A 71,524-nucleotide genomic window follows, 5' to 3' on the forward strand; every position below is an offset into this window, starting at 1 on the left:
CCAAATATTTCCCACCTTTTACCCTAGCCTTACATTACAAGCTTTGAAGACCTTCTGACCTTTGTGCATAGAGTTGTGTGAATGTGAAATTAGTTGTTTTCCAATGCAAAGAATGATTTGATATATTTCGAGTCGACTGCTAGGTTGAGTGCTTGTTTTCTTAAAACACACGAGTGCGTGAGCTTGGGAGGGCATTGTTCACATTTAAAGGAGTTGGATGGAGAGCGACCGAGTATATCTTTTACTCGCCACATAAATGAGAGTTGAGTGTGTGAACACTAGTCTTGAATTCTATATGCTCTTGTGGTTTGCTCTATTTGACCATTGTCAGACAGGATGAGTAGTTAGATGGATTTGATTGGTTGACTTTGATGCATAACTGTCGAGTTTACCTTTAATCGTATTTATTGATTTGAGTTACTTTTGGGGTGAAGTATTGATTTATTTATTCATTGCTTTGCTTAGGGACAAGCAAAGGTTTAGCTTGGGGGAATTTGATATACGTGTTTTATACAATGGTTTTCCCCGGTTTGATTGCATGATTTTACATGGTTTTGAGCTCTACGGAGCTATTTCTTGCTAACAATCTCTTCTTTAGTGTATTCGATTGTTTTAGTAAGCTTTTCAGGAATATGAAGCGTTTCTAGGCAATTGGACGTGTTTTTAGTAGATTCGGAAGAGTTGATAGCCAAGAACTGCAATTTATGTGGAATGCCCGACCGGGCATGGCTTGCCCGGGCAGACCGGGCAATGAGGAGTTCACAGGAAGAAGCCCAATTCTGAACGGTGCAACGCGCGCCCGATCGGGCAGGCTTCGCCCGGTCAGACCGGGCGATGAAGAAATCAAGTTATGAGATGCAATTTTGGAAACGTGTTACGCGCGCCCGACCGGGCGAGGTTCGCCCGGTCAGACCGGGCAAAGAAGGAAAACTGTCGTATTTTACGCAGCCTTCCTCCGCCCGATCGGGCGAGGTCCGCCCGGTCAGACCGGGCAAAGCTCAAGAACGCGTATTTTCTTATTTTTCCGAAATATTATCTTTTGGGGGTATAAATACCCTTTTGTAATTAACTTTTAGACAGTTAGTTTTTCATTAGTTTTCTCCTTAAGCCCTAGAAAACTCTCAAGAACCCTAGTTTTATTTTCTTAAGCAATTTCAATCTTTAATCCTAGTTTTATTAATTGTTCCTCAAGAATTCAAGATCATCAATTGAAGTATTTGGTATTTCTTACTTTCCATCTCTTTTATTTATTTTATAGTTCTTTAATTATGTGTTCTCTATTAGATCTTGTTTTTGATTTAATTATGATTTGTGAGTAGTTTCCTTAATCCGGGATCTTGCTAAGCCCGATTATGATTGATGTATAAAGTAGATCTTTAAATTCCCCAATAATAATCCCAATTGACATGCTTAATTGATTGTGTTTATGCCAATACTAGATTAGGGATAATTAGTATTGTTATCATCCCTTTGTTCTTATTGCAACGGAAGTTGGGTATTAACGGGATTAGGTTATTTCAATTAAGGGTTTGAAGATCATCACGGAAGTAGATGATTGAATAATTAGGAATCTAGGCATGGTGTTTAATGTCCCTTATTCGCTTGATTCCACGGAAGTAGGCTTGATAGTTAATTTGGGAAGCCATTGATAACTCGGAAGAGACCTTTGGTATTATTATTAGGGATTGCTTTTCTTCTTGTCAATTGATTTATATATTGGGGGTAGATTTATTAGTTTATCAATCATAATCGTGGTGATGCTTGATCTTGGATGCTTTAGTTTATTGATTAATATTTCCTCTAGTTAATTGTGTTATTTAATAAATTAGTTGATTATTATCATCCATTATTGATTGGTCACGTGCTTAGTGATTAATTGAGTCTGATTAATTGAATGAACCATAGTCTCTTGGGATTCGATCCTTACTTGCCCTACTACACAGTTAGAAGGAATAGTTAGGTTATTTTTGTTAGGTACGCGATAAGCCTATCAGATATTGTTTAGCTACTGTGTAAGATCTTACTTTGTCCAAACATGATATGATGCCAACACAATCTATATGCGTTAGCTTTCTCTTTTTTTGATAAAATAATCTCAATGAATTCTCTGTATTTCTTGTATATGTCACGACCACAATACAAATATATATACTAGAGTGCTCAACCCTAATATCCTCTAAAAGATATACTTCCTAGAACAAGATATACTTCCTAGGATAAGTACAATAATATCTCTTTAACAATATTTACATATATGATATTATCCCAATACCCCCTCAAGTTGGAGCATACGGGTCACAAATGCCCAACTTGCTAAGTAGAAACTCGAACTTAGCTTTTCCCAAAGCCTTTGTAAAAATTTCAGCCAACTGAACCGTCGTAGGAACGTACGAAGGTAAAATCGTCCCATCTGTAATCGCATCCCGAACAAAATGACAATCTGATTCAATGTGTTTTGTTCGCTCATGGAACACCGAATTCTGTGCAATATATAACGCAGACTAACTATCACAATAAAGATGCATCCCATTCTCATGTTTAACACCTAAGTCACCAAGGAGTCGTTTCAACCACTTCAATTCACAAGTCGTTGCATTCATACAACGATATTCCGCTTCCGATGAAGAAAGGGCAACGGTCGGTTGCTTCTTGGTTTTCCATGACACTGGAGATAAGACAAGAAGCACAAACCAGCCACTCAAGGATCGTCTGGAAAGAGGACAACCTGCCCAATCTGAATCACACCACCCTTCCAACTGTAAAGCACTATCAGAACGCAATAAAATACCCTGGCCTGGGCTTTTCTTCAAGTACCTGACAACTCGCAGAGCTGCTTCCCAATGCTCAATTCTGGGATTTTGCATAAACTGTGATAAAATGTGTACAGAATATGCTAAATCCGGTCTCGTCACAGATAAGTAAATCAGACGTCCTATAAGACGTCGATATTTCTCAATGTCACGCAAATATTCCCCCTGCGCCAAGGCCAGTTTGTGATGTTGCTCCATAGGAAACTCTGCAGGTTTGGCCTCTAGCAAACCGGTCTCAGCAATAATGTCAAGTGCATATTTTCTCTGACAAATGAATATTCCCTGCGCACTCCGGGCTACCTCTAGCCCTAAAAAATATTTCAACACTCCAAGATCTTTCATCTTGAAACAATTTCCCAAGTATGATTTAAAATTATTCATAGCAGATTTATCATTCCCTGCAATAATTAAATCATCAACATATACTAACACATTGAGCTGCATGTTCCCCTTTGTCAGAGTAAAAAGAGAATAATCATAATATGACTGTTTAAAGCCATAGGATTTCAAAGCTATAGCTAGCTTTGCAAACCAGCATCTAGGAGCCTGTTTGAGACCATATAAAGATTTCTTCATCCTGCAAACTTTGTCAGAGTTGTTTTTATTAAAGCCAGGAGGTATTTTCATATATACCTCTTCCTCCAAGTCTCCATGTAGAAATGCATTATGGACGTCCATCTGATGCACTTCCCAATTTTTCACTGCAGCTACGGCAAGAAACGTTCGCACTGTCACCATCTTCGCCACCGGTGCAAAAGTCTCATTATAGTCCAGTCCTTCAATCTGATGATTGCCAAAAATTACCAGTCTAGCTTTTAATCGTTGTAGGTTACCATGCTCATCATATTTCTCCTTGTATACCCACTTGCTTCCTAGTGCCTTCTTCCCCGGTGGTAATTTTTCAAGAACCCAAGTCCCCTGTGCCTCAAGAGCAGCTATTTCCTCGGCCATAGCTTTTCTCCAACCTTCATGCTTCATAGCTTCTTTGAAACTCTTCGGCTCATTTCCTCCAGATATCGCTGCAATATAATTTCTATGTTTTGCAGAAAATCGGTGAGTATCAATACAATGTGTGATAGAATAAACAGTACCTGAGGAAGATGAAGATGTCACGGGTGAACTCTGATATGTCGGAGTAGATGGATTTGTGTTCCGTATGGTGTGAGTCACGTAGTCACGATACTTGCTATTAGCAAATTTTTGTCGCATCCCTTTACCCATGTTGTTGTCATTAGTTGTTGCTGAAGGCACCATACCCGCGTCACTCTCGGCCTCAAGCTACCGAAGCACAGCGCTATCAGTCGCCGCACCTGACCCCGCGACCATAGGAAATGGCTGTGGGCTGGCAGAGACCTCGCCAACCATTCCTGCGCCCGAGGGAGCTGGGCTGGGAGCTTCCTCGCTGCTGCCAGCGCCCTCAGGTATTACCTCGGCCTGGGCAGTAGCATCTCCCTCCTCGACCCACTCATCATCACTTAAACATTCTTCCCCAATTCGTACAGCATGTTGTGGTTCCCAAACATTTTGAGACAAAACATTATGAGGCATAAACGGGAACTCACTTTCATGAAATTGAACATCTCTTGAGACAAAAAACTCTTTTGTGTCTAAGTCATACACTTTCCACCCTTTTTTCCCAAAGGGATACCCCAAAAATACACAACGACGACTCCTACTTGCAAATTTATCACCCTTGCTCCGTTGATTATAGGCAAAGCAAAAACAACCAAAGACTCGAATATAATCATATGACGGGGTTTTATTAAATAAGACATCAATAGGTGTTTTATTATCAAGCAACCTAGAGGGAGTCTTATTAATCAAGTGACACGCCGTTTGCACACACTCACCCCAAAATCTCAAAGGCAAGTTTGCTTGAAAACGCAATGCTCGGGCCACATTTAAAATATGTTGATGTTTACGCTCAACTCTCCCATTTTGTTGAGGCGTACCCACACAAGAAGTCTCAAAAATTATCCCATTAGCAAAAAAATAGTTCCGCAAAGAATTAAACTCCGTCCCATTATCACTACGAACAATTTTAATATCATGATTAAATTGTCGTTTAACCATAGAAACAAAATTAAGAAACATGACTTCAACTTCCGTTTTATTACTTATCAAAAAAGTCCACACACCCCTAGAGAAATCATCGACCATGGTTAAAAAATAATGATCCCCACAAGACGAAGGAGTCTTGTAGGGTCCCCACAAATCCACATGAACTAATTCAAAAACACGGCTAGCCTTATTCATGCTAATAGGAAAACTACTTCTATGTTGTTTTGCCCGGGGGCATACATCACAATTTTTATTTTTAAAGATACGATTAGAATTACTCAAAACTGGAAGAAATTGCATAACTTTTGTTGAAGGATGTCCCATTCGTTGATGCCAAAGCTCAAATGATCGATTCCCATTCACTGCCAAAGCCTTCAACTCAGGAACACCACGGAAGTAATAAAGTCCATCTACTCGTTCACCCGCTCCAATCATCTTCCTCGTCGTTAGGTCCTGCATCACACAAAGTTTATTAGTAAATTGAGTACTACAATTTGATTCATCACACAATTGAGTCACCGAAATCAAATTGCAATCTAATTGAGGTACAAAAAGGACATTATTAATCGTTAATCCTCCTTGTAATTTCACCGAGCCAATTTTTAAGGCATTGGCACTCTTTCCATCCGGCAATCCCACCGGACACTTCGGTATGTTAGTCACATTATGCAAGAGAGAAAGGTCATATGTCACATGATTAGAAGCACCGGTATCAATTATCCAACCCAACTCACCATGAAGCTTGGGTTTAATACTACTTAAGTGATCCAACAACTGTTAGATTTGAGCAGAAGTGACCCCCGCAAGAGCCCCTCCATCTGCCACGGTTGAAGAAGCGGCGCTGCTGCCTTGAGTATGCTGAGAAGAGGGTTGCCCACCTGTCTTATGAGCACGGACAGGGGCTGCTGCCCCCCCTCTCCCACGGCCACTTGTTCTGCCTCCACGTGCTGCTGCAGCACCCCCACGCCCCGGTCCTCTGCCTCCACGAGGTCTATCTCCCCACCACTCCGGGAAACCATGAATTTGAAAACACCCGGACTCGTCATGCCTTTCGCGATTGCAATGAGCACAGAATTTGTCACTATTATCACCTGACCTTGGCTTCGTCTTCGAGTCATATTGAACCTTGAAGGCTACCGCATTCTCACGAGTCGAGACCATAGAAGTCTCACCCCCATGCAATCTCTCTGCTTGAGTAACCTGTTGGTAGGCTTTGTCTACACCTGGCAGGGGTTCTTGAGCCAATAATTGGCCTCGAATAGGCGCATAAGCGTCATCGAGCCCTGTCAAAAAATAATGAACATAGTCTGCTTCACGAATTTTCTCCACTTGAGCAACAATGTTGCACGTACAGCCACCACAAGAGCAATTCGGGACAGAAATATAAGCATTCATCTCGTCCCAAATTTTGGACAAACGTCCAAAGTAGGCTGCAATTGTTTCACTCGGCCCCTGCTTGCAATCACCCAACGATTTCTTCAATTGGCAAACCCGAGTTCCACTGACTACACAAAATCGATTCTTGAGATTATTCCAAAGAATTTTCGCATCATCATAATCACCAATCGTGGAACGAACAATCGGGTCTAGAGTATTGGTTAGCCATGACACGAGCATGGAGTGCACAACCACCCAATCCTCTAGCTTCTCAGCATCACTCGGCTTCGAAACTGACCCATCAATGAAGCCAAATTTCCTCTTGGCCTTTAGAGCCGTACGCACAGCCCTAGCCCACTCATCATAGTTCTCACCCCTAAGTTGAATAGGAGTAATCACACTGCCAGGAGCATCACTCGATCCAAGGTAATATGTGAGATCCACCTTGGTCGTTTTTCCACCATCACCCCTGTCATTGTGTGTCACAAAATCTCGCCGGAAAAAAAAATTAAAAAAAAAAAAAATTGCAGTGAACTCTCACCTTCCCTTCACTCGTAAATTATGAAAATAACGGGTGAAAAACAATCGGATCAAACCTACGCTCTTGATACCATGATAAAATAATCTCAATGAATTCTCTGTATTTCTTGTATATGTCACGGCCACAATACAAATATATATACTAGAGTGCTCAACCCTAATATCCTCTAAAAGATATACTTCCTAGAATAAGATATACTTCCTAGGATATTTACATATATATCTCTTTAACAATATTTACATATATGATATTATCCCAATATTTTTGGTATGCGAAATAAGATACTTCATATATTGCTTTTTTACACAAAAAACAGTTACAACCTATGTTGTTTAGAACAAACCTGATACATTCATTTCCTCAAAACAAAAAAAAAAAAACCTGATAAATTCAAATTAGTTCTAGACTCAAACTTTAGCAACTTTTAAGGCCAAGTTTAATTGCAACTCATTTCAACTCGATAAATCTTCTTGATATTCTAAGAAGGCAATCTGTAAATGTTTCAATTTAACAACTTGTATTAACGTAGTACACATTAATTCCTTCATAACTTTATTAATACAAGCTAAGCTTCATAAATTAAGAAACTTATACCCTTTGTACTTAATTTTAATTGTATACTTATGATTTAAATGTTTACGTATGTTACACATGTATATGTCAATTTTTATCTACTCAACTTATAGCGTGATTTGTTCTGATCTATATATGTGTAAGTATGTATGGTAAATATTCTAACCTAATAATGATACGTTAAAAAATTTCTTAATCTTATATACTATCGATGTAAGGGTGGTAACTTTGGTACATCATCCGTACTTAGTCCCACAATGTCACTAGTTTGCCTTCGCCCAAATTAAATGCTTCTTTTTTAACAGTCATGTGTTTTGCAAGGATGAAATAGGGCCCTTTGAAAAGGTAGCACAAGGATAGGGTTCTTGAGAAAAAGAATTTCTATCTTTAAAAAGGTTCCTCTTTTAATATGCTTCAAAGAAAAATCACACAATCAGCAACTGTGTGATTTTTAGAGGAGTTACGTGGCTTCTGTTCATGACCAGTATAAATCCCAACAAAAGAGATTTGATAGAGAGACAAGTATACAAAATTCGGAGGGCAAGAAATAAGACATGGAGAGTCTTGTAAACTAAAAAAGAAACGAAGGAAGTATTAAATAAGAATGCCTTATCATCATAAAACATCTCACAAATGTCTCTCCTGTTGTACCATACATAATAGACTTGTTTTATTCTTATCGCTCATTTAGAAAGCTCCAAACGAGAAAAATAGATTATCCTATTAAGATGAAATAGCCTTAGTTGTACCTTATTCATGTATGGGTGCATTTTAGGGATTCTGGGAACAGGGAAATTTTTTACGGCCATTCAGAAATGGAAACAGTATAAACTTGGACTTCCTCTTCAAAAGCCAAAGGTTGAAGAAATCCTTCCTTCTAAATCCTCTAATAAAAAGACATGTTCTCGGTTATCGTATATACAAGATCCTTCTTCCTCCAACTCCTGACTCACATAAAGGAAAGGGCCTAGGAGTGGGAGCAAGAATTTTGAACTTCAACTTTCATTAAACAGTAATATATCTGGTCCAACCGATTCTCACATTGTTAATAAAAACGGGGACCAATAAACTGGAAATAGAAAAATAGAAGGACAACAAAAAGAGAAAATTTGAATAGGACATTGACGTATCAATAATCTACCAAAAGACGGGAGATAAATCGCGCTTAGTCAACAGATGTAGAGAAGAAACCAGTGAGTCACGTACTAACAGCACAAAGCATCAGAGGAGCCTATTGAACCAAAGTTTAGCCTACTTTTTCCTGACCCAAATTTGAACTTTGGGATAACAGAATCATTAGGAGTAGGGGTAGCATCATCACCTGCGACTGCAAAGGATAACCTAGTCTTTCCTGACCCAAATTTGAACTTGGGAGCTGAAGCATCATCATTTGGGGTGAAGGCCTTAGTTTTAGATGAGAATGAAACAACAGGTGGTGCAATAGTTATCTTGTTTGGAGAGTTAGCAGAAACCTTCGACTGTGGAGGCGAACTCGTCAAGAAAGATGGCATTATAGATGGTGTTGGAGGCTCTGGTTCAGCAGATGTGGTAGAAGATGTATTAAAAGGAAAGGTGAAACCAGAACCAGAAGAAAATGAGGTTCCCATACTAGACTTCTCGATAGCAATGGATTTTAACATTGGCTTTCTATGCGCATTTTGTGGTTCAGGTCTAGCTGAACTGTTTGTGATGGCTGTAGCTTTATTTGAGGCATCCCTAAGCAGAGATGTCTTTGGTAAATCATTACTGATTCCCTGCAAGATCAAACGGGTGAAATTAGGATATCAGGAAGACTGAAACAAAAAAATTGACTTTCGCTTCAATACCAACAACTCTATTCGCAAAAACTTGATACAACTTCATTTGCTACAGCTCCAAAAATTAGACAAATTCATACTTCCTCTTATTAACATTGTAAAATTATAAAAAGTGGATATTAATAAAATATAATATATTTAAACGATTCAAATAAGATCCCACATGAATATACTTTATCGTATCTATAAACCACAAAAGCGAGTCAAAGCGTGTTGTGTGAATAGTGTAAAAGTCAAACGGTGTCCACTAAAAAAAATGGAGGAAGTATAAGATAATACGGATCATGCACGTAAGTCACCAACCTGTATTGCACCATCACACAGCAAATAGTCTCCCCTCCCATATGTTTCATTAACTTTCTTTTTTTTTTAGAGGGGGGGGGGAGGGATGGCACAAAACAATTCATCACTAACAACAAATTTTACTGGGTCACCAGTGCACGTAATACAAAGGGGACTTGGCAAGATGACTTAGCAGATAGAAACTAAAGCATTCAACTGACTATTTTGTGCACGAGAATAGGAAAAAAAAAAAAAAAAAACCTACACGAGTCACACAGCAGGTCCTCAGTCATATTTAGTTTATTTACAGTGTTTATAGTTTATTTACAATCTACAAAACACAACTCACATTGAGGGAGCAGAAATTATTTTTGCAGTATTGAACATGGGGACGAGAAGACAATAACAAATAAACTTCAAATATTTTTTAAGAAAAATAAGTACCTGTTCTCCGCTCCTTTGAAAATCGAAAATTTTGAGACTACTACTGGCACCAATGGTAGAACTTCTTTTGTCGAGAGATGTTGTAGACCCAAAAATATCTTTTCCAGAACCAGTGACGGAATTAGTTCTTTCCTGCGGCAGAACATTGTTCAGTCCATTTGTCTGAGCATTCTTTTTTTTGTCAACCATTACCACAAGGGTACTTGAAGAACTGATGTTTTGAGCAGGTGTAGGCAAAGCAGCAGCAGAAGAGTCCTTCCACGAGGCAGCTAACTTCAACTCCTCTGAATTTTGTTTAATAGTGACTGGTCTATCAATTTGTTCTAATATATGCCTTGCAACTCTACTACTGTGTGGATGAGCACTGTGAACCCCAGCCTCAGGGCTCTTTGCCTTGCTATTTACAGAATTGAAAATAGCGGTACTGGAACTGCCTGGCTCAAATATTTTCTTAGGTGTAAAATCCAAATTGGATTCTCTTGCCAAAGGACTTCTCTGTGCAGTTCTAAACAATGTAGATTCCCTTGAAGATGTAGCTGAAGTAAACTTATTGCGCATCCTACGAACAGGACCGCCAGATCCATATGTATCTTCTGTTTTATTGTTCATAGACTGCACCAAGAAATCAACTCAGAAATAAAAACCATATAAAATTATAAATGAAGCTAAGAAAAAATTGCAAAAACAGGTATTAAAGATCAAATAAAAAAAATACTTATGAGTCTTGGAGAGTCTAGACTAGCAGTAGCCCATGCGGCAATACAGAACACAGAGGCCGTTTGACATACTACCACAACTGAACATATCTGTATTGCTCCACAAAGTAAGATGAATAATAGATAATGAAAAATCTTTACAAAAAAAAAATCCTAGCGACAATATTTTATGATGTACAGCCCTCCAAAATCTCAAACCAGCATCTTTACCTAGTTATCTAAAAGGCAGACAAATTGCATAGTATGACAATGTTGAAAACTAAATGATGAAAAAGTGATGCTACCTTCCCATAAACAGGAGTTGCAGTTGGTTGAAAGGGTGCAGGTGAAACACTTGGAAATCTCTCATTGTCACCACGCAATGGAGTCAGCTGATCCAGCAAGAAAACAGACTTTAACATTTTTATCAACCACAACAGATCATGTATAGTAGGGAAAATTGACCAGACAAACCTTGGACTTGGACTTTGAAAACACAGTCCTTGAATAAGGAGTTCTAGGAAAACTATGAAAGCCAGATCTGTTATTCTGGGTTTGTGGTGTTGAATAACTCAGCTGATTCTGTGTGACAGCACCAGGCCAGCATATTGGTGATTTATGCAAAGGAGAGGGCATAGCTGGCTTTGTTGAAAAATCACTAGAGAAGCCAAATTTCTCAGATTTTGGCACCAAACTTGTAGGCGTAAAGCCCATTTCAGAAGTTCTGGAACCCATGTAAGCTCGAGCTATATCAACTGGTGAAGCACCAATTTCATCTTGCATCTGCAGAAGTTACAGAAATACCAAATTAACCAAAAACACAGAAACTAGTTTTTCAACTACTGTAAAGTGACAGCAGTCTAAACCTTTTGAAGTCAATAAGATGCCAACTTGATGACCTTTTGACAAAGATATCAATTGCCCATTGTAGCTGTGAGCTAATATGCCAACATATTCTGGCATGTCAGCAAAGATAAATTATAAAGCAAAATAATACAACATAAGACATCCCCAAAGAGAAAAGGGTACAAATTGCAATCCAAACATGCTTCAAGTATAGGATACAAAAGATTGCATTCCAATAATAGAAGGATAAAATTTTCCCAAGAACAACTTTTTCGTAAAAAAAATAATAAACAAATAAATCCTATAACTACAGTGAATTTAGAGGAATGCCTCATGCAGTCATGCATATGGGAAATAGTATAGCAGTTTTAATTTGGAAGATATAGGTAATGATTAGTTATAAATCTCAACAATAAATGTTAACAATAGAAATTGAAAATCCCACAAAGCGACCCAGATACCTTCATGAGATAAGTGTCTAATGATAGCAGTGGATCATGTATACATTTACTCACATGAAGATAAAGTAAGGAAAAGTAGTCATAACACGGCATTGATTCAAGGAATAATTAATAGCATTCAATGTACATCAGAAGGAAAAAACATATTCAGTCTTATGCTTGTATATGTCATGTTGTTGATACTAAGTAACTAAATTTTTTAATATTCAAAGCTTATGCACTAGTCAAAAACTCAGAACCTCATGAAGATTTCAGACACATTGTGGTTAGCGTGGAGCATAATGTATATAAAGATAAACAGTTTCATTATCAGATCAAAGCTACGTATAGCCTTATAGGAGGCAGATTGTACATAAAATTAATGCTTGTACGAATCGGGAAGCAATGTGTTTCACTCACAGAAGGCCGTGAAAGAGAAGTTGAAGTTGCCAATTGAAATCTATTCATATCTTCGTCCTCGTCCAAATGTAATTTTAGCCTCCTACTAGAAGTTTCCGCCTTTTCAACTTCATTTTGTCCACTAATCTCAGGTGTATTTCTACCTTGCTCAGCATCAACTACTTTGGAATGTAGTATCTTCATCAAATGATCAAAGTCCTCCCTGCAAGTTAATACAAAACAATTAGGAATAGACAACTGATAACAGGGTAGAGATAGTACGTGACAATCTCACAATAAATTGATGACACATGGGAAACTTACATGTTTAAGGTAATTTATTATTACCTGCATCCCAAAACGAACTTCACAAAAAAGAGAGAATTCCATTTTATACTAACTTTTCCCATTTCTCTTCTTATCCCATCAATCATGTTCTCAACCCCAATAAATAGGTATAATCTCTGACACTACAAATAAAATGTTGCAAAGAGCCAAGGAGTATAATTCAACCTAGCAGCAAGCCCAGCAACTATACCTCTCCAAAGAAAAGAAAGAATGTTCAAGAATACAGAGATTCGTGATACTAACATACAATTAATAACGGGAACTATTTTCAACCAGATGTTAATGGTGCAGAATACTGCATTACAAAAAGGAGCACTGAGCAACAAGAGGTATTCATATATTATGGTTAACTCATGAACCTTGCGGATTAAGAGACCACTATCCAGACATGAACAAAGAGATACTATCCAGACATGAACAAAGATAACTATTCAGACATGAGCCACATGTACCAAGAATCAAGCAATTAACATTGTGAATAAAGAGAACATTAACACTTCAGAGCATTATGTACCTCCAAAAAAAAAAAACTCACTTAGAGAATGTCTTTCCTTTGATAATCTGCTCAATGTCAGGAACTCCACCACCTGAACAGCCTCCACTTTTATTTTGTCCATCTTCATTAGTAATATCAAGCTTTGATTTCCCTTTGACTTCACTGGGGCCAACCCCAACAATTGATTTGGGAACAGCATGCTGGAATGTATATTTGCAGACAACAGAGACAAAACACAGTTAAGCTCATATTAAGGAGGTAAGAAAACTCAAAACAATTTCACGTTTCAAGGCTCAACATATCACTAATTTATTATAAAAGGTTCATAATCTTCATATTTTGACAATACACATTAAGATTAATCTAAAAAGATCCCACATGAGTACATGACTACAATTTCGATGTGAATTGTGTAAGCATTTGTAAGAGGTTTGGCCAAATCAGACTAACATGCACCAAAAATTTCTAAGCTTCACGCTTTCATTTCCAACATGGGGATGATGACTTGCAATAAGTGAAACATCACTGTAGCAGGTGTCCAAATTCCAAAAGGCCAAATAACTTACTCTTCTCTCCACCCACCCACACGGCCACACACAAAGAATAATATACAAGTACATTAGTCCATCCCAAAAAGTTAAGTTCTATATTAAAGTTCAGAAGATATAACGTGCAATCAGTCATAACCATGTGGCACAGACACATGTGACTTTCGATAGCAAAAGCCATATATGTATAAGAACAAATGCATAAGATTTACAAAAAAAACAAGTCTTACATTCACTAAACAATTCTCTTTGGAATCTTCAACTTCTTGATCTTCCTCTGTTTGCACCTCATCAGCTACAGTTGGGGAAAAAAAAAATCATTAGGAAAAATAATGGGATGTAAAAATACTTGAGAGCACAAGTCTAAAACAAAAATCAACATACAAAGTGAGATTTATACACGTAATAGAAAAGAAATATTTGAGAGAGAGAGGGAGAAAGGGAGTAAAGAGAAAGGTATAAATCCAGCACATTGATAAAGAATGCAACCAAAACTAACAGTATATGAAACACCACGTACCAAAGTTCACCTTTATCGTGAGCTATTGATTAAAAAAAATCCATGTTCTTATATTTCTTCTCCATTCTTTACTAACGAAGATCCCTTGATTAAAACTCTCACAATTGATTATCTGAAACCCTCTTAATCCAATGGCATCAGACCAGAAATAAACTCACAAGTTGTTTGACTACATGCTGATTCTCGGCCTCTCAATACAATGAAATTATATCAAGGCCTTTTGTGACATGAAGGCAAACAAAAAAGGATATTCAGTAACAAAATTCTAACTTGTTGAGCCATGAAAAGTTGTTCTGTAGCATATGATTTAGATCATAACTCATTTTTCATGCTTTAATAATCACCAATAGACTATAGAATATATACTTTGGCTATTGAAGACTCAAAACTGAAACGCTTGACGAACACACTCGACAATTTAAGGTGAAAAAGTGAGTCTTGATGGTCATTTGAAGACGTGTCTCTTTTTTTCTTTTTTTTTTTTTTTCCTTTTATTCTTGAGTGAGAAGCAGCAATGAAACAATCATCAATTGTTTTCATGGAGGAAGGGAGGTGGAGAAGAGAAGAAGAGGGAGGGCTGATGGAGGATAAGTAAAATGTAAATTATTTTATTATTATTTTATAGAATAATGAGTTTCAAATTCTGTTTTATGAACCAAACTTCTAATCAAGGTATGGGGTTATATGTAGCTACCACTCATTCCAAACCCACGGGTTTAATACCTAGCCCTACACCTGATTCCACCCATTCCATAGTTAAACCAAAAACCTCCTTGCACTACTTCGTGCCTTTTACAATTTTGGCAACTGCTTTCCTATCGAGAAGCACAACAACCACATCTACACCACCACCAATACGATGCTGAATTTAATAAAAACTAATAGGGTTGGGTATAGGGTATCATGTCAAATCAAAGAATCATTCTCTTGGCTATACTCAACTATAAGCACTGCTTAACCCAGCATCACTCTTACTCTGGAAAACATTTATTAAAACAATCCATTCAAAGGTACATACACACAATCACTGCCTCTTAGAATAAGCAGTCACTAACTCCTCCACCAACATGTACCAATGAAGAACTGACCAACTCGAAAACCCCAGTTCCCACACAATAAATCATCACCACTAATGTTACAACACAGCAAAGAATGGCACATAACATCTCACTTACTCAACAATAAAAGTTCAGTAACAAGTAACAACCAGTGCGTTCAAACTATAAACCTATAGGCGGCTGGTGTCCAACACGAGTACCAGAGTCTGAGTAACATAGCCTAAGGCGGCATTACTATAGTAGCAGCTTAATCTTAAATTCTGGAATTCAGTCAGCAATAACTCAATCATCCAACTAGCATTATAAATCAACCTCAATATTAATCTCATACACGCAAATCCGTGTAAATAGATAATCAAAAGCTACCCTTTCATGGATTGCATAATTACTTCAAAACTAAATGAAAATTCAAAAATAGGCCAAAAATCAAAGAACAACCATCAAAACTAAACAGAGCAACATGATTGATAGAATTTGCAATACGAACCAAAAACCCTAGGTATAAACACCAACAAATTAACCTAAAACTATCAATAGAAAACAGAAATTGAAAACCTCGATAGAAAAAACCCTAGGATATCAAACAAGGAAGATGAATTAATGGAGGAGAGAGAGAAAGTACTCAGTACCGATTTCAATGGAGGAAGGAGCAGGAGAGAAGAGAGAAGGGAGACCAGAGAAGAGGCTTTTAGCGGGGTCCACAAACCTCGAAATCCAACGGCCAGTACGAGGTGGTCGATCGTACGGCGTCGCCGGTGGTTTTCTCTCTCTTCGAAGCTTTCCGCCGCCGCCTCTCTCGCCTTCTCCGCCATATAACTCCGGCGCCGTCGCAGAGGAAGGTTCGCCGGCGTCCGCCATTTGGGAATTTTATGAGAAGAGCGGAAGAGAGTTTTAGAGTGTGAGAATTTTGTTAGTCAAAATTGAATACTGTATTTGACTATTTTTTGTAGGATAAAAGAGAAAAACAAGTTTATCTCATATGAAGTTGATTTTTATTTTCTTTGACATGGAACTATGGAAGTTTGAATTATAAATATGCATGCATTACACAAGGTAAAATTTAATTTTTTTTTGCAAATGTAGATATTAAATTGTGAGATGAGATTAACTGAATGGTGGTTAATCGGGGCATATCGAGGATATACTCATATACATGGTTAAAGATTAGAAGTCATAGATCATTTATCAATTTATGTAGTGGCATGGGGTCAAATTTAGATTGAGTTATATACGGGTTTATTATGTCTTTGGGTCGAATTTGAATCGAATCAGGTCCATTCAAGTTTTAGATAAGCTCAGGTTAATATTTAATCAGTTCAGGATTTTAGGTTGTGTTAAGGTCTAGTTTAGATTGAGTCATTTCGAGTTACTTTGGGTTGATTTCTAATTATACATTCGATTTCAAACCATGTCATTTTAAGTTGAGTTGAGATTTTAATCAAGATTTTGAGTCGAGTTTGAATAAAATCGTCACTACTGGCTAGTGCTTTATAGTTTATACAAACAATATTCATATTTTTTCAACTTGTAAGTTTTATTTAAAGAGAAGTCATATAATATTTTCTTATTGTTAATAATCTTAATTCTTATGGAGTACCACTTAAGGAAAAAACTAAAGTTTTTTGTTTTTTTTATAAAAAAAAATACTCTTTAAAAGTTTTTCTCCTAATTAATAGTCCGCTAAAACTCTTAAAAGTAATTCTCATTATGCCTTAAGAATAGGGGAAAAAAAATGTGATCATAATTTCCTCCTTAATTAACTCATCCTCCAATAACTCTCATTCCCACATTTCAACACTTGAAATTTCCTCATTCCTCCCCCTAACACAATCCATAACATTTCTCCACCAAATATACCATACCACATCAAAATCCAAAAATATGTCAACCTCTCCCAACTCTCATCCCACCTCCCCTTCCTCCACCACATCCTCCCCAACACACCCTCCACCAATCTCCATCTCCACCACCACGACCGCCATACAAACCGCGGCTTCCACCTCTTCCCCAACTAAGGTGCAAGCCGCCCTCGACTCCTTAACCACAATCCTCCCTACCCCTCCCTCCTCCCTCACCTCCACCTCTACCACCAGCACTTCCCCTTCACCCCCCGCCTTCGTTCTCTTAACTTCCCCCGAAATCACCTCCCAAATCTCCTCCTTACTCCGCCACCCTTCCTCAGGGTCCGGCGACAACCACCTTTGTCGTTGGCTCTACGACACATTCCACTCCTCCGACCCTTCCCTCCAAATCATTGTCCTACGCTTTGTCCCTCTTATATCCGGCCTTTACCTCACCCGCATCACTCACCGTCCACGCCAACCCTTAGCCGGTTTCGAGGCCATCCTCCTAGCCCTTTACGCACACGAAACCACCACTCGAAACAACCACCCCATCACCGTAACCATCCCTGACCTCTCCCACCCTAGCATCTACCACGAAAGCTCCTCCCCTCAACGTAACAACTCCACTGACCTCAACATTGCCGTCATCTCCTCCTCCCTCGAACCCCACGGCACCATACGATCCACTCGTCGGGCGAGGATCGTAGGTGTTGCCCTAGAGTTATTTTTTGGCAAGATTTGTGTCATGCCTACCGAGTCTAAGCTCGATTTTTGCGAGTTCTTATACCATTGGGCCGGATCACTTAACAACAACGACAACGACAACAACGACGGGCAAGGGAGGATATTACTACCGTGGGAGTTGTTAGGGCCGTGTCTTAGAATACTAGGACATTGTTTGTTAGGAAAACAAAAGGAAGAAGAGTTACTGTTACGTGAAAAAGGATATAGGGCATGTAAAAGCTTATATAATAGGGTTATGCATGATGTTAATCCTAAAGCAATTTTGGCTGTTGGTAGTTTGTTAAGACTTGTTAATATGGAGAAAGAGTTAGATGAGGTTGATTATACTGAGATTCAGAGCACTAGGGTTATTTCCATTTAATTTTTTCTATTAATTTGTAGATTTATATTTTTTATGATGTTTAATTTTGGTTTTTGAATTAATATTTAAAATGATTCATTATCTTTATTGTGATTGTTGTGGAACAGATTGGAGGAAAACTCTACCACTTTATTTAGTCTGCTAACATATGTACTTCATATTTATATAACAACGCTTTCTAATATTATTTAAATCAAACTTTTACTAGTGTAACATTTACATTGACATCTAATAAGAATTTAAAGTACATACTCTTCTCTGGCTCTCTCTTTTTTAAATGACAATGTCACACATGATATATGATACGAAGTACACTTTACATTGGTGGAGTCATGTATATACAAAAGAGGCCGCAAATGACAATGTTACATGATACTTGACAAATGAATTGCTGGTAAATTATTCAAATCCCAAAGACACCATTATCATGCACAAATGGTATCTCTAATCTCTAATAGCCATTTTCCATCTATATATTCAACCTTTGTACGAGATAATCAATTATGAGTATTATTATTAGGAGCAGCAAAAGCCTATTTGTAAGGAGATAAACTCTCTTTAAGATAACTTTGTGGTACCTTGACATGACCTTGATCAAATATTCCCACTTCATGTGATTTCTAAAGTAATAGTAGTGCAAAAAATTGTTATAAAAGGCCATGATTAAAGGAAGAACATAGGTCATTTTAAAGTTATTTTCAAACCCAATCAATTTATAATTATACTAGTTTTGTGCCCCGTGCGATGCCCCCGTTGTTTATTGAATTATAAAATAAATTTTTAATCTTTATACGATTTGCTAGATTATGAAGTATATTATTTTAACCGATTAGTATATATTATAAATGTATGTTTAACGCTTTGAACTATTTCCTTTGCCCAAAAAATATTATGATACAAAAACTAATTTATTAATTTTTAAGAATTATAATTTAATAATTTTTTTAATAAAATTATAATTGAATTTGTACATTTGAAATATTGGTATTTTATCGAAAATAAAACTAATTTTATCCTAAAATTATATCCAAATAGAATTCTAAATTTACTTTTTTTATTTTATGAGGTCTATTTAAATCTATCCAACGTGGCGCGACACTTGGCAAAAAGTTAGAACGCTAAATGTCGCAACCTCGTGACCTGACTAAAAGTTTAGCTTTATATATTAGTTATATGATTTATTTTTCGGTTCTAACGAGTCACAAGGCTATTATAAATTTAAATAAATAGAAGACCTATTGGAATATTTAAATTTGTTACATACAAAGTATCACACAATATAGGTAGTCGGTCTTATTAAGAATATCAATTAAAAATAAATAAATGCGAAAGATATAAACTTGTGACACATCGTACAACATAGTTAATCGATCATTCGATCTTATCAAAATGACTACGGAGAGAATAAAAGTGCTGAATAATTGTAGACAAAGTACAAAAAATTCTTGGTGTGAATGTGAACTTGTGAATTTGGACCAAAATGTTCTCATGGTCATCTATAACTTTGTACCATATTAGTCAGGAATATCGCAAGCAAGAGTATTTCTAATATCGCCCATTCAATGGCTGACCCCACTTAAGGAAAAAAAATAAAGGCATTGAACCATAGTTCATACTCCACAACAATATATCATAGGTCCATAGGCATAAGCCTATAACGAATTTCTCAAAATCCATCAATCAATTCTTAGAATTGAAATCACTAGAGCTGTCGACCAGCTATATTGGCCAGCCAACTTGGCGAATATTTGCTACTCTATACTTTCTTATAAACTAACTTAAAGGCGTCAGTATAGATGTCAATTATCTTAGTTGATTAAAGTTTTGGGAATGATACCTAAGACCTGACATCAAATTCTATCTGCATCATTGTCCTTGTGGCTGTCTCTATCTCGTATATACAACTTCTAACTATATATGTTTAGACGGCCTCCTTATGTATAATACCGAAATTTTAAGTACTGAGAAATTAATTTTTAGTTATTACGCTAGCGTGACGCATAGCTTAGATAACACATATACTTGTAACTCACAACGATATCTTATGTTTGTCTACCATCAGTTTAGTCATTATAATTATGGTGTCAATTTTCCATTTTGTGCTTTATGCCAATACTCGTGTCCAATCCCTGTCCAACCTAAGACCTAGCAGTATCAAATATCATTCCATTTATATGCATGATATATACTAAACTGCTCATAAGTTAATAACTTTCACCTTCAAGCTAAGTCAAGAAAGTGAACATAAACAGCTCAGAGTAGAAAAGAGAGAAAAACAAATGGAAGCTATGAAAATTGCTGAAGTAGTGCAGACAAGTGAGCCAGTAAAGGACACATACAAAATAGCATACATTCTACATTTCTTCCTAGGAGCCGGCAATCTTCTTCCATGGAACACGTTCATCACAGCCATTGATTACTTCGCGTATCTATACCCAACAAAGCATGTCGAAAGAGTCTTCTCAGTGGCTTACATGACTTCCTCACTAATTGTCTTGTTACTGATGATAAAGGGCCAAGGAAGCACCATGAGAAGCAAAGTTAGCTTTAGACTAAAAATGAATTTTGGCTTCTCCATGTTTGTTCTGTCTTTAATGGTAACTCCAACAATCGATTGGGCTAAAGGGTCGTCATCCTGGAAGTCTGATGGGAGCTTCCTCGCAACTGTGGCATCTGTGGTGGTGTGTGGTTTAGCTGATGGATTGATTGGAGGAAGCTTGATAGGTTCTGCAGGAAAGTTGCCCAAGGAGTATATGCAGGCAGTTTTTGCTGGAACTGCTTCCTCAGGTTATTTTACATTCCAACTCTTTTCCTTAGAATAATGTAAATTTTTATTTGGCCCTGTACAATGTAAATCTGGAAACTCTGAAAATGGAAAATACAGGAAAAAGGTGCAAAATTAAAAGTAATACACAGTAATCAACAGAATCTGTTCTCATAGACTGCCTGCTTCCAAGAGTGGAAACAGGGTTAGCTGGCCAAATTTAGCTTACTCGTAAGTGGTAACTAGTGAATATACCACATACGCGAGTGGAGAGAGGTTTCTATCAATATACACAAGCCTAACCTGAACAATTAGTGAGCAAAGTTGCTCAACATCATCACCATGTGTCTAAGTCAAAGTGTCTAGACCCGAATATCTAGTATGCTGGATTGCTGGAGTACTCTTAAAAAAAACGCAAAGTGCAAATTAGTTCTAATTCTGGTTAAAGAATTGGAAGTAAACTAAAGTATACACAATTACTAGTTACACAAATAATTAAAGGACCTAAGAACCCTCAAAGCTCGAAAAGAAACAAGTAAAATAATGTGACAGTAGTTATATGTATAATGAAACTTATAATACATCATGTATGTATGTGCAGGGGTCCTAGTTTCTGTTTTGAGGGTCATAACAAAGGCATCGCTCCCTGAGAATCCAAGAGGTTTACAAACAAGTGCGCATTTCTACTTCATCGTGAGCGCCATCATCGTAGTGGTCTGCACAATCTGCAGCAACCTGCTGTTCAGACTCCCAGTAATGCAACAGCATTGCAACAAGCAACTATCTCAACAACACAATCACGATCCTACAACTTATAGGCCTAAACTTTCTGACATTGCCAAGAAAATCCTACATCCCGCAATAGGAATCCTATCAATTTATGTTGTTACTCTATCAATTTTCCCTGGATTCATTTCAGATGATAATCATAAATCTGAGCTGCTTAAAGACTGGTACCCAATTTTGGTTATCATGGTCTACAATTTTTCAGACTTAGCCGGAAAAACCCTTACTGCTTTGTTGATTCCAAGCAACATAACTAGAGTGACATGGGCATGCTTGGCAAGAGTCGTGTTTTACCCTGCTTTCAGAGCAAATCTTCATGGACCTAGGTGGCTTAAGAGTGAAGTTTTTACAGTGTTGCTGACATTTTTGCTTGGTATAAGTAATGGCTATCTAACAAGTACCCTTATGATTCTAACTCCGAAATCTGTGAGCTCGTTGGAGGCAGAAACTGCTGCTGTTGTCATGGCCATGGCTCTTGGTGTTGGCTTGGTTGTAGGTTCAATTCTAGGTTGGCTCTGGATCATATGATAGATGATCTATTGTTGTATTGGCCCTAGATCATATTATAATCTATAATATGTATCAGGTTTTTCGTACCAAATTATGCATGTCTTGTCTTACATTGTAGTAGAAATGAAGTTTTATCAGCTTGTTACATTATCTTTATTCTCATTGTAGTATAATTCATCAATTAGTAAGATTTACTATCTCTATTTTTTTTAACTCACTTTTATTTAATTTCATAGCTAGCAAACTCCCTTTATAATCTTACGCTATACTATTTACACATTTTCATGAAAATCCATAACTTTATGAACTTGTAACACAAGATGCAAATTAGGGAAATGAAAAACAAATAAGAAAAACTACTGCTCCATTCAATCCATTCTGCATTTATAAACATAATACATAAACATGCCTACAATAGGCTCTAAAGATATTGATAGTAGCTAAAAACCATATAATTAGATATTGCTAGATTCACTTCCTCGCTAAGAGGGGAGGAATTTAATTTGAAGCATGTCAATATGTCATTTACTTTTTCTGTTTTAAAATAAATGCATTACTTTTACTTTTTAAATATTAATAATTACCAAACAACTATTTTTATGTGAAATGTTTTACATGAATATACGAGTACTGTACAAAATAAGGAATACTTCAAAACACTTGGGAAGAGGGATATAATGGTCTTCCCACAAGCACTATACCATTTCCAAGTAAAATGTTGGAATAGCTCCTGCTGTGGCATTCATTACTTAAAACAGCCCAAACCCTGGAATCCAACTTGTTGATCTCTGTTCCTAAACAACTCCCCCCCCCCCTCTTGTCGAGGCTACTCTTTGTTGGATCCTTCACAAGCTCAGAGGCTCAAAAGTCAAAACCATCTTTGGAGGCACCCAAAAATCCGGTTTATATGTGCTTCTACACTCTACCCTTTAGCGATATCCTTTTGCCACTCTTATTTTTGTGTTGGGCCGATCACTTGATCAGATCATGAGCCATCTTAAAATTTTAACCCCAACTGACATTACAGGGGATTCTTATCTCACACAATAGCAAGTGGAAAGATCAAGCAGCAAGGGAGAATAAGGTTAAACCTACATAACATAACTGCAGAAAGTATGTCGAAAGCATACCAGAGCTTGCTTGTCCATGCTGGAGTGAGATGCTGGAAAAGCAAAGATCTCTACTCTTACGCACCAGTCCAGTGTAACTGCATTAGTGGATTTTGTTACCCAATGACACATTTGCAATTTCAGTTGTAAAGAACTTTAAACTTAAAAAAATCTTGTACCCAAACTGCATAGCTAATCGCCTAATCATGATATTTCAAATTGGTCGTACAGCAGAGGAAACAACTTAGCAGTATTTTGACACACATTTCAAGTAGTCATATGAAACATCTTTGATCAGAGGATATAGAGATTAGGAGATGTAGTTTCCCTGTTATCCTCGTACATACTATCTGGATTATATTTCTTCACACAACGTACACAAGCATTTTTTAAGATTGACCTGATAGTTTCCATTAACTCATTATGCACCATGTAAATGACATCCCAACTAAGTAAATTTACTAGTATCCATTTATTCTATAGACACGAACAATTTATTCCAGAATCAGGATAGTCCAAAATGGTCAAGTAGGGTGGTAGTTTATCACTGTTACCTCATATGGATGAAAAATACTTACTTTCTCCACAAGATCTTGCATGAAATTTCTTGGCCAGTAATGTCTAAGAGGCACGTCAAATGAGTCCTGAAACTTGGGGTGATTGACACAGCCAGTCCAGATTTTCCCATAAAATTAGATCAAAGCATCAAACCCAAGCTTAAGCTCTATCTCTTATGTTTCGTCACTTGAGAATCCACATTCAAGTCTCATTGCAGCCAAAAGCTCTGGAGAGACAGCTAATGAAGGTATATCAGCTTGTCTATCATGATCCCTATTATTAGAAGCATGGCCAGTTTCCACTCCAGCACCCCAACCTCTGTAAAGTATGATTTTGCTTGGCTCTTGGGATACCAAAACTCCACCTGTTTCTTGCTGCAACAAGTTAAATGAAAATACAGGCTCGAATTAAACAAGAGCAATGGTCAGATAAAAATTTAAAATAAATAGAAAAATCAAACTTCAGTGAACAACTGCACAAACCTCCAATTTGAAAATCACCTCCTGAACTGATGTCCCTTTAGCTCTCCCCTTGACATTGACAATAGCTAGAGGATATTTCTTAAAGTGGTCTTTGATTGCTTTCGCAACACCAGTAACAACATTGCTCTTGCCTGCAAGATAATAACCACAAACAATTTTTGTCAAAAGTTTGGAAGAAAAAAAATTCAAATTGGTGAAGTGGTGAACAGGATATTGTTATAATATTATTCAAGACAGATGTAGAATGAGAGATGAGTGCTATCAACCAAAGAACACATGATGACATCCTTAAATGAGCTTCATTTCTTGAAAAGGTGACACCCCAACCCCATCCCCATCCCCATCCCTCCCTACCCAGGTGTGTTTGTGCCATATTTTGAATTTATATAAATAATGAATGCTTAATGATGGTTGACGTAATACATATATCACAATACAAGAGACAGAACCTCAAACTACAAGCCAAAACTTTTCATACCTACCTATCTGATGAACCACATTTAACAATAAGTAGCTGCACACATTCCTAACATGAGTACATGACACATTCACAGATATAACATATAATTAAAGATCAATGAATCTGAACTAATGATAACCACACAAGACTTCTATCCATTCAAATTAGGTTGGAAATTGAAAGTAACAATATGACTCAATCATGATCTAACATTGGCAAGCACAAGATTCCTTTCTAATACTATAACTCCATGCAGGGCAAGAAATGGAACTATAACAATTGGTACAATTCATCTCACCAACAGCTAGAACTGGACGCCTCCTCGTCTGGAGGGCTTGTTTTCTGAGAAGAAGCCTCTCTTTATTCGTAAGCGGTCTAGTTTTAGCTGGTATTGCCTGAGAATTGCTCTCCGCAGCCTTTTGAAGTGATGGAGAAATTGTCACTTTGTTTACTGATTCGTGAGATGGCTCTAATATCTCATTCTTAGCAATATGATGCTCAATATTGTTTTCTGACACTGATGTAATAGTGGGTTTAGACTCACTGCTGATTGAATGAAACATCACTTCATTGCATGAAGAATTGCCAGAATCACTAGCTGCAACATGAATCATCTCTGAAGAGTTTTTCTGATTTACCAATAAGATGAATAATCATTCAGCACTATTGTATTACTATCAAAGCCTAGTTCAAAGATTAACAATCAAACTCTACCTTAAGATCATCATCACAAAAAGAGACTTCTGCATTGGCCTGTTCCTTTCTCACGGAGTTTGAATTGGTGATTGGATAAACTGAGCCAACTGAAAACTTGTCTGCACCATCATCGGTTTTATCATATAGTGAGGGGAATTTAATCAGCTTCTCCACCTGAACAGGAGTATTATCCTCTTGAGATTCCTTTTTGTTTACTGAAATGATAGAATTTCTCTCTCCCTTTTCCGGCTCCTTCAGTAAAGAAAGCATAATAGAGCAGGATTAGAGACCACAAGTAATGAAGCATCCACTACGAGCAGCCAAAAACCATCTTTGGTGAATAAAAAAAAGGTTGAAAACCACCTATCCTAGTTATTACAGCGCTTAGGAAGCAAGAGTAAAAACCTCAGTAACTTAAACTTGGCAAGGAAAATCAGAGATATCAATAATTCAGGTTTTAATGTATGTGAGGATTTATGGGGTATAGTCGTAGCTTGCTTCAAATGCAGACATCCATACTAATTATCCCCGCCTTTGACAACCAGTAGATCAAGTCTTGCACATTCATGCTCACAGCCTCACACAAGAGACAAAGGAGGGAGGGGCAAATGATGCAGAAGAAAGCATTAAAAAAACTATATATCTTCCAGTGATTTGAAAATGTTGTCAGCCAAGGGAGCAGCATACCGTAGTTAGCAAGCCATTACTTGGGAATTGGGATTGTAGAACAAAAATTGAAGTCCGGGAATATATTTATATAAATATATGACGTATGTAACATTTTAAAGATATGGCAAGCAAATAAGGTTTCTAAGTTTTGAAGAACAGTTAGCCTTTTTATTTATAAAATGCTGACTTATTACCCCCTTCTTTCATCCAGAGTCAGAACATATCACATTTCTTATGTACTACATATATGATTTCCCCTTTTTTCTAAGAAAAGTTGTCTTTCCTACCCAAGCATATTTAAGGCTTGAGGAGATACAGGGAGTTGAGCACTAGAACCAATATTATCCTACTTGAATATTGAATAACATCATCACCAACAAAGTAAATGATATAAGACCTCACTCTTCATTATATAAAAAGTCATTATATAAAAACACCATGAGGCTGGCATTAATCACAACGAAAAAATGAAATTCAACAAATCATGTCTACTCACCAGTTCAGTTTTCACCTGTTCACCTGCTTGGTAATCCAAAGCCTCCTTATCTTCAACCTGATGAGCACACAACTGAATTTTTATGATCATGTCATATGTATGCTAGTGTACAACATAGAAAAGTATGAGAAACTCACCAATTTGAGTTTCAATCTGTCAATGTCTTTAGCTAGCTTCAATACGTTGAGTTTCAAGGACTGCATTATGATTGCAAGTTATCAGTATAACATAATTTCGCATGAACATAGAAGCAATAGGACAGGTCCTCAACTACCAAAACATATATATTTAAACTGAATAGCGTATAAACTCATGTTTTACATCAATCAAGGGAACAATCATCACTCATAAACAAGAACCAAAACAAAGATTCCAAGTCACATGCCCAACTGAACCAAATCTAACCCCTGACTTCATTCAAGATAGGAAGAGAAATTCATTTTTACCTCACGACGTTGGGCTTCTATTGAACGTTTCAATGCTTCTTTCTTGTTCAGAAGTGTCTTAGGTCTCAAACTAGCTGGGCGTTGGTAGTTCTTACCACGGTATACAATGATTGCATGACCTTTTCTGGCTCTCTCAACAGCCACTAATACTCCACCACTTTCTGCCTCTAGTATACGTGCTATGTTGTTTATTTCTTCAATGCCGGTTCCTCCACATATTATCTTTACAAGTTCTCTGTACTTCCAGTGCAGATGCATGTTCTCAATTGTGCCATCAAAAACACCACGTCTACCTGAAAAAAAGAAAAACAGAAGAGAACCATAAAAACAACATCCAACTATCCAAGTGGTTAGGCCTTCCAATTTATATGACCTGTACTTTTGATTAGCTGGTTTCTATTAATAACGTTTATTCATCAGCCATTACTCTCACCCAGCAACAAAAAAGGCTTCATCCTCAAGCCAACTCTCCTGAGCATGTATCTCTCTTCCTCCGTGATTCCCTCTTTATCCACCTCTACTTGTTGAGAATTTTCAGCCTGCTCCAGATCAGAAAGAAGCTTCTCTGCCTTTGCTTTCTCTTCTAGAGCCTGTAACAACAAAATCCCAGAGCAGCTAAGAAAGCGAACCTCAAGTGAAAACTTTCCATCTTTTTGAATGCTTACCGTGGACAGCTTCCTGCTAGTTTTTGAAATGGTTGTTTGAATAGACATGTTTTTTTGCTCCTGAAGCTCAATTCTAATTTCTTGGTCCTTGCTTGTCTCACTTACAGAGGCAGCAGTATGCTCTTCAGTATCCAATTCAATGTTCTCGGTATTTTTAGTTAAAGAACCATTAACCACCTGTCCGTCTCCTTGCATTCTATTTCTCCGCCTCTGTTCAATTGCTGAAGAAACTGCTGATGGAAGGAAATCTTTTCCCCGGTAGAACACTATGTACTCCTTATCCCGGGACAACAGGACACCACCAGTCAAGCGCTGCAAAATTGATTACCAAGATAAATTAAAACTCAAGGACGATAAGCTCAGCTATATAAATTAGTACACAAGGTAAGTAAAAGGCAAATCCAAACAGTTGCCAGTTGCTTCCAAGGCACCCCATAGAATGGGATACAGGTATACAGCCATATATCCAAGATTTTAAAATTGGTCATAATTGCATCAGTTGTTTGATAAATGCATCAGTTTATATCAAAAAAAGTTACATTCTAACTCTTCCACTTTTGATAATTGGCTCGTGATTGCATAATGTTTTTATGATTTTTAACATGAAAGTGATGTTACCATCACTAACCTTTAACTCTTCGGCCATAAGCTCACTATTAGTGTTCTGAACTCCTCTTTTTACAGCAACCTTGGCAATCTCACATTTCTCCCACAGTTTAAGAATTGCAGCAGCTAATCCCTGGAGGTTCCTGTTTCTCCCTAAAAGAAGAATTAACAACTTAGCATTAGCATCACAAGAGTTGGCTATTAAAGAAATAATTTGAAGAAGACTTAAAGGTCCATAAATTACTTGGAAAAAAAAAAACATGAAATACTCCAATCTACAATATTTGGTAGGTTGTAATGAATCATAGAGAAATTTGGATATTGGCCCACAGGGACATAGGAAACAGTAACCAAAAAATTACAAATGTTTTAAATGTAGGCAAAAACATGATCATAAAACCCATAACAATAAACATAATTGAGCAAAACATCAATTATTCTTTTAAGGCATAAGTATTGTCAAACAACTAGCTACAATTTATATCTTTATAAGATTAAAAAATATCATGAAGAATGTTTTATAAGACACTACCACAAATTACCTGTAGTGGTCTGAGATGAATTAAAAGGCATGTCCAAAATGTGTTGATATACTATGCCTCCTTAAGGTGTACGTGTTACTTAGGTGGGTTGCCACTTTCTTCAAGCATTTATGCATATATTTTGCAGAAGCAAGCATACAAATTCAGAAAGCAGGACAAGGGAAAGTCAAGGGGAGGAAATTATTAATCTCACCTAAAGCAAAATGGCAAGGAAGTGGTCGTCCCAGTCTCTTGAGTATCGTCATCTCATCATTAGTTAATTGAGGCTTCACTCCATATGGAAGAAGGCGAAAGGGTCTCTTGTACCCAGGAACAACAGCTGGAAGAAGGTCTGCATCAATAGGCAACGGCTCATAACCCCACCAATCTGTAAATCGAGGACCCAATCCATCTAACAAACGATCAGCCTCCTCCACAAGTTGGCTTTCACCAGGCAAAAGGAATCGCACCCTGCCTGGACTGCCAACACCTGGTACCAAGGAAGACTCACCCAGATTTCTTGTTGAACTTTGTCCAGTAAATCTCTCATCAAGCATCTCAGATGACGTCTCTTCTTCTCCGGCTTCCATCCCATCATCTACTTTAACTGCATTTTCAGAACTGTTATAGCCAGATACTTCATCCAGTGAGAAGTATGGATACTTGTAATTGACACCTCTATACAAAACAATTTTGCTTCCAGTCCTCCAAACAACTATGCCTCCAGTTTTTTTCTAGGGACATCAAATTAAGATAAAACAATCAGCAAACTTAATATGCAGGGAAAAAAAATGAGGGGAGCGGATAAAGGGGAGGAGGGCAATTGATTAAAAACAACAAAAAAAAAACATACACCAAATTTAGGTTTCATGGGATTTACTGTACACAGCAACCTTTTTAACCCATATTCACATTATTTGATCTTACCACAAGTCCACAACTAAATATCACCCATATGTGCCGCCTTGGAGCATTCGTGTCTATCTAAATTAATCATCATCTAAGATTTGGTAGCTCAACAATGTCAAATCAGTAACCTATTGACAAGCGTCTTGATGTCCCCAAAATAGCAGCAATACCTCATAATCAAAAGGAACCCAGACTCCTTGTTCATAATTTCATTGCTCAGTTTTGCTACAAATAGCTACACCATCTTAGACAAACTAAAACCATACTTTGGATGCTACCCTCGTACTACTAAAAGCTTTCTATCTATTATTTCATTGATAGCCAATGAGAAAACAGCAGAAGAAATCCAGTAATAACGAAGTCACAGAATAGAACTTATATAGTTTCCTCAAATCAACCCCCTTTTTGTTAAATTTGCACTCATCTTAAACCAGCTTAAAACCATGTATATACTGTCCTCAACCTATAAATTTCGAAAACCGTGCTATTAATCTCACAAGCTACAATTTCATAATACTAACATTACTATGACTATCATAAGATTCATAACAACAATCCACCAAACAACCACCAAAATCACATTAAAATAAATCATAGTAATCCACATTATGCTAATATTGCAATTAAAATGCACAAAATTTAATCACATTAATCAATTAGTAACTTGATCATATCATTACCTCTAACAAATCATGGGTCCTCTTCATATTAAGCCTACATATATCCTCACAAACAATTTTAACCACCTCACTACTTCTCCACCTCTCATGAATTCCATTCAAAACTCCTTCTGTAATCCCTGCTTTCCCCAACTTCATCTTCTGCTTCATCCGAATCCCAATCGTCGTCAACCTCCGAATCTCCGACCGCGACAATGTCAGCTCCGCCAAGCTCGGCTCTTTCTCCTCCTCCCTCTTTTCTCTCTCCTCCTTTCTCTCCTTCGTAACCACCCTTTTCAACCCATTTATCTTAACAATGGCGCCCCCCGAACCCGGGTCCGGAACCGGGTTCTGGGGCGATGACCAACTAGAATCAAGAGTATGCCCAACTCGAAAATTAGGGATTTGGCGGGAATTAGGGATGAAAATTTTCCCAATTTCAGCATCATTCTGATCTTCTGGCAAATGGGTATCTCTTTTTCTTTCTTCCTCGAATCCTAGGGTTCGTAATTTCTCTGCTATTCGTTGAATTGCTGATTTTGGGAGGGGTTTTTCGTTGTTGCCGGCACTTGGTCGGAGCTGAGAAATTAGGGTTCTTCGAGGGTATTTGATGAATGGGTGTTTATTGGGGAAGCGAAGAGAGAGAAGGTGTTGGTGATGGTGGTGAAATGAGGTTTCAGAGGAGAGAGAAAAATGGTGGAAAGATAAGAGAAGTGACATTTTTGTTTGGAGGGAAGCTATTCTTCCTTAGGAAAGCGGGAAAGGATAACGGTGATTTTAAAGATCGTCATTGAAGGCCCAATTTGCAAAGAGTGAGCATGGGTCAGGTAATACGAACTTTGGGTACCTGAATTTTCAAATCGGGTAGTTATTATGGTATCCCGTATCATTCAACACTGATTAACCATATTAGTGTATCATCTCAACTAAATCAATACGAGTAATGAGGTAATTATGTAATTGTAAAACAACTACAGTAGTCCTTTAGTTTAGCTCGTGCAACGCACAAGCTTGTGTTTTTTTTTAGAAAAAAATAAAAAATTGATTTTAAAATGTTTTTTTTTTTTTTAGAAAAAGATAAAAATAAAAAATAAAAAAAAAATTGTTGCATTATCTTTTGAGCAATTGTAGATCACGTAGAGCATTTCCATTAGCCGTGCATACCACTCTCCAATTTTTAAAAATAATATATAAATCTTGAAAATTTCCAAGCAGTGTTGCTCAAGTGAGCAGTGCTGCTCTTCCAAGCAGGTATGTCAATTTTGTTCCAATAGTCAAGCTACAGTTTTAATATTTTTAAATATTGCAAGCAAGACCTTAAAACTAACCATTGGAGATGCTTTAAAAGCAAGCAACTAAGGCCATAATAATCCGTATAGTCTTCTCTCTGAAATTCTGACTCTGAGTTCCATCCAATTTCCTCAGAAGCCATGTCCGACCTTCCGCCGGAAATAATACTCTTAATTCTGGAGTACTTACCACTAAAATCACTCTTGCGTTTCAAAAACTTGGAATTCTCTAATCTCCAATCCAACCCCTGAATTCACCATCCGTAATTTCAACAATTCAGTTATCCAGAACAACACCAATACCATTGCCATCTTCAACAACAACTCGTCACTCGAGGCGAAAGAGTTCAACCCCATCAAATTCCATAAAACAATGGTTTGATCTGCCTCTACCAGACTTGTTGTATATTCGTGACATCGAGGACTTGCACGCTTTAGATGGGTGTTTATGCCTAATGGTTACTCAGCTTTATTATGGATTCAATGAAAAAGTATGGTATTAAAAGATCATGGACTCCATTATTGGGTATACCTAATATAAGTATTTGCCGGCCTTTGCTTACGCCACCAATTGCTTTTTCTAAAGATGGTTATGGAAATGAATTTCTAGTGAGACAAGGTAGTAGGCATTTTAGCTCTCCATGTGAATTTCGCTGGTTTAATTTGAAGGACAAAATCGTTAGAAAGTATTTTATGCCTTGGGATGTCATTGTTTGTTCTGGAAGCCTTATTCGTGTTCCTAATGGAGTACCTGATAACTCACAATGATTAGGAAGCTCGTACGTTGGTGTAGCAGGGTATCATGCTAATCTCTTATGTCATCTTAAGAGCTTTCCAGGTTTTGTATGTCAGACAATCTAGTTACCTTAAGAGTCTATTGCTAATAATCACTTGTGTTAGTTGTTTTAAGAACTCTCAATGAGTCTTTGCTAATTGCTTATTTTGTCATAACTATTGGGCTTAATTATTTAGTTCACATCACTGTGCTTAATTGTGTCTGATCTATTATCTTTTGTTGTGAATGGTGTAGTAGATTTTCAGAGTAGAAATAAAGATAAAGAGTCGAATGGCTCGTTTGATGTATACACCGTGAAGATGGAATGTAGTTCAACTAACTTACATTTGTTTTCCCCTGAATTAGTCTTGTATTCTTATTGATTTCAGACTCAACACCCTTAAGCTCATGTTAATTTGCACTGGTTATATTTGTGAAACTTGAAGGTGGTGCTTGTTAAGTTAGTGCACCTAGTCTTTTCAATGGTTACTGATTTGAGGTGCTTCATTTATTTTCTTAAAACGTAGTTATTCTCTCTAGTAGTCTAATCTGTAGCTACAACACAGCAGCTTGCAGCGTTTCATATCGTTATTAAAAAATTAGACTTATACAGAAAATAAAAACTAAAATTCAGTCCAATCCGAGTTCAAGCAAAATTGGTCCAATCTCTGGTTCGTAATTTTTTTTATTAAAGTTTCGATCTTGGACCGGTGAATACAAAAAAGCCTACACCCTTGAAGTGGTTGGATTAGTGATTGTGTAGTGTTTTGTTTCAGAAGCCATTTTTACCAAATTCTAATATCATCCCTCCCTTATTTTCAATACTTTTGACTATCACACAGGTTAGTTCATAGCTTTCACCATAAATATTTGCAATTACTCCGTGTGTATATATGTATAACAAATAATTATACTCTAATGTAAGATCTTGTTCAAATTGCACTATAATATTGTAGAGTCTTTGTAGGGAATAATTTCAAGCCTTTAATCCCACTAGCTTGAACCCCACTCTGATCATACACTAAAGTACAGTGGCGTCCAAAAGGGAAGAAGATAGAGCAAAAGAGTCGCCAACAAGTTTTTAGGAACTTGTAAACCGTTCACGAGGTGAAGGTTACACCCCTTAACGATCCAAGAGATCGTCAACTCCATAAGGTCTAGAACCAAATAAGGGTTCGGGGATGAAGGTACAAATCCAACCTAAAAAGAGATTGAACCTGCCCTAATAATAGGCCTCTACTTTATTCTGATCGTATTCATGTGCGCTTTCTGATTAACATGCAATCAATAGGATTAACCCTAAGCCTGTTTATCTATGTTGGTTAAATATTAATGCACAAATAAATCTATTATTGGCGATCACTTGAAATATAATCATATTAACCCTAACAAGATTATTAATTATCTTATTAAGCGTGATTACAAGTACCAATTCCCTTTAAACGTGCAATAAAAGGTGTGATTAGGCAATAATTATAAATAAGCATCAAGCAACACAATAAATAATCATGAATAATAATTATCATAATAACAATCATATTAACCATAATAATAATCATGAATCATGTTAAAGCATAATAAAAATAGCAAGATCCTAGGCATGATACTAACAAGATTAATAACAAACCTTAGCATGTCACTAAGCAATAAAAATCAAATCTTTAACCCTAACATGATACTAGCAATCATAAATATTAGGAAGAACATAGGAAGCATCGCAGGAATCATATTTAATATTAAAAATACCCTAAACATGATACTAGGAATATCATAATAACAATATAAACATGATGTCTACATCATAATATCAATTAATCAATTAAATTACTTACTTTGATGCCTCGTACGTCTTTCTAATAACAAAATACACACGTTAGTAACTTCAAGGAAAATAATAATCAAGCAATTAAATTAAATAATTAAAACAGAGATTTGGGACCAATCCCTCAGAAATTAAAACCTTTCACGTCTAGGGCGAAGACAACTTTGAATATGGCTAGGTGTTTCTAGATCTTGCGAATGCGGAATTTTGTATGAAAAGGCAAAGGTTTGAAAGAATTGAATGTTTGTTTTAAGAGAGATGAATGATTTAGAGAATGCTAAAGAATTAATGATTCTTGATGATGAATGAAAACAATTGGTGAGAATTGGTGAATGATAGCTGTAGATGATAAATGGTGAATGAAAACGGAGTTTTTAATACGATATTTATAGAGAAAATCAGCCAAAAAAGATAAATTAACAAAACATAGTCTGACGCTCAGAAAACAGGGCTGGCGCCAATCCTGGCTAGCTGGCGCCAGGCACCACCACTAGCGCCAGGCCTGGTTCCAGGCGCCAAGGCCTGGGATTAGGCGCCAAGCCTGATACCAACGCGTTTTCGAAAATCCGATAAGCTTATCGTACTGGAGGATAAAATAATATAATTTCTTCGAAAATGCTATTTGATTTTGATTCAAACTCTGAAAAGTCAACAAAAGTCAATTTATCAATGCTAATTGAATTAGGAATGAAAAGAACCTTCTAGAAGAATCTAAAAGACTAAAACTATTCCTAATTGCATTAGGAATGATAAATCATATTAGGCCCTCCCCAAGATCATTGGGCCGTACATAAAGCTCAAACCGGGCCCAGTTTAGTAAATTGGCCATAACTTCCTCAATATTTATCGGAGTTGGGCTTATAATATATCGTTGGAAAGGTCTTTGCAAGCCCCATCCAACTGCACTACTATTGGACCCATATCATGGACCAACCAAACTGAATTGGCTGTTTTCTTAAAATAAGGTTTTCAAAAAACAAGGAGAAGAGAAAAGAAAATAAAACTTTCCGTAACACTAGACTTTCCACACTTTCGGTTCATTCGATTATGATTCGACGTGAAAGGTACTCATCATTTGGTTTTGAGGAGACACAAATGGGTGTCTACAGTCTTCATCTTTGTATATATATATATATATATATATATATATATATATTTATGATAAGGAAAAGGGTCCTATCAGGCCGTAACCTCTCACAAATCAACTCGATACAGATTAGCGGGCTAGGCTCTTTAGTAGTGAGGAGAAGGGGCGGTGAGATGACAATTGAGTGAATTGACAAACGTTTTCATTTTAGACCAAATTTTGCTTTGTAGTATGTTTTAAGAAGCGTCTTTGTAACAAGTGTATAATAACAACTTAAGACGTGGCAATTCAAAACAAAGAGAGTTTGTCAGTTAGTAGTCAAAAAAAAGTTGGAATTGCATCTCCCTCGTATCAATCCTAAAAAATCTGGCATCCAAGAAGCCATTATCATGTCTGACATTCCACCAGAAATAATCAGCTCAATTCTTGAGTATATATCACTTAAATCACTCTTCCGTTTCAAATGTGTTTCCAAAACTTGGAATTCTCTAATCTCAAATCCAACCCATGAATTCACCATCCATAATCTTCAACTACCAAAAGATCCAAAACCAATGGTTTCTCAACCAAAGACTTAACAATAATTGGTTGTTCTTCCTTTTCCACTACCTCTATATCTTCATTCCAATAATTTTCACCATCAGAATCATAAAGAGATGAAAGATTATTCTCTTCTATTATACTTTCATTTGACGGGGAGTAAATATCATGAGTCGAATCAATGCTTTCCTCCACTGAAATACAATTCTCAAAACCAATATCATTATCATCATGTATCACCTGTTGGTTAGTATATTGTTGCACAACAAGTAATTCAATAGATTTTGAAATACGTTGACAATCATGCATCAATTCATTAAGTTCTTCATGCTGATTAACAATAAACTCATTCATCATATTGAAAAGTTCCATACACTTCGATGAATTGGATTGAGTATAATTATCCACTTGGGGTTGGTAAGAGGAATTAAAATCAGGCATATAAGACTCATTAGGGTAATAAGAAATTTCACAGGAATTCATGCACATATTTTGTGAATTTTGATAATCATATGATGCATCAAACATAAAAACATTAGCATTACAATTCTCGAAATTATAATCATATTGCCCCTGGTAATTAATATCATTCATCCCATACGAATTATAATCATACCACGCCATGATGAAAAAATCAGAGTAAAACAAAAAAGAAGTATATACAAATAAATAATAAAAATATATACAAGTTTAGTTCAACCAAAAATAAAAGTCAAATCAAATAAAGTCGTCTCCCCAGCAACGGCGCCAAAATTTGATAGGTTGTCGTACACCTGTCAAAAATAAATTCCTAACAAAACCAACTAACAATGTAGTAGGGTAAGTAGGGTCGAATCCACAGAGAGATGGTATTCAATCTAACCTCTAAGAAATTAGAGAAACTAAACAAGTCACGAAATTCGGATAGAAAAGTAGTCTAAATTAAAAGAGGGATAAAATAATTAATAAAAGACCTAGGGTTATGGTTCACCATGTTTATAGCTCTAAATCAATCAAATATCAATAACAATTCAATCAATCAACTATCTAGAGCAATTGCTAAGCCTACGGTCGGGTCTTAACGCTCTCAATTCAACATATGTAGTTCGGTCGCTAACATAATCAGAATTGCTAATTGTAGGTAAGCCTCTAAAAGTAAGATCTTTCGATTCAAACTCTTTTTAACAAAAATTAATCAAACAATTGATCAGGTTGCAAGATTAACAATGAAACACTATCAATTAGAGAAATTAATAATCAAAATATTAAAAACATCAATCAAGATTCATTGTATAAACATGGATTCCCAAACCCTAGAAATAAACTACTCTAGCATGAAATAAATAAATAAAACTAGATCTAAGAAATAAAACATAATTAAAAGCAAGAATATAGAAATAAAATTCCTCAATGAATTGAAATTATAAACCCAATAATCATCCATGGAGATGCCATGAGAAACTAGGGTTCAAGAGAAAACTCAAAAGAACGTAAAAATAAAAAGTATAAAGAGACATAAGGGAAAAATAATATCCCTTGAGTATTTATAATATCCTAAAACTAATCTAAAAAAAATTATAGAAAAGAAACAAGAAAATAATAAATACATAAGTTGCATTACTATTGGACCATAAACGATGACGTGGCACGAAGATGATCGATGCAAGAGGGACGAGTGAAGACGTGACAGCGACAAAGCCTTGTGGCTGCTGTTCACTCGCCAAAACCTGCGGCCACAGGTCAGCCCGCGCCCTGGCAGCAGCTACGGAGCCTCGATTGGGCGCGGGGTATGCTCGCAGGCTACACGCTTGGATTGAAACGGCCGTAACTTCTGTTCTAGATGGCTTCTTGGGGCGTGTGACCTATCAATTTAAAGCTATTCAAGTATAGTTTCCAATGCAACTAGAATCACTTCAATCCGATCTGTAGAACTCAAGTTATGATCAAAATAGTGGACAAAGGTCAGTTTTGCCACTTTGTAAAATATCGTTTTTCTTCGTTTCTAACTCAAATTCAATTCCGAAAAGTGCACAACGACCTTTGTGGATGCTATATTCATTACTCACGCATAATAATCTCATACTAAGCTTCCACAAACACGTATCCTTCATTGAGCGACCTCGATTCATCGACGTTTTTATCTTTTCCTTGTCCGATTCTTCCAAAATCAATCCGAAAGCGTCCAAATAGCTATAGAAACTATCTGAAACATTAAGAAAACACAAACAAAGCGTAATAGAGCACAAAGAGGACAACTTATGCAATAGCGATCTAAAAAGGGACTAAAAGACCAAAAATGCTACTATAAAAATAGTATAAAGATGCCTATAAATCCTATATAAATGTGATTCATCAATGATATATACCGAAGATAATGAATCCGATGTGTGGGTTATGAAGGAGTATGGACGTATGATGTTAAGGAATCATGGGCTTCGTTTTGTTAGTATGTCTGAAATCAATATTTTCAAGCCTTTGCATTCACCTCCGCTTGCTTTTTACAAGGATTGTCATAAACATGAATTTATAGTGAGACGTATTGATCGTCCATTTGGGATTAAAAATGTAGCTAGACATCTCTAGTTCAATTTGAGGGACCAAAACCATCAAACTAGCTCCGGATTCTATGCTTTGGGGTCTCATTGTTTGTGTTGGTAGCCCTGTTCTGGTTTCTTATGGTGTAGCCGTGTAGCCAGACAATACTCCTTTGTTTTTTTCTTTTCTTTTGTTAGGTTTAGAGAGCCATAAGAGCGGGAGTAGAAATCGATAGTAGGATTTCCTGAAACTGAGAGGGAAGCCGTAGTTAATCACTTATTTTGTCTTCATAATTGTAATTTGTACCCTAAAATCCTAGTTATGGCCTTGTGAAGATGTGAGTTGTGACTATGTTAGGCTTAGTTTTTTTTTGGAAACAATATTAGGCTTAGTTTATCTAGTATACATTAATGTAATTATGTCTGATCTATTGTATTTTGTTTAATGGAAACTAGGTTTGATGTGTCTGATGCACGATTTTTTTTATTTTTTTTTATAATATATATCAAACATTTTATATGTTGATTTTGTTTAGCTTAATTCTTGAATTATATAAAATAGATTTTTTTTGTAAGCAAAGATAATACGAGTAGATTTATTTATTGTAAAGTTCAAAATGTTTTTATTAGCTTGTTCAATTAAAAATGTGGCGCCTCATCCTTCCCGCTAACTCTCAATCAAATAAAAATTTAAGAGCCCAAATCTGTCTTACATCCATGTCATCAATCCTAAGAAAAGCTAAACAACCAATCAAACATCGCCACGTCCTTAAAACCTCCTTTTAATTTCATCCGTCAGATCAAAATTTATAACAATAAAAAATCAACGCATTTCCAAAAGCCACATCAGCAATCCGTGCCTTCCCACCTCCTCCAATAAAATCAAACCATTCTTCCCTATAAATACAAATCACAACTCCAATCATTTCTTCATCACACAACAAATATATTTCTCTCTCTCTCTAAAAAACAATCAAATCCAAAAAACTTCAAAGCTTTCTCTCTCATCTAATCAATGGCGCCCAAAGCTGAGAAGAAGCCCGCCGAGAAGGCCGCCGCCGCCGAGAAAGCTCCGGCAGAGAAGAAGCCAAAAGCCGGGAAGAAGCTCCCAAAGGAGGCCGGAGCAGCTGCCGGAGACAAGAAGAAGAAGCGACACAAGAAGAGCGTCGAAACCTACAAGATCTACATCTTCAAGGTTCTCAAGCAGGTTCATCCTGATATCGGAATTTCCAGCAAGGCGATGAGTATCATGAACAGCTTCATCAATGATATCTTCGAGAAGCTTGCTCAGGAATCTGCTAGACTTGCAAGGTACAATAAGAAGCCGACGATTACTTCTCGCGAGATTCAGACTGCTGTGAGACTTGTTCTTCCTGGTGAATTGGCTAAGCATGCTGTTTCTGAGGGTACTAAGGCTGTTACTAAGTTTACTAGCTCTTAATTTTTAGGTTTTTAATTGTGAGTTTTAGGGATTAGGGTTTGGTTGTTGAAATTTGGAATTGAATTATGGTGGTTATTATGTAACTAAATCTTACGAATTAATGGAAATGCTTTTGTGAAATCTCTGTGTTATTTGATTTTTTTCGTTTTTGGTGTTTCAATTTCTAATAATTTGTATTTGAATTGTTTTGACATATTCTGCAATTTCTTTGTGAATCATTTTAGTGATTGTTTTTATCTCAATTTAACATTGATGTGTTAATTCAGTGTTGATAACCATTATTTAAAATTTTTTGTACTTTCAATGTTTTTGGAACTGTTGAATTATAACTTACCAATTTCTAATAAGACATTATGATTATTGTGGATTTCAAGTATGTCTGAGATCAGTATTATCAAGTCTTTGTATCTGATTCCAATTGCTTCTTTTTCCAAGGATGTATTCTTTCAAATGTAAAACTATGTTTGAAGGTTTAATGCTGCAGATTTGGATGTCATTGTATGTTTTGGTAGCCCTGTTTCTGTTCCTAATGGTGTAGTCTGTGGCATGATACTCCTCTGTTGTTCTTTGCTTTAGGGCCTATTATTGCTAGAACGTATTCTTTAGTTAATAATGTACTCTCCATGATTCATTGATTTGTATGTTGATAATCCACTTGTCGGGTTAATTGCTTGCTTATTTTGTTCTAAGAACTCGGTTTATTGTATGCTGAAAATCTAGATTTTAGGCTTGTTCATCTTAATTACAATACTAACATGATGTTATGCCTCTTACGGAGTACTAATCTTAGAAGTGCTTAAGGCTATTGTGACTAGCAAGCAAAAAAATACATGTTGAGTGCATAATCCAATAATTGTTTTTATAGAAAAAACTTGTATTCAAGAAACTTGCAAAGATATTTGCTTAGGAAATGTGATTATGTGAAAGTAGACCCGATCAAAGTTGGCCTAGCTCAAGGACTTAGCTTGTGGAGCTAGAGAGTCTTCTATGCTTTGAAGAAAAGGATTGTGGAGCTAGCTTCTCTCATTGCTCTTTCTCGTGGGTTAGACGGACAACGAATCAAGTGACTCATCTGGCTCATCATATGGTGCGTTTGAGTAGGGTTTTAATGATTTTCGTGTTTGGCTTTATCCGATGCAATTCAGGCTTATATAAACTTTGATAACGCTAATTGATTTTATGCTTGCTTTTCCCTTCTCAAAAAAAAAAAAAAAAAGAAGTTGGCCCAGCTTGAAAAATGATGGGTTTTGGCAAAATTTTGGGCCCACAACTCAATTTGGAATTTGGCTAACGCAAAATTACAATTTAGTTAAACATTAGGCCCAAATTGATTTTCGTTCGAACGAAAAGCCACTAATTTTTTGCCAGTATTAGAAGGATTGTGCAAAGATTTTAGCTCGAAAAAGTTAAGCCTAAAATGGCCCCTTTGTTTTTTCGGTTAAAAGCGCGGCCCAACCTATGATCTCATCTATGTGAAAAGCTTACTTTGTTTTTCACTCTTTAATTTTGAGGATAGCGTTTTGTCTAGGATATCAAAATTTTATCTTGTTTAAATATGAGGAATATATATATAGCTAATAAATTTTTCGAGACGTTGAATAAAAAATAGGAACATTAATGCTCCATATCATATCTATTAATTATTAGTAAAACAAAACATGTTGATATCATTAGGGGACACATGTCAATTCCTTATTAAAAATTTTCTCGCCTAAACTATTTTTGACATCATCTTTTTTTTTTTTTTTTTTTTTTTCTCTTCCTATATTCCAAAACTAAATAAATACGGTGTTTCTTTCAAAATTAACTAGCTTTTGGGCTCGTACGACGTACGGGCTTATTATAAGGATATTATATTTTAGTTTTATATGTATTTGAATATTGAGCATAATACACCGTAAATTTGATAATGTTTCCTCTCAACATACAATTGATATAGTAAAAAAGAGTGAATTTGATAATGAAGTAACTTTGTTATATTGTGTTAGAATTGCATAAATTATTTTGGAGATGTATCATAATACCAATAAATAAATTATTTTGGGGGTAAAGTGTAACCGAAAACTTGATTAAAGATATTAATCGGTAATTTAATTCGAAGTGAAGCTAGATGAAGGAGTAGGAAGGTTGAGCCGGATTAATGCTAAAATTAAAGAGAGAATTGGAGAAGTTGAAGCTATCAATCAATTACATACTACTAAAAGCGAATTTGAAGGAACACTTGGCAACATATTATAAAAAAAATTCCCGCCAAAATTACTTTCTAAAAAAATCGTTATTATATAAAAATAAAGATTGCATTTAGATTATGACTTTTTTTTTTTTATATAAATTCTAAAATAAACTTCCTAAAATATCAACTTGCACATTATAACTATAAATATTTTCTCTCACATGTTTTAATTGTTTTATTATATTTCATGCACTTTAATACCTGATGAATCGATTCATTAATTTTTATATAATTATATTATTATCATAATTATTCAACAATTGCGCATTTGTACGGGGTTTAACCTAGTACTAAATTAAAGAGAGATATGGAAAGGCTTGCTGGAGTGAAAAGATGAATTGAGTCGTACTACCTTGGTTTGGATTTTTGTGGTTCTCTTATATAAGAAGACACGTGGCCTGGCTTTCTTGGGTTGCAATAGAAATGACGGAGAAATGTAGTAGGATGATGACACGTGGCTCACTTGGATTTTTGTGGTTAATTTTTTTTTTTTAGGAATAGCAAAAATATTTCATTAATTAAAAGTCATATGACATCTACAATAGAGATTCGACGTTAACAAATACATAAGATATTGAATCAAATAGAATTTTCCTTCATAAAAACTACGATCGTCGAGTAGATCTTGCACGGCAGAGCATCTCCCGCTTATATCGCTGAAAATTACATCCTTGTTGGAGAGACAATCTAACGATCCTTTGTAGCCGTGAGAATGTTTTCCTTCTGATTCATCTGTTCGTATTCGAAAACTTGATAACTTTTTCACCAACAAAATAATTGCACGACAATCCATTAGATCTGTTACCATGGATTCAAAACTAAGAAATTTCTCCCTCGAAAAGAGGAGATAAACCTTGTCTTTTGAAAGAGGTCGAAAAACCCTTGTCTTTTGAAGGAGATCGGAAACCGTTTCTTTCGAGGGAGAAAAGTTCCTCCCAAAAGGAGGAATCATTATTATAAACCTAAAAAAACAATAAAGAAACAAGGATTGGGGCTTTCCACCGATTAAAATCGATGGAAGTCCCTTCAAAATTCAACAATGGAGCCTAGGGTTTTGGAGAGAGGAAGGAGGAGAGAGAAAGGATTTGAGAGATTTTTTTTATTAACTTTTTATGGTCTAAATTGATCATGCTAAACCTAACTATGATTGCAAAATTTTGTGATTAAATACTAATTATAGATTAATGAGATTATGTTTTTTTTTTTTTTAAATATAAATTTGCCAATTATTTATACAAATAATGGTTACTTAATCTGTGCAACGCATATGACTAAGGGAAATATTTCAAAGGGTTATCCAAAGCCCTAAAAATTCGTGTTTTTTAGTTGTGAATCTTTTGATCGAGTAACTTTCTCAATTTAGAGCTCTCATTATAAAACAACTTCTTACTCTTTCACTTTGGAGGTTCTCAATTTCTTTCTCTGCAAGTCTTAAAAAATATTCATCTCCTTCACTTTCTCTCTCATCGGAAATCTCCTGCAGAACTCTCTCTAATGTCGACCGAAGAAGAGGTTAAACGTAAGGCCGCCATTGCCGAGTACAATAAGAAGCTCCTTCAACATCGGGAGCTTGAATCTCGCAGCAGGAAAGGTTTTACATTCTAAATCCCTAATTTTGCTCAATTAATTTCTACTTTTATCAATTTTAGGGTTTTTAATTTGTTCCTAGTTTTTCGTTCTTTTTCTGTGTTTGTTTTGCATTTACGACAGCGAAATTTTATGAATTTATATCTAATTTGGCCCCGAAGCAGTGAAATTGGATGAATTTGTTGTCGTAGTTGTTAGATTATGAGGTGAGAATGCATTATCTAGTTAAATCGAAGTGGAATTTGACAGATTTGGGTTTAATTTTCGATCTTAGGTTTGAATTTGTGGAATGTTATATAGTTATGTGATTCCTGGCAATTTTTTCCTTTTATAATCAAGATTCTAGTGTAAGTGACAGAGATTGTTCGTTTTAGGAGAAATTTAAGTGAATTTCTGTAGTTTATTAGTTTATGTAAAGCTTACTTCTGGCTGAATAAAATTTTTTAGCTTATGCTAGGGCTTGAATCTTTATTATATATAATATGAATATGTGCTGCCAATATGCAATAAGAACCTGCCTAGCAAGAAGACTGATTTTTTGCTAAGTCTAAGTCTAAGCTAAGCTGTTTGCATGAATGCCTGATCAGCACTTAAAACTAGCCTCTAGAGAATAACTTGGTGCTTCTTGAAGCACTTTATCTCCATCCATAATTCCATGTGAGTGAAGTTGTTTATAACGTGATTATGTGTACGGAAAAGTTTCAGAGTTTTCAGCACTACGGGATGCACTTAGGGGCCATAAAAGGTTGTATGGAACCATATAAGTCGACTAGTTAGTCATATAAAGGATTAGGAGGTCCTTGAGTCAATGATGGGAGATGTGTTTGAAAAACCGATTAAATTAATGGCTAAGAGGTGAAATTGATGGTTTCAACCACCCAAGTGGCCTCATTTGGTGTCATGGGGTCTATGAAAAACTCCTTGACTTCTAACCTTTTTGAGTCTAAAGAGCCCAAAATTCTCAAAGAATAAAGGTTATAATACACGCTTTTTGTACAATTTTGAGAAAATACTCCGGAAGTCAGGTGGAGGTATCCCAGGGTCATAAATGTTGGTTTGGAAGAATTGGAACAATACATAACATGTTAGTTGGGTTTAAAGTCTTGAGAATGAGTTTTATTCTAATGGCGTGGTTATTTAATTGGTTTCATTGGAAGTCAAGAATTGATTTCAATCTTCAACAATGACTCGTGAAGGTATTGAGAATCCTTCTGTGGCTTTATTACACCTTGTTCTTGGTTGATGTCGGTTCACATTTGTGTTGTTACACCACTTTCTTCATTGGCCTCTTCTTTGAAGCTGTAGTGAATCCTTGGGATGCCATGGTCACTTAACCTTGTTAAGTCAATTGGCAATTCAAAATTGTATGAAACTAGTCTTTTGGCCAAGTTACATAAATTCATGAATGGGGCTTCAGTAAGCTTTAAGTGAACAACCAATTTGTGCTCGTTGCTTTCACTTTTTTTTTTTTTTTTTTTTTTTTTGGTTCTTGTTTTGGTGGGACTGTGGGATTTTGTTCAGTGTAAACTGCATGCCTTTGGCATTCTAATAAAATTTCCTTTATTTTTTTTATTTGTTGAAAACTGAAATTCAAACCAGTGCTTATTAAAATTATTTCAATAAGGGCATCTCAAAAGAAAAAAAAAAAAATTACAAACTTTATTTGTAGTGCCAATAGTGCTGAGTGCTGGTTTTATAAAATTGCCCTTTAGGTATTATGCTGGAAACTTACAGTTTTAACCCTTGCTTTTTAAATAACTGAACAAGTGTAATGTGGAAAAAACACAAGTTTCATCAATTTTTTGACAATTGTTTATAAAATGTAAGATGCCCTGAAATCTTTTTCAAAACTTCAATTAGTGGCTTTGAGTCTTAGTTATCACTATGAAAAATACCAGAAATTACAGTGAGCCAGCAAGGAGGTTTCAAAGAGGTCAGAGGAGGTTGAGTTGTGTGTACCTTTTCATATAGAAAGGTTGCTTGGGGTTTTTATGCATGTTAATATTTTACTGCAGATCAATTGTGCTGTCATTTTGTTTTGTTATGTTCCTGGGTTTTTGGCTGTTGCTAACACATTGGAAATCTATATTCTCAGTGAAGGAGGAGCTGCGAAGTGCAAAAAAGGAGTACACTAAAACAGAGGATGATCTAAAGTCGCTTCAGAGTGTTGGACAGATCATTGGAGAAGTCCTTAGACCCCTTGACAATGAAAGATGTAATTAATCTCTTTATCTCTTCTTGTCTGTTTTACTACCAATGCTGGTTGTGTTTAATGGTTTATAGTTTTCTGGTTTATTGCCTTATGGCACCTAGGGCTTGTTGTTTTTCTGCCAGTATATTACTTCTTGATAAGATAAGTGAGAATTTCTTCCATTATTAGCAGGATTAGAGTTGTGTTAATTCCACTGAGTTGTCCATGTGTTTTGTATGCTTAGTAGAAGGCTTTTTGATATTATATATTTTATTTAGTTATTATTTTTTCAAGGATCGTTAGTGAAGAAAATGCTTTTGTTCTGTTCAGTCTCCTTTTTACATCATATTTTTCTATTTACCCAACTGTTGTAACTTGTAAGTGTACATATAATGTCAAATTGTCAACCACCTTTTTGCCACATCACTTTTTCTTTCATCACCTAGTACCGAACATATTCAATCTTATAGGTAACTGAGCAATGTGTTTATGTGTGCCAGTAATTGTGAAAGCTAGCAGTGGACCAAGGTATGTGGTTGGTTGTCGTAGCAAAGTGGACAAGGAAAAGCTAACTTCTGGAACACGAGTGGTACTTGACATGACTACCCTCACCATTATGCGTGCTCTTCCACGTGAAGTAAGTTTCACTTCTCTTATGCTGTCTCTTTTATTCTACTTCGCATCTGAATCTGAGTTAGTGTTATTTTTCTTAATTATGCTTAAGCTTATGCATTAGAGAACAAATTTTAATGTCTTTGCCAGCTATGTTAGGCAGGGATTTGCATTTATCTGTATTGGAATTGGTTTATTATATCTTTTATGGTAGGTCAAACCATAAATCAAGAATAGTGAAAGATTTTAGCTTATCAGAAGTTAAATGATTCCTTTAGGAAGGTTTTGTCCAATTCAATAAACTGAGTGTTGTGAACCTGTGATTAAAATGGCAGTGTTGCAGACATCTTGAGTAAGTGACTAGTCTTAGCATCCTCTACGAGTTTCTGCAAAGGTCTCTAAAATTACTGGTCTTGCCTCATGATGTGAGCACTGAGCAGCATCCTCTGCAGATGTACATGTATGGTTGATTGGTTGGGGATTAGGTAGGAAGTTTGCACAAGATGTCTCTGACTCCTTGCAGCTTTAGGGGGTGCATGTGCTATACTTAATGGATTCACCTTTTTATTTTATTAGGATTATGTACATTAGTAGTTATTGTGTACACACAAACCTACAATGTCAAAGACAGGAACCTATATGAATGTACTCACATGCCCATTTGGGATTCTATGTTTCTGGTTTTATATCAGTGAGAATTTATTGGTGAATCTGTTGGAGCTACTGAAGGAAAATATTTGTGATCTTCTCTGCATTAGAAGCCTATCTTCTATGAGGATTCTCAACTAGCATCACTAAGTATTATGCTAAAAGAATCCATTCCTTCAGGATGCTTCTATGAGGATTCTCAACTAGCATCACTAAGTATCTTGTTTATTTCAGAAAGATTCATTCTTTTGGATGCTTCTTTATTTCTTTCAGTCTTTGTCTGCGTTAGGGCACTTTCCTTATTAAGCTATGTATTTCATGGAGTTGAACACATAAGTAGATTAGTTCAATATACTAGTATATTTTACTCAGACTTAACCAGAGAACACTTAATCTTACCCAAATTATATGACACAGAGTAGCTTTATCAGAATTTCTCTGTGCCCTCTCCCAAAAATGGCTTTGTTTCAAATGGTACATGTATAGACTTAAATGTGGCTATCCCAACAGTTTAATTGGATCCAAAGAAGATGCTTTAGTTTGCAAAGCACTATTTAACAATGTAATGCTTGTACTTTTAAAGTGAGAATGCAGTATTGTAGCTTTAAAACATGGTAGAAACCTTTTTTTTTTTCCACAATGAGATGTGTTACTTGGTCACGCTGTTTTGGCCACTGTACTTTGGTTAATAAGACCTGACACCGATCCAGGTACGAATGCATCAGCTGGCAACATGAAAAGAAGAAAGATTTTGGGCATTTAGTCTTGTTGGACGTTATATTCTTCATTTCCATCTTTTCCATACTTTCTCTCATCACGTCTTTTTCTTTCCTTTTAACCTTTTTGGGCTTTAGGCCTGGCCCCACTGTAGCTGCTTATTGAACCCAGCAGAATTAACTAAAGCAAACTTTAAACAATTTAACAACGCACACAACTTTTATAAAAATATATAATGATAATACAAAAATCTCAAAATCTAGGAGGACTAGGATGGTGTCCTTGTATCCTAAAGTTTCAGAACTGTTGTACCGGACACTGAGATAAGGACTCGTAATCAATAATCTTACCCTAGTCCATGGAACATAGGCTGTGAAATACCATAGTTCTGCTTGCCTTTTCACTTTGTGGAATTGTATTATGTTCTCATATCTTTCATTTACAGGTTGATCCAGTTGTATATAATATGCTTCATGAAGATCCTGGGAATATCAGCTATTCTGCTGTAGGAGGGTTGTCTGATCAAATCCGGGAACTGAGGGAATCCATTGAGCTCCCATTAATGAATCCCGAGCTTTTCATTCGGGTGGGAATTAAACCTCCAAAGGTACGGACATTTGTGTGGGACTCTACTTTGTTAATTTGTGTCCTTTTTATGTGTTTTTCATGTTTTGGTTCCTTTTGTTGCTATGTGCTGGGTTGAAACAAAGTTTTTTGTTTATACTTTCCTGTACAGGGTGTTCTTCTCTATGGGCCTCCAGGAACTGGCAAGACATTGTTAGCTCGAGCTATAGCTAGTAATATAGATGCAAATTTCCTTAAGGTATCAAAGAATATGCCATTTATCCTCAAAAACCTTGATTCATTTGTTAGATGCTAACGTGTTAATAACTGTTATTTCTTCTTTATTTTACAGGTGGTATCGAGTGCTATCATAGATAAGTACATTGGTGAAAGTGCAAGACTGATCCGTGAAATGTTTAATTATGCTAGAGAACACCAGGTGGGATAAACAGCATTTAATGTATTAGTCACTATTTAGGATACTGGTTAAATGGTCTCTTATAGTTTGTTTCTGTTCTCAGCCCTGCATCATCTTCATGGACGAGATTGATGCCATAGGAGGTCGTCGATTCAGTGAGGGCACAAGTGCTGACCGTGAAATTCAGAGAACCCTCATGGAATTGCTGAATCAACTAGATGGATTTGATCAACTAGGCAAGGTATTCTGACTGAAACAAAACTGTGGAGTAATCTTGTTATGTTGGTGCATTGTAGTTTATCGATTTATTTGGGAGTTTGGGACCTCTTTGACCACATTTGTAAATTGTAACTGCAGGTGAAAATGATCATGGCAACAAACAGGCCAGATGTGCTGGACCCAGCACTTCTCCGTCCTGGGCGTCTGGATAGGAAGATAGAGATTCCATTGCCAAATGAACAGTCGAGAATGGAAATTCTCAAAATTCATGCTGCTGGCATTGCCAAACATGGTGAGATCGACTATGAAGCAGTCGTCAAGCTAGCAGAGGTGATCTTCTAATTCGTAGAGATTTGCATATCTTTCTTTGATACCACACCTGAATCTAAGTGTTAAATATGCTTGTTTTTTTTTTCAGGGATTTAATGGGGCTGATCTACGGAACGTTTGTACTGAAGCTGGCATGTCAGCTATACGCGCTGAGAGAGATTATGTGATTCATGAAGACTTCATGAAGGTAAAGTTTTCACTTATGGAGCATTAAATATCAGAGCTCACCTTTGAGTATATACACCCTAGTGCAGAAGAGAGGAGTGATAAGCAAGCACAATAAATTTGAACTTTCACTTTCGTTATGCACTCTCCACTAAGCTGTCAATCTCGTTATATGGCTAAAATGATGAAATCAGTAAAATAATTTCGTTGCAATATGACCTTTAACGTGGAATTGTGAAGGTATTTTGATATTGAATTACTTATATGTTGTTTATTTGTTCTGCAGGCCGTGAGAAAGCTAAATGAAGCAAAAAAACTAGAGTCCAGTGCTACCTACTCTGCAGATTTTGGAAAGGATTAGTGAAATTTCTTATAGTTCTTTGTTGTATCATGGATTATTCAAGTTGCAACTACGGATTTTTTTTCAATGAACAATCGTTAGCTATACAACAAATCAACAATCGCTTGATTTGCTTCAACTCAAGTTCCTTTGTTATTTTTGTTAGGTTCGGATTACTTTTAAATATTTTCAAGTCTTCAATTATTAATGCTTATAAAATTATAATCCTTTCTATCTTAGACTCGATCATCTTCCCTGGCAAACATTCAAATTACTAGAGCCACTAAAAAGCCTGTTTGTATTGTAAAAGCTTCTATTGCTACAATATTCTTTAATGTTACATTTAACTATGTAATGATATGTCCCATACTCATATACAGTCAAATGTAAATTAACCAACAAATATTCCAATATTACGAAAAAATTGCATACTGATGCACCAAAGACACCAATCGTTTATTCCTACAGATTTCAGACTCACTCCCTTTAAAAACTTCTGCTTACTTGCAGTGGCTGTTTGTGAAAGTTGAAGGTGCTTTTTGTTATGTCTAATTCTCTATGATGTACAATGTAATATTTGAGGCAGGACAGACGGGAATTTCGTATATTGTAATACTCCTATAAAAACAGCCTAATGCTGCTGTAATATGCCGGCAGTTAAAAATTTCTGGTATTATTTGACATAATACGTAGTAGGATTCTTGGTCATCAGATGCAATGCCTACTATTTTTCGTTATTTTACTTGATAGAATAGGATTCTTGGTCCTGTGATGCAATGCTCAAAACCAAAGACTGTTTATGAAGTCTTTTCCTTTGCGTGCCCAGTTTTAACTTCAGCCAGTTTAAACGTGCTTTTTAAAAATCTCTAGAAGAAGGCAGCTTGGCTTTCATTGAGAATTTCTCCAACATAGCTTAGCTTAAAGTATCTGATAAAATCAAGTGATTAACTAGGGCTGTGACTGAGGTAAATTGGATAGTGTGCTCGACAATGCTCAAGCTGGAGCCTCAAGTAGAATCGAACGAGCCTTTGTCTGAATCTCACAGTGCCAACATAATAGATAGATCTTGCTAGTCAGCCGACTAATTAGTGTTCAAATATGTGGTAAACAGGTGCTCCTAAGCTGGTGTAATCTCTGTATAATCCCCTGTTTATGTGATGCCTCTCTCTGTGTTCACCCTCAAGAAAATGCTGCCTCTTATCAGTAACTGTTCCCGGTGCTCTGTGCTTACTTAAGAATATCATATGCATCCGAGTCATCGTAAAAATTCTACCAAATTGCTTTGTTAGTTGTGTTCCTTATTGTGTATAATTTAGTTAAGACTGATATACTCATCCCTGAAGGTCTGTTTCCTGCTACTGACGGCGAAGAAATTCTCTCCCAGCCAGCAACATAATGTCCGTGATGGTAGAAGTCTAGGTAGTGGTGGCGTTCATGATTGATCAAATTTGGTTCAGTTTTGTCCACTCCTGAGGGCCAAAATATTATTTCCTAGCAGCTCAGGTAAGTAAGGTCCGTAATGGTCGAAGTCTAGGTAATGGTGCCGCGGTAGCAATCCCTTGAAGATTCATCCGCTACTAGAGTTCCCGAGCAACATAGAGACGGTCCATAATGGTGTATTGGTATAGCATTAAGGGGTCACGGTGGCGATTCCCGAAGATTCATCCGCTACTACTGAAGAGTTCTAATTAAAACACAACAGAAGTGAAACAACAATTACAATGTACACAAATCATAGAGAGCGTTTTTATTACTGATCATACATACCATCATATGATATAGAATATCACAAGAAATTACATAAAATTTAGTTAGTACCAAGAAAGGAGCAGCCAAAAACTATGGGTTATAAATCTGATGATAGACTATAAATGGTAGTAATTATTTTTATGTTAGCAAAAACGGGTTATAGAACAAAAGACTTAAAACTAGAGTTACATTAGGTCATTAATATTGTACTATGATTATACATGAGAAAGTTGAGGAAGGAAAGTTCAAATCTTTCTTTAAGAAGCAGCAGCTAAAGGTGGTGGTAAAGGAGGAACTCCTTGGAAATGCGTCAATGGTATCGATGTGCTCGACTCGTTCGATTCCTCCTCGTCTTCCTCTTCCTCCGCATCCCAAAGGAAGTGCGCATACGATGCAAGAACATAACTGCAAGACGAAATAAATTCAATGACATAATGTTAGGTTCAAACAAACAAATAAAACTCCCTTTGTTCGGGATTAATAGTCACGTTGATAGTGTAATTTAAACGCGCAAAGGATTACTCACCAGTCATCAGGGGCTGCTTTGACAGCTTGATCAAAGTAACTCTCGGCCCTTGAAGAGTCTTTGTGAGTTTGCCAAATTAAATCAGCATAAAGTGATAGAACACTCCCATCGCTTGGATTTGCTAGTATTGCTCTTCCACAATATTCTTCTGCTTTTGCATAATCACCTTTTACCTGTTTCCAATCACAATTTCACAAATTAGCAAACACCACCACTAACAAACTTATCACTTTTAACTTTAAAGGTTGATTTCGGGTTTTGATACATTACTAAGTCGATAAAAATCTTGGATGAGATGATCTCACAATAACTAACGACTCTCACACTAGATCTACTCATCTACATACTAGTAGTAACAAACAATTGGGAGGGGACTGGAACCTAACCACCCAGAACTGATCCCCGAATTCGGATTAGCCCAAAGGGTGAACCGGGTAGAACACCGGAAAAAAAAAAAAAAAAAAAAACATACTAGTAGTAACATTTTTCATTTTTACTTAACACAACACTTAATAAGCCGATTTAGATATATGAGACGATTTTATAATAATTTATCAACTCTAAAACTAGATCTCTTTTAATAATATATAAATATATTACCTCTTTTAGAAATCTAGCATAATTTCCCAAAATGAGTGAGTTTCCAGGATTAGCCTGAATCATAGTCTGATAATACAAATCAGTATTTTCTCCACTACCATGATTCGAATCCCAATTTCCAAACCCAAACCCATTTCGACGGTCGGATCCTCCGCCATTTCCCAACCCACTTCCATCACAATCTCTCTCCTCCACGTCATCATCTTCTTCTTCCTCAACCACTCTTTCTCTTAAACCCAACCCACTATTCATCAACAACCTCGAACCCGATCCCGAACCCGGCCCAGACTCTGACCCGATACCCGACCCAAACGGGTTAGGCTTGGGTGAAACGGCAGTGAGATGACGTAGATCGGATTCGGAAGAAGCTCGGATCATTCTAGAAAAACAAGACGACGTCGTAACGGAGAGGCAAGATTTGGGTTCGGGCGAAGAAGAAGTGGATGACCCGGATGAAGTATGGGTCGGGCCCCATGAATTTAGAAGTGGTGTTGATGAACTTCGTAGTAGCATTTTTATTTTATTTTTTTGGAGAGAAAAATGGAAGGTTGATTTTATTTTTGGGAGTGTGAATTTATTTCTAGTTTGGCAATGATAATAAGAAGAGAGAGAAGGAATGATTAAATAGGGAAAATAGGAAAAATCGTGTGCGTTGATTTTATAGGAACGGGGTAGGAAATAATGGACGGAATGAACGGTGGTGAGTGTGATGAGTTCTGAGTTCTGACTCGTACACCTTCCGTCTCAATTTACTTGTCCGATTGCTTCAAAAAAATAATGTTACGGAACACCTCTTTAATTTTTGTGTGGTGAATTTTTCTCTTCTTTCTTTCTATTTAATGTAAGGTAAATCTTACCGATAGGGGAGTAATGGAGTATGTAGTAATTTATAATGGATGAAGAAGTTTTTTTAATTCCGCTTTTTAATCTTTAATTTTCTCATTCCTTAAAAATCTCTTACCAAGTGGGAGGAATACTTATTAAGTAACGATGTACAGAGTTTTTATTTTGTAGGTATATTTGAGGTCTAAAGATAAATGATTTTATGATTAACACAGTTCTTGTTTCCAATACTTACCAATGTTTTTATATATGGGAATTCTTTAAATTAAGGATAGATAAAATATCTACAATTTGTGTATTTATTTATTTCTTGAGACATTGGACTTGGTAACAAATTAACAAAAAGTCAAACATATTAATTAATTATAAATGAATGGAGTAACATTAAGATTTAAAAAGCCTTTTTCACAAGGGAAATACCTAGTGTAAATGTTTTTGTGTGAGGTTCAAACTCTAAAAAAAACTCCGTATATTAGAATCTCAAAAGGTCGTACAGTAAAAGCACGTGTGTGGTATGGAATGAAGTAAGAAGGTAGATCACCATTTTTGCCTTTTTCTTAGGTAGGGTTGTCTCTATTTGTTGATGAATTATGAATGAAGTATGGCCTAGTATAACAATCCATATTCATAATTCAGTGTAGTACAGGCGTACAGCAATTTGTTATTGACACTTATTGTTATGTTATGACTAGAAGACCAACACCGCAGAAATTATACACGGCCTTAGTTGACGCACTACAACTTTACAAGTGACGTCATTATTCTTTCATTTTGCTATTTTCTTTTTTTTTTTAAAAATCTTTTTCTCCATATTTATATTTTAATTGTACAATTGATTCTTTTTTTATTTTTCAAATTTTTTTTTTTTTTTTTTTTTTTTTTTTATTTGGGGTCTTAGACTCTTAGGTGGTCAAAGACCTTATGGCCTTGTAGAGGTAGGGGTAGGGCCACTAACACAATACAACAAAGACGTAACTTTAGCTGTCCAATTTACTACTAGTCGTGATTTACGCTCTTAATTATAAGGAAATTTTGTAAAAAAACCACCTTTTATAAGCATTTTTTTGCAAGAAACCACCTTATAAATTTTTTCTTTTGCAATAACACACCTTAATCAAATTTTTTTTTTTGCAAATCAATACCTTTATGTCGGAAAATGAGGTTTGACCTCATTTTCCGGCGTTGACTACCCCAATCTACCCACGAAACCACCTCTCTCCCCAGCCCCACCCACGAAACCACCTCCCTCCTAAGCCCCACCCACAAAACCACCATTTCACGACGTTGACCACCATAAACACACCCCCTTTTACGGCGTTGACCACCCTAAACACACCACTTTAACGACGTTGACCACTCTAAACCCTCCTCTATAGCCCTAGCCACCCTTCTCCCCTCCACTATTAGTTTCGTGGGTGCAAATGGCGTAGTCGACGCCGGAAAATAGGGTTTGACTCTATTTTCCGGCATAAAGGTATGGTTTTGCAAAAAAATATGATTAAGGTGTGTCTTTGCAAAAAAAAGTTATAAGGTGGTTTCTTGCAAAAACATGCTTATAAAAGGTATTTTTTTGTAAAATTTCCTAATTATAATTTGTACAAATGAAAGTTTTTGAGGTTATCCAATCAATTATGGGCTATTTGGTTGAACTTTTTCATTGTTTTATTTATTTGATTGGGCTATTTAACTATGAAAAGCTCATATTTGCAGGATTCTAACTCCATCGCATTGTCTTGAAGTCTCACTCACCCCCCCCCCCTCTCAAGGATTCATAATTCATTCCATGCCACCTAAGTATGAGAATCCATATTAATTCATTCCTGTTTAGTGAATTAAACGACCCTTAAATTTATATTGTCGAATTCTACCTTCCAATTGTGAAATAAAGCTACTCAATAACAAACAATTTTAGTTGAGACTTGAGAGGAAGTTAGATGTCAATCATGTCATTGATAATGTTCCTTTTATCGTTTTGTCCTTATAATCATTTGTGTTTTTCACTATCTTATAAAACAATTTTTTAATACTCCAACTACACTACTTACATTTTATTTTATTTAAGTCAATTAAATTGTCTAAAACTATATGATGGTCAAAGTGTAACTCATATTAAAACACAGAAGGAGTAATTATATATTGTATTAGTGAAAAATACAGAGTATAAAATTGATATTTTGATTATATATGTTCATTTATACAAATACTTTCCTTCGCCTTTTCTAAGTGAATCACTTTGACCAACACACATATTAATTCACAACTTTAAATACTAATATTTGATGAGCCATTAGTAAAAAGAATAAAAAGTTATGCTGATACTATGAAAATATGTATTGTGAATTTGTGACTAATTTAAAATATTTTACATATTTTTAAAAAAAAATATACAGCGTATATTATTAATAATACTTTATCAAAATTAGTACAGATATATAAATAGTGCAAAAGTCAAAATAATTTCGAAAGTGTTTTGTTTCTACTAAATAAAAAAAATAAAATATAATCACTCAACAGTGAAGTCCATATCAAATTCCTTACAATTATTGGCACATTTAAGTGTTGTAAGTGTCAAAGATGAAATGCCAAAAGTTATGGAATGGTCTATATTTTCTAGGTCATGGCCCTCTATTATTTATGAGCTTTTTTCTTCACGTGAATTGAAAATCTTGACCGTACGATAGGCTTTATTGTTGCTCTTTAACGTGCAAGATTTTAGCATGCTATGTGAAAAATCCTATCAAACGGCCCAAATCTAATTATATCATGTGATTTGTATCTTTCCCAATATAAATTCACCAAACTATAATAAATTATGAAAGCTGCTTTCAATCTTCCTTCATAACTTCATAGCAACTTCTCTAATTGGCTTTGGTCCCTCATCAACTATCCTTTCTTATGAAGTATGATGCCCCAATATCCTTTCTTATGAAGTATGATGCCCCATACCCATTTTTCTTACAAGTATATATATATTTTTAAACATGTTTTTTATTTTACATTTATTGATTCATAATTTCAATGATTTATACATTTAATTATTAATAGTTGTCAACAAGTAAAATTGAATTCGTATTCAAAAAAAAAAAAGGTAAAATTGAAGCTTTTTTTTAAGCTGAATCTAATAAATTTTCATGTGATTATTATACTTTATACTAACAATTTTAAATCACAAAAAACTAATCATAATATTGTTTATCATTTGTGATGTCTAAACTCTAGAGTTGTAGTGAAAATTTCACAAATGTAAGGATCTGTTCTGATTTACTGAACTAAACTGAATATATCGAGATGAAATGAATTGTTTATGAGATAAGGAAATTAGGAACTGAACTGATTGAAGTTGAAATGAAGTGAACTAAAATTAAGCCGAAGATAACAAATTTGACCTATAAGTTACGTTTAGATTTTTTTATGAAATGTTGCTTGACCTAGTTTAATACGAAGTACTTGAAACACATCACAATTACTGCTTTAAATCGAGGTATTGCTAAATTATTCTAATTCACATCATTCACCCATATAAACAACTATGTTCACTCTACATTACTCATCGTGAAAATAATAATTTTTTTTTGTTATTATAATATTAATGCATCATGCATACTCTCGATTAAACATTTAAACTCAATTGACTTTTAAAACACAAGGAAAATTTGTCAATTGCAGTCATTTAAAATTTGTATTTTGTAAATTGTTGTCATTAAAAAAAATTGCAAATTGCAGCCCAAAAGTTCTTATAAATTGGAAATTGCGCTTGTATCAACTTTTTTTTATCGGTTTACGTGTCGAAAAATATTCGGTTAAGGTTTTAAGGGCCATTTTAGCTCTTAAGCGTCCGAATTGAGCTCGGAATACGCAAAAAAATAACGCAAGTGCCTCATTTGTGTTGCAAAAATGTATCTATTTGTGGACAATAATAGTTTGTTGTAAAAACGAGGCACTTACATTAATTGTTTGCTAATTTTGAGCTTCCTTCGAATCCTTAAGATATAAAATGACCCCCAGAACCTTAACTGAATATCTTTCGCAACGTAAACCGATGAAAAAGTTGATCGGGTTGTAATTTGCAATTTTTTTAAAAGAAGAGTTTTGATTCGCAAAATACTAACTTTTTAAATGTTTGTAATTTGCAAATTCTCCAAAACATAAATGAAGGGAGTATAAGAGCAATGGCAAGCTAATTTGACAATTATCAAATTAGCTTTCCATGCCACACAAGCTTTTTATCTAATTATCAATTTAGCTACTTTTTGCTTCAATGGCTAGCTATTGGACCTCCTAGAATCGGGAGGGAAGCTCTAACCACTTGAGTTATCCCTCACTCTTATCAATCACTTTCACTTTACATAAACATTGCTGGCGACTTGTATTTATAGGTGCTGAGAAAAAGATGGGCGATTTTCTCAAAATGTCAAAGTACTAAAAATACCCTTAAAATTTATCATAAATTACGAATCTTACCAATGATTCTATTTCAGTGGCTCTCTATAACAGTTGATTTGTCAGTAAAGATTTTTTTAATTTAATGAAAATTTTTAGTTTGTCGGGCCCACATAGCATATAGTACAGCTGGAAATCACATTATGGGGGCCCACAGTGATATCAGTTGCACGGTGATCATCAGCCCAAAATCAAATGATTGGCTTCAATTTAATATAATATTCAGTTTTATTCAGTCCGTATTATACGAAATAACGGAAGTACTGTATTAATGTGTATTCAACACTTTTGTACGGACAATATACGCAGTATTTCTTATAGTAGGAGTATAATTTAGGAAAAGTTGCAAATTGCAGCCATTTAAAGTTCTTATTTTGCAAATTGTAGCCTAAAATTTCATATAAATTATAAATTGCAGCCCGATTCAACTTTTTCATTGGTTTACAAGTTGAAAAATCTTCAATTAAGGTTTTAGGGGCCATTTTAGTCCTTAGTGTTCCGAATTGAGCTCGGAATTAGCAAAAAAATAATGCAAGTATCTCGTTTTGCGTAACAAAAGTGTATCGATTTGTGGGAAACTGTAAATATGAGACACTTACGTTATTTTTTTGCTAATTCCGAGCTCAATTCGGGCCCCTAAGAATTAAAATGACCCCTAAAACCTTAACCGAAGATTTTTCAACATGTAAACCGATGAAAAAATTGAATCGGGCTGCAATTTACAATTTATACGAACTTTTGGGTTGCAATTTGCAAAAAAAATTTAAATGGCTGCAATTTGCAAAATACGAACTTTAAATGGCTGCAATTTGCAAATTTTCCTATAATTTAATTACTCATATTAGTAAACCATACTATGGCCATGTTTGGTAAATGGCTTTTTGGTGGCTTTTTGGTTAGCATTTGGCTTTTGGCTTTTTTATGAGGTCAAACAGCCAAAAAATGTGTTTGGTAATTGGCTTTTTAGCCAGTGAAAAAGCTGGCTTTTAAGCCAAAATGAAAAAGCTGCTTTGAGTAGCTTTTTTGTTGGCTTTTGGCTTGTTGGCCCACAAATTATCTAATAAACAGCCAACTACCAACAATTAATTTACCAAACACCTTTATAAACAGCCAGCTTTAACCGCCAATTTCAAAAGTCATTATAAACAGCCAAACATACCAGCTGGTCAAACAAGCCAAGTGATCCAGCCAACAGCCAACCGCCAACAGCCACTCGCCAAACAAGGCCTATATTTGGATGCTTGTGACTTTGTGAGTCTTCTGAGTTCTGACCAGGTCTGTAATGTACTAGAGTGAGCTGTAACAAAATTTGCAAGTGCTTTGATTTTTTTTTTTTGTCATTTTATCTGTATTTTTTGTTTAGGATATAACGATGGTATTTTAGATTTTCCACCATTTTTTTTGGTTTCAAATCAAGAGAAGTTTTACAAACTGGTTATTCTCAGGGTTTGTTTTCTCAGGTTAATTTTAGTTTAATTCTATTCGGCTCCAATCACTTCACTTCAGTTTCTAATTTTTCTCTCTCATAAACAATTCAATAAATTAGAACAGACCCTTACATCCCATAAAAATGCGGGTTCATCCTTCTATAATGATGGATAAATAATACACATGGATTTAAAGTCTATTATAATCACCTTGTTTTCACTTATATAAGGTTTGATAAGTTCTATTCAAGAATTTAATAACTTCTAACAAGAGTTGCTCAAAACTTAATTATAACTAAAATAAGTTTGAATTAAGTTTAGAAAAATTACATTAAGTTCAGATAAATAAAAGTTAGGTGAATAGAACACTCACTTAGTAAAGCAATGAAAATGTAACAAGTTTTGTGATAAGTTATAGCTTGTGACCTTTACTTGCATAGCAAGTATGTAGATCATATAGCATAAACGTACTTCTATTGATTCATTATTATAGATGATGTGATGAGAAAAATAATCTTCAAGCTAAGACTCCAATTTTTATTTTTATTTTTTTTTCTTTTTTGAGTAGTATTTGTATTATAATTACTTGCTTTATTCTTTTGAGTCTTGAAACTCTTCAAAAAATACTGTATTAATATCAATTAACATCAAAATACAATAAACTTTTTGATATACAAAGAGTATGTACACTTAAGATTAAAGTTTGGTCAAATCAAATAATCAGATGAGATAAGATAAGTTCAGATTAAATCAGAGCTGATCAAATAATAAAAAATAAGGTGATAAGATAAGATGATCGTAGCACACTTGTCACCCACACAAAATTGCCAAGTGTATTTTCCCATAATAAGCTATTAAGCATAGTACGAGTATACTTCAATGCAAGTGTTAGTTGCAAAGCAATATACCAATTCGGTAAATCAAATCATCACGTGATTCACGTCGTAGTCACATGCTTTGCATTCAACAGTGACAATACCAAGAATGGAATATTATAGTAACAATTTAACTAACTAATTATTCAATTGGCCCTTAAAACTTGAAAGTGTATGGACCGTATGCCACTAACCATAAGGAGCCAAGTTTTAATGACCAGATTTTAGAATTGATATGTAGAAGATTTGATTCCTTCAAATTTAAAAGAAAAAAAAGGATGTAATGAATTTTTATTGTGTCGAATTTGAAGGGGGGAAAATATGGTTACTAATAAGTGATTACAGAGTATTTTATATGAAATTTAAGAAATTACAAGTACTTCAAATCTCGTATTTATTATTCACACTATAAATATGTTCTCAATTGCGGGAAAAAAACTGTTCAATAATTTTTTATTTTTTTTTAAAAAAAATTGTTTCTACTTGTAACATATAATGAACATGAACTTGTAGTTTGGACTATATGAATTTAAGTGCTTTAATTCATCAAAACGTGGGGAATATGGTTCTGAGATAAATAACAAGGCTTGTGATAAAAATTCTAAGTCCCTTTATCGCCTTGTTAATTTATTGGGGATGTGATGCAATTCAAGAATGTTGTATATTTTCCTTTTAAAAACTTTAAGATGCCTAACAAAAATTTGGAGGGAGAGTTTTGTTTAGCAAATGTCTTCTAAAGTGTTAAATATATACTTCGTACTTCTTAAGCATATACAGAGTAACATATTTTTCTTAAAAAGTTGAACCATTGCATAATATTTACCTAAAGCTATTTGTCACATTGTTCAAGTTTTAATATTATGACTACTTTTTAAAGTTACTAAATTCCCGTCAAAAAAAAAAAAAAAAAAAAAAAAACTAAATAAATTATCACTATAAATGATTTTAACATTTAGGGTTGTCCCATTCACAAAAATGTCAAAATGTATATTTGGGCCCTGGTGTAACAGTAAAGTTTTAAACTGAAGAATATTATTTGCAAAGTAGCCCAAAACAACTTGTATACTGCATCCCCAAATAATATTCCTTGGCAATAATTCATTACATTGGTAAGTCTAAAATTCCAAAATTTAAGGATAATATCCACGCTTTTTGATAAATTTTTGATGTTTCGAAATCTGGTGTCGAAAAACTATTTTATTTTAGGGGATACATCTCGGGGTCATATAATACTATTTTAATCCATAAGAAAAAATGGAAAATAAAAATCCAACATTTGCACTTTTTCCTCCTAAAAATCCAACCTTCGTTTTATTCCTCAAAAATCCAACTTTTATACCCACCTTCTCCAACAGATCCATTACCTATTGATGACCGGTTTTTATAAGTTATATGTCACGTGCCAGCTATTAATAGGTCAAATTATTTTTTTAATTATTAAAAAACAAAATAATTAAAAGAAAAAATAAAAAATAAAAAACAAAAAAAATTCAGAAACCCAGCCCACCCTCCTTCACTGACCACCCCATCCCCACCGCCCACCAGCCACCTGCCACCGGAACCCAGCAACCCCATTCTCCTCTCCACCAGAAAACTCACACCACTCCTTCCACCGGTCAGCCGCCCTACACTCCATTTCCAATTTCTATTTCAGCAGTCGTGCAACAACCACAATCACAACTGCGCACCACCCTCCAACTCCAACCTCACGCTGCATCGTTCCCACCAATCCCCAATCCACATCCACCTTGCTCGCCACCACATGACACCAGCAACACAACCGCACAATTAACCACACACTTCAGCCCACAAATTTACCCAACTTGATTCTATCAAACAATCCCAATCATTGTTTTGCCTTAGCTTTTCTCTCTAAATATGCTTTCTGGGTAATTTTCTAATCTCGTACTTTTTACCCAACTTGCTTTTTTCAATCAATTTTTTAGGGCGTTGTTATTTGTCGCTCCCATTTTACCGGGTAACGCTCCCTTTTTGTCTTGAAATTCCAATTTTACCCCTAATATATAAATACGGTTTTTTCCTTCCCGACCAACATTTCTCACTTTCTTACTTCTCTCTTTAACTCTCTTACTCTCCAACTCTCTTACTCTCTAAAACACTCTATTTTAAAAAAAAAAATTCAAAAATTTTTCTTCATTTTTGTTAAAAAACAAAAATCATCATAAACACAAAAAAAATGGGTGATTCGAGGCGGATTAGGCTGAGATTCGGAGGGAGGATCTTCGGCGGCGCTGGTGGCAGCGGCGGATGCGGCGGCGGCGATGGTGGCGATATTAGGTAATTTTTTTTTTTAATTTCGGATCCCAGGAACTTCCGCCCAAAAATTCCGGAAGTTCCATGGAGGATCCGCCTGGAAATTCCGGATCCTCCATGGAACATCCGGAATTTCTGGGCGGATCCATGGAGGATCCGGAATTTTCAGGCGGATCCTCTATGGAACTTCCGGAATTTTTGGGCGGAAGGTCCATTTTTTTTTTTTTTTTTTTGTCCGTTAATAAAATTGTTAATTTAAATTTATTTTTTTCGGATTTTGTTTTTTTTTTTGTTATTTAGAAGTGTTATGGTGATTATTGTTATTATTATTGTTTGATATTATTATTATTGTTGTTGTTATTATTATGGTTAGTATATTTTGTAATGTAATTATTTTTAAAAATATGATAGTTTTTATTATTTTGTTGATATTAGGTTTATATTATTAATGTTAAGGTTATTGTTGTTGTTGTTAGTTTGTTTTTTTTTTTGGATTTTGTTATTTTTGTTGTTATTTTGAAGTGTTATGGTTAGTATTATTATTATTATTATTGTTGTTGTTGTTGTTGTTGTTGTTGATATTAATATTATTATTATTGCCATTATTATTATTATTATTATTATTATTAGTGTTATTATTATTATTATTATTACTAGTTTTGGCCTTGTAATCCGCTCACTTTACGGTGACCCTCTGGGTACACAATCATTGGGTGGTTATGTGTCCCGGTGTGATCATTTTTCGCAATGATCTTCCAACTTTCGGTGCTCACATAATAATATATCTTGATGTAGAATGGACAACCATTTGCTTTGGTTTTGGTGTCCTTCCGTATCGCGTTCTCCAAATCTCTCGACTTGCTCCTTCGTGACCGATCACATCGCAAATACCGATACGGCCGACCATCTCTGGTTTTGTTATAAGACGATTTCACCAATATAAATCCCAATTTTATGGAAACACCATCAGCCCATGTAACTGCATCGTCAAATGTAGGAAAAAACGTATCGGTGACAAAATTCCCACTATAATTCACACCGTCACCGCCTTCCTCAGATTCCATATCCTATACAAATTAAACAAAACATGCTTTATGTCAAAATAATAATAATAATAATATTAAAATTATATTTCTACTAATTAATAATAACAATATCAACAACAACAACAATAAAAATAACAGCAACAACAACAACAATAATAATAATATCAACTACAACAACAACAACAATAATATCAACAACAACAACTACTACGATAATAATAATAATAATAATAATAATAATAATAATAATAATAATAATAATAATAATAATAATAATAATAATAATAATAATAACAATAATAATAATAATAATAATAACAATAATAATAATAATAATATTTTCAATAATAATATAAATAATAATAATAATAATAATAATAATAATGAAACAAAAAATAAACATATTACTAATAATCATATTAATACAACAAAATTACATTAATTATCAAATACTAAATCACAACAATAATCACAAGACCACGAAAAAAATACATAAAAAAAAAACTTAATAAACATAAAAAAAATTAAATAAACGTACTTAACATTTTTAAAAAAATATGAATAGGGACATCCGCCTAAAATTTCCGGATGTACCATGGAACATCCGGATTTTTTAGGCGGATCCCATCTTCCGCTTGAAATTTTCGGATGTTCCATGGTACATCCGGAAATTTTAGGCGGATGTACCTAGGACATCCGGAATTTTTAGGCGGATGTCCTAATTACCGAAAAAAAAACTTACAGAATGATCCGACGCATTCTCCGGCGTATGTATGTTCCACTCGCCGTCCATGACCCAAGACCCGTCGGAAAATTTCACGATTTTTAAAAATAGAACATTTAGGTGGTCGTGGGGACCGATTAGGTTGCAAGGCCGTGGGGACCGATTTTGGGAGGCTCGGGACAACAATGTCGTGAAGTGAGGGGACCGTTTCATGTATGGTGTCCAAATGGGGAACAAGGTCATTTTTATAACACAAATTGCATAAAGGGCATAGTGATCCATTCAAGTCAAAAAGGGAGCGTTACCTGGTAAATTGGGAGCGACAAATAGCAGTTGAGATTTTTTATTAGAACTTGATTAATTTTTTGGTAATTTGATTAATTATTTGATGTTGTTTGCTGATTGTGTTTTTTGAAATTGATTGAGTGTTGCCACCATTCGAACCTCAAAAAGCCCCAACCTCAAGCAACAATTTACCAACCCAAAGGTAACCTCCACAACCATTATTGCCTCACATCGCCACCAATCGCAAACCGCACCCAACAACTCCCATTCAATCAACCATTGCAGCCCCAAAATCAGAGCAAATCGCAAGTTTAATCGAGTCTGGGCTTGTGGTTTTGAGCATAGGTAGGAGTGGAAGAAGGGTTTTCAGTTCTGGGTTTGGTTAAGGTGGGGTAACCGGTGGCAGAGGTGGTGGTGGCGGTGCAGGTCCGTGTTGGTTCTGTTGTTTCAATTTTTAGGAGAGAGGAGAGAGAAAGAGGAGTGAATTTTTTTTTTTTAAAAAAAACATTTTTTTAACCTGTTTAATAGGTTAAAGGTCAAATGGACCTGTTAAAGAAGGTGGGGTATAAAGGTTGGATTTTTGAGGAATAAAATGAAGGCTGGATTTTTAAGAGGAAAAAGTTCAAAGGTTGGATTTTTCTTTTCCATTTTTCCAATCCATAAATGATCATTATAAGTTGTCATAAATGTTCGTGGCAGGCTTGAGTTAATGAAATCGGTGCAAGTTGTTAACTGGTAAATTCACCATTTAAAGGAAAATTGGATGGTTCCACCTACCTAATTGGACTCCCGGAGGGTATTAGGGAGCATGGTAAACATTTCGGCAATTTTTATTTATAGTCGAAAAAATAAGTAAAAAAAATTCCAAAATTTAAGGCTAATATCCACGTTTTTTGAGAAATTTTGGAGGTTTCGAGGCCTGGTGTCGAAAATCCTTGAAATCTTAGGGGATACATCTCGGGGTCATATAATGTCGTTTGGAACCATATATGATCATTATATGTTGTCATAAATGTTCGTGGTAGGCTTGAATTACTGAAATCGGTGCAAGTTATAAACCGGTAAATTGGCCGTTTAAAGGCAAATTGGATGGTTTCACCCATCCAATTGGACTCCCGGAGGGTGTTAGGAACCATGGTAAACATTTTGGCAATTTTTTAATTAAGGGCGAAAAAAGTCAAAAATTCCAAAATTGAAGGCTAATATCCATGTTTTTGAGAAATTTTGGAGGTTTCAGGACCCGGTGCAAAAAGACTTGAGATTTTAGGGAGGGGTCATATAATGTCGTTAGGAACCATTTATGATCATTATTTCTTGTCATAAATGTTCATTGTATGCTTGAGTTAATGAAATCAGTGCAAGTTGTAAATCGGTAAATTGGTCGTTTAAAAGCAAATTGGATGGTTCCACCTACCCAATTGGACTCCGGGAGGGTAATATGAACCATGGTAAAAAATTGAAGGCGAATATCCACGCTTTTTGAGAAATTTGCAGTATTCGGGGCCCGGTGTTGAAAAGTCTTGAAATTCTATGGAATACATCTCGGGGTCATATAATGTCATTTGGAACCATATATGATCATTATTTGTTGTCAAGTAATATCCTCTGGGCGTCCAATTGGGTGGATGGAACTATCCAATTTGCCTTTAAACGGGCAATTTACCGGTTTACAACTCGCACTGATTTCATTGACTCAAGCCTACCACGAACATTTATGGCAATATATAATGATCATATATGGTTCCAAACGGCATTATCTGACCTCGAGATGTATTCCCTAAAATTTCAATACTTTCCGACACCGGGCCTCGAAACCTCCAAAATTTCGCAAAATGCGTAGATATTAGACTTCAATTTTGGAATTTTTTTACTTTTATTCGCCCGAAAATTAAAATTTCCGTAATGTTTACAATGGTCCCTAATACTTTTTAGGAGTACACATGGCTGGATGGAACCATCCAATTAGCCTTTAAACAGCCGATTTACCAATTTACAACTTGCACTGATTTCATTAACTTAAGCCTACCACGTACATTTATGACAACAAATAGTGATCATATATGGTTCCAAATGACATTATATGACCCCAAAATGTATTCCCTAAAATTTCAAGACTTTTCGACATCGGACACCGAAACCTCCAAAATTTCTCAAAAAGCGTGGATATTGGACTTCAATTTTGGAAAATTTTAACTTTTTGTCGCACGGAAATAAAAATTGCTAAAATGTTTACCATGGTCACTAATACACTCCGAGGAGTCCAATTGGGTGGGTGAAACCATCCAATTTGCCTTCAAACGACCAATTTACCGATTTAGAACTTGCACCGATTTATTTAATTCAAGCCTACCACAAACATTTATGACAACATATAATGATCATATATGGTACCAAACGGAATTATATCACCTCGAGATGTATTCCCTAGAATTTCAATACTTTTCGACACCGGGACCCGAAACCTCCAAAATTTCGCGAAATGTGTAGATAATTAGACTACAATTTTGGAATTTTTTGACTTTTATTCGCCCAGAAATAAAAATTGCCGTATTGTTTACAATGGTCCCTAATACCTTTCAGGAGTACAGCTGGCTGGGTGGAACCATCAAATTAAACAGCCGATTTACCGATTTACTACTTGCATCGATTTCATTAACTCAAGCCTACTACGTACATTTTTGACAACAAATAATGATCATATATGGTTCCAAACGACATTATATGACCCTTAAATGTATTCCCAAAAATTTCAAGACTTTTCGACACCGGACACTGAAACCTCGAATATTTCTCAAAAAGTGTGGATATTGGAATTCAATTTTGGAATTTTTAAACTTTTTTTCGTCCGGAAATAAAAATTAATGAAATGTTTACCAAGGTCACTAATACGCTCCGGGAGTCCAATTGGATGGGTTGATCCATCCGATTTGCCTTTAAACGACAATTTTCCGATTCACAAGTTGCACCGATTTCATTAACTCAAGCCTACCACGAACGTTTATGACAACATATAATGATCATATATGGTTCCAATTAGCATTATATGACCCCGAGATGTATTCCTTAAAATCTCAAGGTTTTTCAACACCGTACCCAACCTCAAAAAATTCTCAAAATGCGTGGATATAAGCCTTCAATTTTGAAAATTTTTGACTTTTTTTCGCCCGGAAATAAAAATTGCCAACATTTTTATCATGGTCCCTAATACCCCCCGGGAGTCCAATTAGGTGGGTGTATCCATCCAATTTGCCTTTAAGTGGTCAATTTACCGGCTTACAACTTACAACGATTTCATTAAATCAAGCGTACGACGATCATTTATGACAACATATAATGATCATTAGTGGTTCCAAACGACATTATATGACACCAAGATATATCCCCTAATTCTTAGGCTTTTCGACACCAGGTCTCGAAACCTCCAAAATTGCTCAAAAAGCGAGGAAATTAGCCTTCAATTTTGGAATTTTTTTTATCTTTTTTTCCGCTCGAAAATAGAAATTGCCGAAATGTTTACCATGGTCTCTAATACCCTCCAGGAGTCCAATTGGGTGGGTGGAACCATCCAATTTGCCTTTAAACGACCAATTCACCGGTTTACAACTTGCACTGATTTCATAAAATCAAACCTATTACTAAAATCTATGACAACATGTTATGATCATATATGGTTCCAAACGGCTTTATATGAAACCCAGATGTATTACCTAAATTCTCAAGTCTTTGCAACATCGGGACTCGAAACCTCCAAAATTTCTCAAAAGGCGTGGAGCCCTCAACTTTGGAAATTTTTTACTATTTTTCTCCAGAAAATAAATATTGCCAAAATGTTTTCCATGGTCCCTAATACCCTCCGTTTGTCCAATTGGGTGGGTGAAACCATCCAATTCGACTTTAAACGACCAATTTACAACTTGTGTTTTGGGTGTTTTTGTCCCTCGGGAGAGTTACAACACGAAGACTGATCCGGGGTGAGCTGTACCTGCAAAACAAACGGAGACACCAGTTGGGTGGTGCTTCGCCTCCGACGCACAAGTTAGAAACTTGAAAGGAGAAAAAAGGTGCGGAAATTTAGGTGGGGATCTGCTTGGATTCCAAGCTCAGGATGTCTCTATCAAAGAGTAAAATGTGTAATAAATGGTAAAACGTGTCCTCAAAATGAGGGACATCTCCCTATTTATAGGGTCTTTGGGAATTGTGCCCCTGATTAGGTTACTGAACCCTAATCATTGGTGGGCTGCGCCGTTAGGCGACATTCTCGGGATTTTGGGCCTGAAGGCCGCCTTTTCCCTTGATTTCGGGAATGACACGTGTCGAGAAGGGATTGGTCCATTTTAGACCAATCTGGGGCTGACACGCGTCACCTTCTGATTGGGCCACGTGGCAGGGTAAAATTACCCTAAACATTTGCCCCTCACAGATGTGACGTGGCACGCCACGTGGCATCTGTGACACATGTCACGCTCCGGCTGGCGGTAATTTTACCGTTACAGAGTAACCGTTCACCTTCCGGGTAAATTACGGAAATGCCCCCAAATTTACCCTCTATATATAGCCGTTTTACCCTCATAATTTTGTACGTTTACAAAAATTTTCTAGAGAGAAAAACTTCGAGAGAGCAGAAGTCATCCGTTTGAGTCAGGCGCGAGCAAGAAACTTTGTTCTTCCGCAACCCAGCCGGACCCGCCTTCCTTCAGATATCAAATCCAAAGGTACCGTCTCTGTCTCTCTCAGCTCTTTTCTTTTTTTCACCGCTTGTACATATTTCTTGCAATAAATGGATGCATCACCAACACACACGGCACAACCTAAGTTAGAGTCCAGCCGGTCACCAGGGACGGCTGAGTCTAGGACTGGGAGTGTCGGCTCGGGGTGTTGGGACCACCCTTTGCCATGGATTCCGACCAGTTATGTGTCTGTGCAGGACGCCATGGCTCGGACAATGCAGACGACCACTGATCCGAATTATAGAAGCGAAGGCTCAGGCGGCCAAACGCCTGAGGGAGAATCGTCTGGTCAGGGAGACCAGAAAGCTCTGGAGAGATCCCCTCCGCGCGCCCCTTCAACCCCTGCTGACTCTTTCTTGGAAGAGTGTGACCAAGGCGGCGACGAGGCCGCCTCTGCCCCCATGGACCAAAGCGAGGGGGAGACGGAGAGCGACAGCTCCGCCTCTACCTCCGAGAGCAGCGATGACTTGCCCCCTCTTCCGGATAGCGAGGAGGAAGAAAGGAAAAAGTGGAATGAGAAGGACGATCCCTTCAGCATCCACGTCTCCTCCAAGGACCGAATCCAGATGGAGGAGAACTTAGAGAACTTTAAGAAAATGCACCCGCTTGGAGACGGGTATAAGATCCGAGTGCCGCCTGAGCTGGGCACCATCGCTTGGGGGGATGATCAAGAGAACGCCAACAACTATTTTGGCTGTTATGAGGCGGCGTCCAAAGCCGGCCTTCGCTTCCCCCTTCACCAGGCGGTGAAGGCAATTTTGAGAGGCTACGGCCTTGGGGTCTGGCAACTTACCCCCAACTCCTGGACCAACATTCTGGGGTATTGATGTGTCTATTTTATATTGTATTTTACCCCCGTCCCTTGGTCGTAATTAGTAGTGTTTTTGGCTCTTTAGAGCCACTTTTATTACTAATTGGTGTTTTCTAGTGTTTTCGTAGGTTTGGTTGACTTTTGCAGGGAATTATGCTTTTGGAGTATTTTCCCGAGATATTTAGGAGCAATCACGAGCATTGGAAAAGCACGACCAGATTTTATAGCCCAGGGCCGGTTAGAGTCATCGAACCGGTGATTAAGGGCTTGGTATAGGTGATACCGGGGCGTTTGGACTGAGTATTCAAGACCCAAAGAGGAAACCCAGATTGGTCCGAAGAATTGGAGCCCAATCGAAGTCCAAATAGTGGCCCAAATGATCCGCCCGGCCAAAAAGGCTGGCGCCCGGAGGCGCGCCCGGCCGGGCGGGAGAAGCGCCCGGTGACGCACCCGGCCGGGCGCGAGATTGCTATTAGAGGTGAAAAAAGGCGCGCCCGATCGGGCGGTGCCTCGCCCGATCGGGCGCGTGTATATTTAGGAGACGATTAGCGTCGTTTTAATTTGTTTTAGTTTAGGATTTTTGTACGGAGTATAAATACTCCTCCGTAATACGATTTTAGGACTACTTCTTCTTCTTCTCTTTACTTTCTTTACTCTCTTAATTATTCTCTTAGAATTCTCTCTCTAAACCTTTGTTCTTAATTCTACTTTTAATTCCAGATTTATTTTGGTAACGATTCCTCTTCTCTTAATCTTAGTTATTTATTCTATTCCTTTAATCATGTCTTATTTTATTGCTTTGATTTGTTTAGTTTTTAATATGTGTGAGTAGTTTAATTTCTAGGGTTTATGGGGATCTAATAAATAATATGAAGGGGTAATTTATTGTTGTTAATTATCAATGTTAGATTAATTTCCTATTGATTGATTTAATGCTCTGTGACTAGATTAGGCCTATCTTTTATGCATGAGTTTGACAATATTGATTCAAGATTCGAGAGATGAGAATTAATGTTTAGGTCTAGTTTCAATAGGCAGATTAATTTATAAATGGTTAAGTCGAGATTCGAGAGATGAGATTTAATACCGGTAGATTAATTCTGTGATTGTAATACGTAGCGAAAGCCCTTCACAATCTGGTTAATTGATGCATTGATGATTGACTA

General features: G+C 36.0%; 7 protein-coding genes across 8 annotated transcripts; 4 read left to right on the forward strand and 3 right to left on the reverse strand.

Annotated features, from left to right (window-relative positions):
- Positions 1-8,206: 8,206 nt before the first annotated feature.
- On the reverse strand, positions 8,207-16,219 carry LOC110725621 (nuclear pore complex protein NUP1-like). The gene is made up of 8 exons (XM_021905093.1): positions 15,885-16,219; positions 13,908-13,972; positions 13,169-13,329; positions 12,307-12,508; positions 11,075-11,383; positions 10,906-10,992; positions 9,906-10,517; positions 8,207-9,116 (listed from the first exon to the last, which is right to left on the reverse strand). The coding sequence occupies exons 1-8, from the start codon at positions 16,111-16,113 to the stop codon at positions 8,568-8,570; spliced, it is 2,214 nt and encodes a 737-aa protein (XP_021760785.1). The 5' UTR covers positions 16,114-16,219; the 3' UTR covers positions 8,207-8,567.
- A 917-nt stretch (positions 16,220-17,136) lies between these two features.
- Positions 17,137-18,436, forward strand: LOC110725385 (location of vulva defective 1-like). The gene has a single exon (XM_021904872.1). The coding sequence runs from the start codon at positions 17,137-17,139 to the stop codon at positions 18,202-18,204; it is 1,068 nt and encodes a 355-aa protein (XP_021760564.1). The 3' UTR covers positions 18,205-18,436.
- A 1,813-nt stretch (positions 18,437-20,249) lies between these two features.
- LOC110725623 (equilibrative nucleotide transporter 8-like) lies at positions 20,250-22,459 on the forward strand. Its single transcript, XM_021905096.1, has 2 exons — positions 20,250-20,991; positions 21,570-22,459. The coding sequence occupies exons 1-2, from the start codon at positions 20,484-20,486 to the stop codon at positions 22,280-22,282; spliced, it is 1,221 nt and encodes a 406-aa protein (XP_021760788.1). The 5' UTR covers positions 20,250-20,483; the 3' UTR covers positions 22,283-22,459.
- LOC110725622 (CRM-domain containing factor CFM2, chloroplastic-like) lies at positions 20,926-31,731 on the reverse strand. Of its 2 annotated transcripts, XM_021905095.1 has the most exons (14): positions 30,562-31,731; positions 29,187-29,706; positions 28,474-28,604; positions 27,846-28,157; positions 27,614-27,770; positions 27,181-27,473; positions 26,872-26,931; positions 26,735-26,791; positions 25,588-25,821; positions 25,172-25,502; positions 24,414-24,544; positions 23,952-24,305; positions 23,395-23,471; positions 20,926-21,045 (listed from the first exon to the last, which is right to left on the reverse strand). In XM_021905095.1, the coding sequence occupies exons 1-12, from the start codon at positions 31,258-31,260 to the stop codon at positions 24,105-24,107; spliced, it is 3,126 nt and encodes a 1,041-aa protein (XP_021760787.1). In that variant the 5' UTR covers positions 31,261-31,731; the 3' UTR covers positions 20,926-21,045; positions 23,395-23,471; positions 23,952-24,104. The 2 variants fall into 2 exon arrangements, with proteins under 2 accessions (XP_021760787.1, XP_021760786.1); XM_021905094.1 differs by lacking the exon at positions 20,926-21,045 and having other exon boundaries at positions 22,840-23,471.
- Positions 31,732-39,507: 7,776 nt separating this feature from the next.
- Positions 39,508-40,127, forward strand: LOC110725624 (histone H2B-like). The gene has a single exon (XM_021905097.1). The coding sequence runs from the start codon at positions 39,582-39,584 to the stop codon at positions 40,005-40,007; it is 426 nt and encodes a 141-aa protein (XP_021760789.1). The 5' UTR covers positions 39,508-39,581; the 3' UTR covers positions 40,008-40,127.
- A 3,466-nt stretch (positions 40,128-43,593) lies between these two features.
- On the forward strand, positions 43,594-50,268 carry LOC110725625 (26S proteasome regulatory subunit 10B homolog A). The gene is made up of 10 exons (XM_021905098.1): positions 43,594-43,831; positions 45,923-46,042; positions 46,519-46,655; positions 48,441-48,602; positions 48,732-48,818; positions 48,912-48,998; positions 49,081-49,218; positions 49,335-49,526; positions 49,615-49,713; positions 49,978-50,268. Exons 1-10 carry the CDS (start codon positions 43,735-43,737, stop codon positions 50,050-50,052), a joined length of 1,194 nt encoding a protein of 397 aa, XP_021760790.1. The 5' UTR covers positions 43,594-43,734; the 3' UTR covers positions 50,053-50,268.
- Positions 50,269-51,755: 1,487 nt separating this feature from the next.
- Positions 51,756-53,720, reverse strand: LOC110725627. The gene is made up of 3 exons (XM_021905099.1): positions 52,907-53,720; positions 52,307-52,479; positions 51,756-52,185 (listed from the first exon to the last, which is right to left on the reverse strand). Exons 1-3 carry the CDS (start codon positions 53,417-53,419, stop codon positions 52,038-52,040), a joined length of 834 nt encoding a protein of 277 aa, XP_021760791.1. The 5' UTR covers positions 53,420-53,720; the 3' UTR covers positions 51,756-52,037.
- Between the last annotated feature and the right edge of the window lie 17,804 nt (positions 53,721-71,524).

This window comes from Chenopodium quinoa, unplaced genomic scaffold, assembly GCF_001683475.1.
Source record: "Chenopodium quinoa cultivar QQ74 unplaced genomic scaffold, ASM168347v1, whole genome shotgun sequence".
NCBI classification, from domain to species: domain Eukaryota; kingdom Viridiplantae; phylum Streptophyta; class Magnoliopsida; order Caryophyllales; family Amaranthaceae; genus Chenopodium; species Chenopodium quinoa.

Excerpts from the sequence above, each read along its gene's own strand:
- LOC110725621 (XM_021905093.1), bottom strand. The coding sequence starts at position 16,113 with ATGGCGGACGCCGGCGAACCTTCCTCTGCGACGGCGCCGGAGTTATAT. Across the intron at positions 13,330-13,907 it reads AAGAGAATTGTTTAGTGAAT|CATGCTGTTCCCAAATCAAT; the intron begins GTAAGACTTGTT and ends TATACATTCCAG. Across the intron at positions 11,384-12,306 it reads CTTCTCTTTCACGGCCTTCT|ATGCAAGATGAAATTGGTGC; the intron begins GTGAGTGAAACA and ends TAACTTCTGCAG.
- LOC110725622 (XM_021905095.1), bottom strand. The coding sequence starts at position 31,260 with ATGTCACTTCTCTTATCTTTCCACCATTTTTCTCTCTCCTCTGAAACC. Across the intron at positions 25,822-26,734 it reads AACAGGTGAAAACTGAACTG|GAGCCGGAAAAGGGAGAGAG; the intron begins GTGAGTAGACAT and ends TCTTTACTGAAG. Across the intron at positions 25,503-25,587 it reads TTTGTGATGATGATCTTAAG|AAAAACTCTTCAGAGATGAT; the intron begins GTAGAGTTTGAT and ends TTGGTAAATCAG.
- LOC110725624 (XM_021905097.1), top strand. The coding sequence starts at position 39,582 with ATGGCGCCCAAAGCTGAGAAGAAGCCCGCCGAGAAGGCCGCCGCCGCC.
- LOC110725625 (XM_021905098.1), top strand. The coding sequence starts at position 43,735 with ATGTCGACCGAAGAAGAGGTTAAACGTAAGGCCGCCATTGCCGAGTAC. Across the intron at positions 43,832-45,922 it reads TGAATCTCGCAGCAGGAAAG|TGAAGGAGGAGCTGCGAAGT; the intron begins GTTTTACATTCT and ends CTATATTCTCAG. Across the intron at positions 49,527-49,614 it reads CAGTCGTCAAGCTAGCAGAG|GGATTTAATGGGGCTGATCT; the intron begins GTGATCTTCTAA and ends TTTTTTTTTCAG.
- LOC110725627 (XM_021905099.1), bottom strand. The coding sequence starts at position 53,419 with ATGCTACTACGAAGTTCATCAACACCACTTCTAAATTCATGGGGCCCG. Across the intron at positions 52,480-52,906 it reads ATGCTAGATTTCTAAAAGAG|GTAAAAGGTGATTATGCAAA; the intron begins GTAATATATTTA and ends GATTGGAAACAG. Across the intron at positions 52,186-52,306 it reads AAAGCAGCCCCTGATGACTG|TTATGTTCTTGCATCGTATG; the intron begins GTGAGTAATCCT and ends TTCGTCTTGCAG.
- LOC110725385 (XM_021904872.1), top strand. The coding sequence starts at position 17,137 with ATGTCAACCTCTCCCAACTCTCATCCCACCTCCCCTTCCTCCACCACA.
- LOC110725623 (XM_021905096.1), top strand. The coding sequence starts at position 20,484 with ATGGAAGCTATGAAAATTGCTGAAGTAGTGCAGACAAGTGAGCCAGTA. Across the intron at positions 20,992-21,569 it reads TGCTGGAACTGCTTCCTCAG|GGGTCCTAGTTTCTGTTTTG; the intron begins GTTATTTTACAT and ends ATGTATGTGCAG.